Here is a 71,745-nt window from a genome sequence, read left to right on the forward strand (position 1 = left end):
TGAATGAGTCAGGGCACAATTCAAATGAGGGATGTGATAATCAACGTGCAGTGTTGTGTCTAGACAGAGGTTTATATAAAATGATATGTATACTGTATATGGTAATTGTTTAATGAGAATAAATTATTGCTTTCTAATTATAATTGAACCAATTGGACACTGGACATTGAAGAGAGCAGTGATAGAAAATAAAACAGGCTGGCACAAGGAGATCAAAGGAGACCCCCATAAATACAGAGCCAGTTGTGCCAATGTCGCACAAGCCAATATTTGAAGTAGTCAGTTAGCACACTCATTATAAAGCCTATAAAAGTGGAACTATTGATAAGAGACATGGCTTAATATGATATTATAAAGATATGAAAGTAATGAGTAAACGCACCTACTTCTAAAAAGGGGCTATGGATTGTTTTAAATGGCATTCAGATTTGAAATAACCTCCAAAAGTGACTGAGCCTGAGGGACCTTTGCGGCGCCCCCTACAGGACTGGTTCCTGCCTTAGCTCAATGCAGCCGGAGTTCCCCGAGACACATCAGAGACCCTGCGACAAAACCACACGATGGTCTTAAAATAACATTTAAAATATAAAAATAAAACAAGTCTTTAATGTTAAAATAGAACACACACACAAATAAATCTCAGCAGGGCTAGATCAGTTCTTTATGTTTTTACGGACGTAAAAACGTCAGAAACGTGAGAAGCTGAACAACGCTTTGAGCCCTTAAAGAGCCAAGTCCACCCAAAAGACCCCCTGGATGTGTGAAATCACCATTAGGTTTTTGGCATCAAATACATTTATATATTTATCAAGTAAAACTAAAATTACTTTTATTAATATTAATAATGTTAATGTCGAATAAGAACTGATGTCATTATTGCATTAATACATCAAGAAGAAGAAGACCATCTCGATCATACTGAGGCTGTAGCGCAAAGTGCTTTACAAGGAGTTAGAACAATTGCCAATTACAAAAACAAATACAAAAAATAAAACAATTAAAAACCAACACAGATTAAGATAATGTCTTCTTGGATTTAGGGGGCTTGAGGCTGTAGAGTCATGTAATATTATTGTAAACATAAAAAGAAAACGAGACACACCTTCAAAAACGTCCGAACACCTTGTGCTCGCTGGAGTCCGATTCTTGCTTTGCGTCCTCTGCTGCGGGCACGAGACAGGCTCTGCAACACCATGACCAAGAAACTGAGGGTTGAAGGAAGTTGCTTCCAGTTATATTTGTTCGTGTCAATTTTAAAATGGAGTCGTTTATATGAAGACGGGATATTACACATGGTCATATTGTGAGAAGTCAAGCAAAATGAAACCTTTTATGAGCTAACTAAAAAGATTACAATATGCAAGCTTTCGATGCCCGAGTTGCCTGGAATGTTTGCATAATATAATCTTTTTAGTTAGCCCATAAAAGGTGTCATTTTGCTTGACTTCTCACTACATTCATAATGGCTAACACGGTACAACATCCTAGTACTACACACATGTTCATATGCAATTTATATTAAGCGGACAGGAGAGGCACTATATTTTAAAACCTTTCCCACTAATCTATTATGTTGTGCTTTCATATCTACAGATCCATCATATAGCGCCTTTCCGGTCTATCATTAGAGCGCCTATCACAACCATCTGTCGCCGTCTACAGGTTTATGATGTAGTAGATTATCAATTATGTAGTGCCTTTCACATCATATTATGTTTACGTTTCTGTGATATAGTGCCTTTTCCGATCTTCTTTCTATTATTTCAAATCTATCGCTTCATTCTGATTAGGTATTGCCTTCCACACCTGTCTAAAACGTAGTGCTTGTCACATCTAAGGCACTATTTAATATATGTACACGGAGGTTTCGGATTATGGTGCTTCTTTGCACCGTGCGGCTCGGACAGGCCCCGTCCGAGCAGATTCAGAACACGGACGGACGAGTCCTGTAATACAAGGAAAGCAAACAAAGAACCTTCTGGCCCATTTAAACATACTGTCGAGGTCTGTAATATATTTATGCTCACCTGAACGGATATGAATACAAAGTAAAAGGATACGCGTTTGATTTCTCCATATCGTTATTACTATTAATATGAGCCACTTATAAGGAAGAAGAACGTATTACAGACTGAAATCATAAAATACAAACTCTTGGTATTTTATTAGGCGATATTGAGTTCTGTATCAGATAGTTCACAGCTTTCTTATTTTTGAGTTCATTGCCACTGCCAGCTTGTGTTTAATTGAATTTATTTATTTATTTATTTTTGTCTCTCCTCTCATGTGGATTTTTAGGACGCTCGCCCACTGACAGCGAAGAGCCCAAATTCAGACAAATCCTCCAAGGACCATCCTGGGAGAGGAGATAAGAGACGTTCGCCGTCCCCACGACCTTCACTCGCCGGAGCGGGGGGCTGCTTATTGAACCTCCGCCCGCGTGTGACTTTCCTGCGGGTCCCAGGGGGTCAAGCTAATGAAATGTGCAATGGTGTCTTTAGTAATTGTTGTTGTTATCTTTGTATCGGACCGCCTTCTCCAGCCTGCCAGTACAGCCGCCATTGAAACGCCATGAGAAATGAATCCTCATCCTGGGCTGATGCGTTAGCCGAGATCACCACCAGGAACTGATCTGAAACGATCTGACACAACTGACGGAATTCCAAGTTTGGGGAAACACAAATACATAAATAAAAAAAGTATCTCAACTTGTGTGCAGAAAGGCATTCAAACCAATGTGAATGTTATGAAGCGAGTTTTACACTCAATGCATTAAAATCGCTTCCTGCCCTGCTCGCTACGCAGCCGAGATAAGCCGAATGCACGAATTCAGTAAATGGCTCAGTGGATGAGGAAAGAACCGCACAGGTCGGACCCACACAGTAGGCGGCGACAAGTCTGAAACGTTTGTATGGCGTGTTGTGACAAACAAGCCCGCGTAATAACTTTGTGAAATCATGGAAGCGTGCGAGGTGCTATATACAAACAATCGAGCGTTTCCTTTCAAACATCTGTCTTTGTATTCGGTTTTCGTTGTGGGTTCATCCAAAATTCAGAATTGCAGACCACCGAACGTAAGCGCGCCGCCCGGCGGACACGGGATAAAAAGATCAGCGCACCCGCCCGCCCGACCCCCGAAAACGTCACTCCGCACTCCTCAGCAGCTTCCTCCGGTTTGAAGACTGTCGAAAAATAGAACAGGACGAGCTGACAAAGCGCAGATGCGCACGGAGCGAGGGTCGTGACGGAAGGAGGTCGTGCAGGGCGCTTCCTCTTCAGAGCTGAAGCCAAATTCGGCGCCTCTAGTAATTGGGTTGGGGGGTGTGGGGCGCTTGGTTTCTGCGGAGCGCGTCCTGTCTGACCGCAGCCCAGCGTAAAGCTGCAAGAAAATGTTAAGTACCCCCTTTGGAATTCCCTAAAGAAGTGTGGTCGCATGTTCACCCAAGTCTCAATTTCAGACAAACACAATCTGACTAAACTAAGACCACTCAAACAGCTGGACATTCCAGACATTTATTAAGCGCACGGAGAGGACATTCACCGTGCAGGTTGGACAGAGCACGTGACCCCTTTTATTTTAATTAGATCAAATCATTTTTATTTTATTTTTTTAAATCCCAAGGGGACATTTTAGATGGATACAGCATCTGAGAAGAAAAGAGGAGAGACATACTTACAGGACAAATAAGGCAATCAAATATCTTGAACTCTAGAAAGTTTTAGAGAATAGTCTTTGTCCTCTCCATTCTTACTAAAACACTGGACCTCGACGTCTTCCTTTCTTCTACAGGACAGACATCTCAAACCTAATCAGTCAGCCTTCAAGCAGGGCCATTCCACGAGATGGCTTATCACTTGTGACACGTTACAGAAGACTGGCGCTACCGACATGTCATTGGTCCTCAGCCTGTTGGATCTCTCCTCGGCCTTCATCACTACCAACAATCAGCTCCTCCCCTTGCCACCACACACTGGCCTTGGCATCACTCGGACTGCCCTCACATGTGATAAGAGTTCTACCTCTTGGGCAGATCCTATTGTGTGTCCTGGTGAGGAGAGGGGACAAGGGTGCCCCAAGGATTGTTGCTGGGTCCCCTCCTCTTCTCTCTACACACTTCCTCACTAGGCCCCATCTTCCTGTCCCATGGTTTTCTCTTAATCTGTGCTATGGTGATGATCTGTCATTCCCTGCAGAGGACCACACAGTATTGGACAGAACCTCTGCATGTCCCGCTGATATTGTAATGTGGATGAAGGAGCACCAACTTGACAAAGGCAGATCTCCTTTTTGTCCCAGTGTATCAATCTGTTCAGCTTGGTTGATTATTGCTAACCCTTGGGGTATTCATTGAAGATCAGCTGACCTTCGCTGACTACGTTCAAATGGCCTCTTGGTCTTGCAGATTCACTCTACACAACATCCACAAGACCAGACTGTATCTGGTGAGTAAGCAGCACCACTCCTGTTCCAGGCTTTGGTCTTGTCGGGTCTCGACTACTGCAACTCTCTGGTGGCAGAGGAGCACCAGCTGGCATCACCAAGCTGTGGTGGATTCAAACCAGCCAAGGCAGAGAAGTCACTCCTCTCCTCGGGTCACCACACTGGCATCACCATGTGTGAAGTTCAAATCCTTAATGCTTGCCTACAGAGCAGTCAGTGGCTTAGCTCCTGTGTATATGGAGACACGTGTCACGTCTGGTGCTCCTTCTTGCACACGGAGGTCTGTTAATGAACAGCGTCTGGTGAGGACACCTCTGCATGCAATCAAATCTCAATCCATACTCTTTATATACAGTATGGGACTCCTAGCTGCTGAAACAAGCTGCCCACCTCCCTTAACATGTTTAAGAAGCGTTTGAAGACCCTCAAGGTTGGCGACCCCTGCTCTAACTGATACTGGCTGTTTGTTATGTTTTCATAAACTAGGAGTTTGAATTCACTTGTATTTGGTCCTGAGCTGTTTGCTGGTGACAATCATTTTTTGTCACCTTCTCTTGTCACACTTGTTCCCAAACCACCCCCAGACCGATGTTCACTTGATTACATTGACCTCTTAAGAGCGTCTACTAAGCAAATCAATGTATATAAAGCATTAACAAAATACTAAACACTGAACAATAGATCAATACATAAAACACATCATTCTGAATTAAAATAAGAAACCAGTAGGAGGAAAAAAAAAAAAAAACTGAAAGAGCGCCAAAAGCAAACACCACCATTTGTGTAAATTTACATGTAACAATATCGACAGAGATTACTAAACCACTAGCAAGAAGGAAAGAGGACTTAGCTGAGTTAGTCGTTCAGCTGGATGTTCCTCCATACAGCTCAGCTCGCTCTCAGGCTTCATCATAAAGAAGGTCAGACGTTGTTTAAAACCTGCGACCAAAGAAAGGCAAACCGGATTATTAAGGAGGTTGGCTATCCCATCATGCAAAGTCCTGCTCTTTACTTTTCTCTGTCCACAGGTCATGAGGCTGCTAAACAGACAAATGTAGCCACCATCATGCATGTATATATATCTCACACACACACGTGTCTTTTGCTGGTATCATATGAATTACTTCAGAAGAGACATGCCAGTAAGACACTACATGACAATAGAGTTGAACTTCAATTTGAATTGGATCAGGCAGGTTTAAAACCGTTTTCGTGTAGGTACAGTATGTAATTTTGCATAAATCATCCATTCAATTTCTGAACTGCTATTTCCAGTCACAGACATGCGGAGTAAAAAAATTAAAATGTGTAAAAATGCTAGCTTCACTTCAATATTTGCCTCTGGTCTCTTGCGTTTGATTCCCAGCCTGTGCCCAGGTCTATGCCCATTAATTGACACTAAATCGTCTCTGTGTGGCTGAGAGCTTTATATTATGTGGTCACCCCATCCAGAGTTGGCTCCTGCCAGAATAGACCTCAGTACCCTGAAACCCTAAAATGAAAAAAAGCAGGTAAAGAGAATGAACTGGTTAAAGAGAGCTGGGCATGCCCAGTTGAAGAGGATTTAAAATGTGGGCTAAATTATAACACGTACAAGATTATGAGTGAGCCCTGAGCTGATAAGAGATCAAGCATGGCTGCCACTCTGCAGAAACACAAAGCTGTCTGAATAAGAGTGTGGGACGTGGCTGTGGATCTTCTAGCGTGTCCATGCCCAGAGAAAACCCAGCACCATTTCAGATTTATTTCTGTAATACTGAGGTATGACAATCAATGGTGGTGGCACCAGTTTTCATGAGATCTGGAGCCCAGCAGCGGCTCTCTGGCTAACGGATCTGGGCTGGTAACTTGGTTGGGCCCTTGAGCGAGACCCTTAACCTGCAGTTGTTCCAGGGGTGCCGTACAAATAGCTGACCCTGCACACTAACCCCAAAACACTCTCTGGACAGTAAGCTGGGGTAGGTGAAAACTGACTGATAAGTCCCTAATACAAGAAACTGTGCATACGTTTAAAGGACTAAAAGGAAAAAAATGCATCTGTAAAGCTCTCCGATACCCAAGCCTGAGGTTTTTCTATGTGTTTTTTTTTTATGGTTTATTTTTATCAAACTTATTTTTTGGCACTCCTGTAAAATTTTAATTTCCCCTTGTAGACAAATGTATTATAATCTGTCCACAGGAGGTTAATTTAGCAGATGCTTGAGTTACATGCTATCTGAGAAAGCTGTAGATAATGGAGTGGCACAATTGTGGTTGCTCAGAAACTGAGCAAAGCCTTACATTTCTATACACGCTGGTGACTAAAACAGGTTTTCTAAGTTTGATGCACACCTGATGCCAAGTTGAAACAGTCCTGTAAAGCTAGCTCTGGTGTCCAATAGCTCAAGAACATTAGAACAATTACGATGTAAACAGGCCATTCACCACAAGCCCATCCATTCATCTGTCCGTCCTTCCTATTCATCAAGATTGTCCAAAATAATAAGCCAAGATCTGAAGGTCTCTAAAGTCCTGCTCTCCACTGCGTAACTTTGTCATTTGTTCCACACGTCTCTATGGGTCTATGCTTGAGGCGAAACCTTTCTGTGAAATCTGCCCTTGAGGTTCCAAAATTTGTTTTAAACTAAACAGTTGGAATCCACTGTACTCACTCCTGTCATAATTTTAAACATTTTGATTGTCACCTCTTATATCTGTTTGCTTAAAGTGAAAAGGTCCTACTACTTCAGTCTCTCCATTAGCTCATACCCTTTAGTCCTGGAATCAGCCCAGCTTTGCTCCTCTGGCACTGCTAGGTCTTTTTTGAAATATGGAGAGGCCACCCTAGTGCCTTACCAACCTCAAGCATAACCTCTAACTAGTTAATGTGTACTGGCAGGCACCTCTGGAGAAGTCCAGTTGTGGGAAAATCACCTTCTCCACTTCAAATGGTCTATCCAAGCTTGTTCAGCTCCTATCTGGACTTCACGATGCTCCACTAACATTTCAACGTATGACAAGTTTTATAGGATCATTATTGCCATGTACACAGAGTACAGTGAAATGCTTTCCTGCTAATCAACATGTCACTACTTTCCAGCACCCCAATTAGCAATTATATAAAAAATAGATATAAAATTTATATAAAAATTATATAAAAATAAAAATACCTGATATAGGGGTCCAGCTTCCTCACGGCCCTGCCCTGCCCTGGTCTCGCTAAAGCCACAGAGCACTCGAATGTAAGCTCTCTGTGCCATCGTCATTTTGAATTTTTGTTTTATTTTAAATCTTTATGCCATTCAGAACTACTTAATGAGTTATGATGCACGATTGATCTTGGAGTATATACAGTATAGTATGGAGTTTTGTTAATGAGAAATTTAGTAACACCACAGCCCTATCAAAGATTAACAGATTTATATTCCCAATTCAGAGAGTCGCGATTTTTCAGACCTGGGATCTGACAGAATTTCTTGCAAACAAAAGCAGGACTTCAGAACAAAACATGGCAGAGCAACAGTCAAGTTCAATCCACTGTAATAGCAGTTTGTGTTATTTTATACAGCAGTGAAAAAAAAACGCTGTTTAGGAGAAAAAGGTTTCCTTTTATGCTAATTTCCTTCTTCACTGCTATGCTAATTTATAATCTTCTGCTTGCCTCTCATTGGCTATCAGTCTTTCGCACTCCTTCACAGCACTCCGCTGTGGACTTCATTAGTGTTTATGTGAAAGGTCAGTTGAATCTCCACACCGATACGCCCGTCTACTAACTGTGCTGCCCCAACTATACGATTAACTCTTGATTTGGGAAGATCCTAGTTCACTTTCTTTGCAACACAAAGACAGTAAAATGATTAGAGCGACATGCATTCCTACCTTCCTTGCACTAGGGATGGATCAGCTATTGTGTCCTCACACTGAATGATCTCAGCGTTTTCACTTTAACAGTGACTGGGATTTCCATCCCAAACATCTTCAGGTGGTGTTAGAAGGTCCGAGAGAAGCTGGATTTACTGCTAATGCTTAACAATGTAGACTTTTAACAATGCAAGCTGGACATGTCCTCAGTTACGTCAGGCCTGAGGGTTCAATCAAACCAAAAATGAAGGACACCCAAAATGCAGAGGTGGCTTTGTGCTTTCTTAAGACTAGCAAGTTATTATAGTCAACATATTCCCAATTTTGCTGCACACGTTGCTCCATTAACTGATTCGACACAATGCTGACCGAGTTCCATTAATGATGCTTGTGAAAGTGCTGTTAATGACCTTAAAAAAGACCTCATTTCTTACTCTGTCCTTCAGACGGATCAAAACACGTCTGAGTCGTGTGCCATTTTATTTCAGGTTTTTGTTCTACAAGAGCACCCACTTGCGCTGAGGGACTACCCAATGCGGTCACACCGGGCATGTGGCATGTGAGGTGCAGAATGAGAGCCCACGGAGGACGCACTGGAGCAGGTGAAACCTCCACAAATGACAATTTAATAGCACCACCCAGTGACCTGGTGTCACCTTGTGTACTCCAATAGTTCCCAACAAGGACCGTGCAACTGCAGAGCAGATTAACGTGTAATTCACACAAACAGCTGTTTCGCTTCAATAGTCTTCGATCCACACGAACATCTCCAGATCTTTTCTAGGTTTGTCCTTCATGAAACATGTAAATCTTTCCAACTCGGTGTGTGCAGTTTGTCAGCCAAGAGTAATGTTTGGTGAAGTATATCGAAAAAGCACAAGCACATGGAAAACAGAGCACCTGAAGAAATCAGCGAACCGGAATTCTTTGTCTGGACAGATAATGTGACAAAACGGGTATAAGGAAGCTAAAGCCATGAAAAATACAGACCAGGAGTCCTGCCAACATAAATAATGGCCAAATACTCAAGTGTTTCAAGGCATTGTCTCAGCCGACGCCGTCAAGTTAGGAAAGGACTATCCCCATAGAAGAGATGAGGTAATGATGCGAATTTTCAAGAAAAGGGTCTGATCACACGACAGTCACACAGTGCATCGACATTTGTGATAAGCTCCGTTTCCCCAATCTAATCTGCTACACTTTGCAAAGCGCTTCCAAATAAGCATGCAGTGGCGAGAGTCATTTCCAGATTATCACTGTTAGTTTTCCAGAATGTTCTACATATGCTATGAATGGAGACAGGCTAGGGCAACCATCCGAGGTCAGTCACTACACAGCCGTGTGACCAGGGCTTGTCCTCTCGTGAAATGGAAACAGGCAGGGCTTGCCACATAAAAAATGAGACCAATGAGCGGCTGGGTCTCAATGTGTCATCAGACACCGCAGAGAAAGGCGTCTCCGTACCAAAATACTTTGAGACAATCCTATGGGCACCTAGCACCTGACTTCCAGCTCAGGCTACTCAAAGCCTAACATCAGTCCAAGTGCACAGCGGTCAGTAGTAACACTGGCCTTAGTTTAAAAAGTGTTACCTGGCCATCAATGGGGGCACCAGCTCGCTGTACATGGTCAGACATATCAATGGCGGCCCTAAGCGGTCACTGCAATCCAACAGTGGCTTGTGGTCACTTTTCATGGCTGTGGTCAGAGATATAAAAAGCAAGAAGCAATCAATCAGCACATGTTCAATTTCTCTCTTTCCACGAGACACACACATTACGACTTGCTAATCGAGGCCACAAGCAAGGAGGACCTTTTCTTAAGAAACCAAAGGCGGCTGGAGATTGTAATAGTTTAATTATTAATGGACCAGAGTAAATACAAGGAGCTTACAAAAGTTAATGAAAAGAGCCACATAAGTTTCCAGTTGTGGTCAACAGAAAATGAATTCCAAAGGTTAAAATGGTTAATGAAATGTAAAGTGAATGATTGTATTGTGAACACTAAAGGAACAATTGGTCAGCAGAATGAACAAGATGGCTCATAGGAGATGATGTAATGTGCAGTAAATGGTCTTCTTGCGTTCAGGGCGGTTACTGTCACATGTAAAATCTGATTGGTTGTTGTTGGAATAAAGATTTAACCGGGCATGGCCCAATTATGTTTTTGAAGACACCCACAGCACAAGCAGACACAATCTGGCCTGTGCCTAATAAAATGTCTCCATCTCATCTGAAGCCAGATGCAGAGACCTCACGTGACATTTATCCGGTCCTACAGACTTCCTGTAGCATTTAAAAGCGACAGGTCCTCTCTTTAGTACCACATTTCTGTCTTAATACAGCATCACTGCTATGGGTACTGGGGAGCAAACGGATTGACTGTATGGTTACAATTGTAAACCACCACCCACCTGGGGAGATGACCAGGTAGTACAGAGGCCAAGCAAACCTAACGAGTGTCCTACCCCAAAGTTCAAATTAATCAAAGTACAGATTCTAAGAATGAAAATCTGCCAGAGTGGGCAAGGAGCAATTCAAACATGAAGCATCAGCGCCGCCGCAGACAATGCTGTGCAAAATAAGTGAGGCTCTCAACCCTCAGCGGCCTTCTTAAGTAATTTTTAATGATACGGTACACTGAATGAAGTATGTGAAATTCTTTTTGTGGCCAGGGGCTGTAAGCCTGTTTTGTGCTGAGGGGTGGACCACCTGGCCCTGCAATGTCCTCTATACCGTTGGGTTTGTGGGTGTGTGTGCGCGCACACGTTCAACTTGAACTTTGCAGTGGAGCACTGCCGCTGGATGGTGGTCACCTGGTCACACCGTTGTTAGCTCTGCTACAGGACAAGCAGTGTGCAGTTAAAGCTGTCCTGTGTTTGTAGACTGCGTGATCGCTTTGTGTTACTGCAGCTTCTGCTCTTTTCACCTCAAAGCCATTCAATTCTAAACTTGAAGTTTCAGGTTAGGCCAATCATAGACCATCAATTTTCTTGAGCAGTGGCACTGTCAGGAAATGATGGCGATTATGACAAAAGGGTATCTCCGTGATCTGATGCCAATTGGAAAAGAACACACACCAGCATGGCACGATTTGAACTTTTTTTTTTTTTTGTACTCCCCCTGCCCCCACCCCCCAATTTGACTGATGCCTTTACCCGAGATGACTTAAAATGCAAATGGTTACATGTTGAGTTTCTAATTGGAGTACGTGCAGGTGAAGTGACTTGCTCATGGTCACATGCTGTCTGCAGTAGGATCTGAACCTACACATCCAAAGATTCGTCCACTGCACCTCACTCTTACCTGAGTAAACCTGCACCCTTTTCTAGTCGTTAACAAAGAGGAAGAGAGACACGATTAGTTATGCAAGTTCATCTATCCGTAAGAAGTCCACACTTACACAAGAGCCCCACCACAATTTCCATGAGACAACATCACTGATTAGAAGGAAGAACCATTTGAATACAGTGGCACTCTGCTTACTACTGACCCAAAAAGATTGAAGATCCACCACAGGAGGATGAAGGAACATTTCAAACATGAGAATATCATCTGGTTAGGTAAAACAAAACCCTACATATTTGAACCCAGTTTTTAAATCCAGTTTTATTATGAAGGAAACCTCACTTTTGAAAATGTTAAAGGGTGAGATGTAGATTTTCACATAAATTGAGTTTAAGTGTACCATACTTTAGGGTTAGAGTCCTCAGCCATTAACATGAGAAATCAAAACCTAAAAGAGTGAATAGTGAAACCGAAAAACATAAGAATTTAACCGACAAATTACAACATTTTGGCCAACACTTTACATGCCACAGGCCAAATGATACCCAGCGTATGGATGGAACTTTTATACACACACACAGACTTTTATCAGCTATACACTCATTTCAAAAGGGATGAAATTTTACTTTGACTCTGTAAGGTCTCCCCACCCCCCCAAAATAATTCATAAAATTTTGGAGCTTCTCCAAATAAACCTCGTTATTAAAGTTCTGTTCAGTAGAGCCGACACTTTTATAAGCTTCAGATAGAGTCCGCATACACACATGCAGACTCGGTGCACATTTTGACGACAACTCAATATTTACACTAGCACTCCCTGTAACAAATGCAGACATGATTTCCTTCAGTCCCGGATGTGTTGAGAGGTTGGCGGCCGCTCTTTCACTACAAAACAAAACCTTCAGTGGTGGTCAGCTGATGCAATTACTTCTTTGTCCACTTAAATTCACCACCCCCTCCCCTTTCACAGCTAGCCCAGTTTAGAAGACACACACAAAAGTGCTACTTACCCAAAGATAAAGGGCAGTCATGCATGGATAACTGTCCACATATAAAGTCTTTCCTAGGAACTTCACTTTTAATTTTTTTCAGATTTGCCTAAAAAAAAAACACCCCACACATATAAATCATGATTCACATATACTTAAACTACAAATGAAACTATCCCACATACTAGGCTCCCATGTTTAACTACAGATTACTGAAGTGTACCGCGGCTCACCTTTAAAATTCCCTAGTGCTTGATGCTTTCTTACTGTTACTGTGCCATTTAGCAAAGTGCAACTCTTTGGCGATTAAAGACTACTGGAGTTGACCCTCAAGGCTTCAGGTAATTGGTCAAGAAGTGTATCAGCTAGGACAACAAAATTGTTTGACAAATTAAAACAAAATACTTTATTTTACTAGAAGTACTGCCAGACAGGCCATGTGTTGCAAGTTGAATGGTCGTGCAAGTAGGAAGTTCACTGTACTGTACAAATGTCAATACATCTATTCCTACTATGTGCTCTGAATCATTCAGTCATCCACACAGTTCCAGACCTGCTCATCTCAGTACTGAGTAGTACGGGCACAGGCCTGGACCCAGTCCATCAATAGTAGGCACAAGCAGTAGGCAGGGCACACTCACAAACTCTGCAAAGAAGTTTAAAGAGGACAGCAATTGGTGACCGTCAGAATGTCTCTTTCTGATCCTTTTCTGCCCTCTAGTGGACTTGAACAGCATTAAAAAAACCTGCCTTAGTTTGCAGATAAACATATTAAAGTAAAACATTCACAAAAAAGTGAAAGCATAAAACGTACTAGAGAGTTGTTAATTACTTAAGCTATTGCTACACATAAGAACTGTAATGTTTAACTGACCCACAGTAAAGGAGACTTACCGCACCTCTATTAACAAGTAACTTTTCTCAGTCATTGATTTCTGCGGCAGAGCCGTGGACGTGTAATAAGTAAACAGGATACTCCTAAGAGAAAATAAACTTCCAGTGGTGTGATGTGGCTGCAGCACTTGGGGATTCCACACTGTAGGCAGCCCAGACATTTTTGGATGTTTGATTCAATCTTGACCTGTATTACACTTAATTGTGGTTAATATGTAATTAGAAAAAGGAGGAAAACAAAACAAAAAAAAAAACTAAGCATTTATGATTGAAAAAACACTTTATTAAAAACTTTGAAAAATAAAATTAAAACCTTTATAAATACTTTACATAAAATATACACGCCTGTAAAATTTGACACACATTTTGTGGGGTTCGCCTCCAATTAGTTTAAAAATCTTAAAACAACTTTACAGGAATAGTTATTTTTTGTATTAACACTGATTTTTGGTCACACCGTCCATAAGGTCCAAATTGCCCAAACACAATGACTGCCAGAAACCAGAAGCAAATCTGGGAGCACCAGGATCAAAGAGGTAAAGTAAACGTATGCCAATGAAGATGCATCACAAATACAATGAAAGGCACTTTCAGCTCCACTCCAAGTATATTTAGACTCGTTAGAAAAGGGCGCAACTGAAGCGGTGGGGAGAACAAACAAACAACAAAAAAATCTAATATTTTTTGAGGAGATGATTGGGTACTCCCAATTATTTCTATGGTCTACCAACTACACCAACAAATTGTTAAATGCAGCACAAAAGAAAAAGGTGTGAAACAGGACGGCAATCACAGCAGAAAAACAAGAAAATACCGACCCACAGAGAGATTGGATAAGCCATTACAAAGAACTAAAAGAAAAGAATCACACAAATCAACACAGACACAGTGGCATAAGGTGATTTATAGGGGACATTTCCTGTGTTTGTGACAGGACAATAAGCAGCAGAGAGTGAGGCAGTTTTCTCTGCATCATATCAATGTATGGCTTACGTTCACAATGATCTACAAGGAAAGGAGGAAGTCAGAAGACTATAAATGACTCCGCTTCATAAAAGGTCCTTACCTGTGACCACAGTACTTGTGCATTAGATCTTAACATGTTTCATGGAAACTGCGGTCAATAAAGGGAAACCACAATGTTTTCAGGGTCTTGACCAGTGTGTGCACATGAATTTGCATGATAAGAACCACCAAATACAATTCATGCACTGACCTGACCCTGCGCCAATCTACAACACACCAGTAGGAAGGTTACTGTTCAGGGTTAAAAACAGAGATGTGTAACCTAATATCAAATCATTTTAAAAATGACCAGACGGTTATCCAATATGGAACAGTAAAGTTACAGAGCATTGTTTCAATATGCCTTGTCCAACATCCTTTAAGCATACAGAGAAAGTGCTTTCAAAGCGCCTCATTTAAGAACAGACAGAAGAGCCATAACAAGCCTATTCATTGTGTAAACATTCATAATCATCATAATTTTATTACTCTAGCAGAGTCAATGCAGAATGGGCACAATTTAAACTTCAGAAGAGCTTGGGTAGTTTTTTAAGCCGGTTTATGTCCAGAATGTTCTCCACAGAGTCGCCTGGCCCTGCACGCCTGTGTATTTCTGGAGAGCCAACTTGCAGCTTCTCGGGGAACAACTGAATCCCGTTTTCTTTTTCAGAATTGGTAGCAACACAAGTCTTGGCTGCTAGGAGTTTCATTATGGGCTTCAGATCTTTAAGCAGCTGCTGAGCCTCGATTTTTGATGTTTCAGGCGGTACAATTTCATTTGTAATGTTTCTCAGTATATTTCCTTCTCCTTCACTGATGCGTCCTGCAGACTCAACCTCTTGTTGCAAGTTCAGAGGTGACCTGCCTAATGCTGGTCCATGGCTCAAGTTAAAGGAAGGTGCAGGAGGAAAAACGGTTTCACTTCTTTTAGCAGAATGGTCCTCTTCCTCATCTTCGCTGCTTTCACCACACTCAATGAGCCCAAACCTTTTCATAAATTTCTTGGTAGCAAGAGACATGTTGCTGGGTGACATGAAGGACAGTCCGACTGAATTTTTCTCTTCAGATTTAGGCTGTAGAATGCTGTAGATTGTCTGCTGGTCATTATTTTTAGGGGTGCCTCTGCTTAAAGACAGCTGTGAGAGTTGGGAATCACTGAGGTACTTCAAGGCAATGGCATTCGCCTCAAGACTTAAGTCAACTGCACTGGATCCACAGCTGCTCATTCCAACATTTGCAAAGGACATGTAGTTCAGCTGAGGGATGACTGCGTCAATATTAATGGAGGCCAGGGTGCTGGGGTTGGGGAGAAGAGGAAGAGAGAAAGTTACATCAGTGCTGCTACCCAGGATTTTGTTTTCCAGTCCCTCTCTTATTTACATCGTTTTCCTTTCCGTATTTCAAAATATGTGTTAGTTACCATTGAATTAAACACTCGTCTTAAAGCTGTTTCAATATCTAAAATTCACTGCCACATTAAAAAACACAGTTTAATTTCAAACTATTTTGCAATATACTACACAGGAAATCAAAGTGAAACGAGATAAGAGCGCTTTGTTCACTTGCAAGCCATCTGTCCTCTAGCACCCCAAAATATTACTGCAGTCTAAATTGCAAGAGTCTCCTAGGTAGGACTTAAACAGGCAAGGGCCATCACCGTCCCAGTGAGCCTCAGTGTCTGCAGGGCTTTGTTCAAATCAGATGGTTAACCTTGTAAAGTAAAGGAGTCATGCATCCCAAAGAGAACAGCCAGCTCGCTAGTGCCTTCTCAAATACACGGACCGCTCAGTGTATAAAGGACTATGGGCAGACAATTTTTCACTTTGTATGAAAACCTCAAATCAGCTTACATCTACAATTTAAACTCATGCTAAATATATCTATTAAGATACAAAGGATGCAACACACCGAGATCTTTCACATTTTCAAATCTGACAGCCCTCCAGTCTCAAACGTTGCTAAGAAAGGCAGTTTTTCCTACATTTGCTTTCTCAATATATAAGAGAAATAATAAATGCACACCAAAAAAAAAAAAAAAAAGATTTTGCAAGAGCAGGTCAACTTACCTGGCACTCTCCACTTTAGCATTTCCCTCCTTCTTGTTTTTCATGTCCAAATCAACGGACACACCCAGTTCTTCTAAATGTTTGGAAATGGCATTCATGACCTTGCGTTTGTCATTCTGGCCTTCCCGGACTTCCGGTTTCTTTTTTGTGCAGCTGCCTCTTCTCTCTTGGGGCTCAGAAGGCAAATCCAGCAATTTGTGGCAAATGGGGGCTGGTGTACAGCTGGTTTCTTCCTCTCTTTTTGAAGAAACATTTAAGTAGTTGTTCACCTGGCCCTGTAATACAAGGGCATTTTTCATGTGCAACTTATTCTGAATATGTAAAATATCTGAAAATACTCATGTTCATATTAGGTGCTTTACACAAAATTTGTGGTAGTATTGCTGGTTTCAGGTCACTTAATTAGGCTCAACACCTGGTAGTCGCACATAAAATGACTGTTTAGTCAGTGACAGCATCATATTTAGTAAGCATTTCTCGTTTAAGTTCTCCCGTGGATAAGTTGAGGCTTGGTTTTACCATGTAATTTCTGGTATTTTACGATATCAGCCATATAAGTCAAATGTGGAAAACTCAAGCTATTGGTAACCACGGAGACACTGCCTTTGTGACCACACGCTAATACCCAAACTATTCCAAAGAGACGTTTGCACTGGTCACCGTCATACACCTTTATCAAAACAGCAACCCTTATCTACGATGGAGCGTTCAATCAGAAGGCAATTTGAAGCTGGTTTTAAATTAAAAGTCGTTGAAGTGGCGAAAGAAATTGGTAATTTGATGTGTCTGAGAAACTGATGTGAGATTGGAGGAGGCAAGAAGATGGTAAAAGAAAAAAAAAATTAAGTGTCATATTTTTGAATGGGAATATAAGTCGGGGTCTGACTTTATGATCGATTTTTCAGGTTTCAAGACCCAACTTATAATATGGTAGGCAGTACCAAAAAAAAAAAAAAAAGAGGTATACATGTGCAGAACTAAGAAGGAGAATGAGCAATGAATAAATATTTAAATAGCTTGGAATTCAACCTACAGCATTAACTGTTGCACAAGTGTAAGGGTATCAGCAGCAGTGACAACACCCAAGCATTTGATCAACCACATGCCAAACTAGGGTGACTGAATCAAACGCAACTTGAACACAGCAACAGATGCCCACAGTGATCATCTAATAGCCGAGTATAGCTGCAGTGCCAAATAAGGCAGGACATAAAGGATAACAACTTGCTTTAACTGAATACAAAAAGGGCTATGGCATCTGATGGGCCAGCACAGACCCCCCAAAAAAAACAAAAAAAAAAACACAACAACAATGTATGGTTGCACTAGTCATGGGAAGAAAATACTAAAAGAAAATCCTACTGATGATGTCTGCTTTCTCATTTCATTTTCAGTATTCTGCACTGAAAAGGTGATGAGCACCAGTCTCCGTTTACAATAATATATATTATATATACATATACAGTGCCATGCCTTAAAAATACCTGTACTAAGCAAGAATTACAATTGTAGAAAGCCATAGAAACAATGCTCATAAAAAGTAAGATATTTAAATCATAGCAGAACTTGCACAATCAGTGGAAAAAAACATTTTATAAATTACCATCTCTGTGCCTTTAAAATACTTAATAATGTAACTGTAGACAAAGACTTAACACTTCATCATGCCGTCATGCTTTTCTTTTAATAATCCAACAACAAAACAATATGGGATGTTCAGAGTTTAAGATAAGGACTTTGGAGGTTTTTTGTTTTTTTTTAGTTATACATTTCTGAAACATGTACTTACTTGCAACTCCCGATAAACATTTTGTTCACTTTTCACCTCCCTGGGTATCAAGCAGCCACCATTTCCATCTTCTTTAAGTGCCATTCTGGCACCCTCTAGTGGAAATGGCTGTAAACACATGCTTCCTCTTTCACGGAGGACTGGACTTTGGTGGACAGCATTTTGGGAACTACGGCCATTCCAAACATGGGCTGTTGAACTGAGCACAAAAGGATAGGTGTTATTTATCAATATATAATAGCGAACAGCAAAATATCCACTAGTTACCACTAGTACCAAAGGTTGGTAATTTGGTAAAGATAAATCAGACTTACATTTGAGAGTCTGAGATGTGGGTACATTCCATAACACTTGGAGAGTCCACTGCCTTCAAAGATGTGGTCATGCTCTCTTCAGTGGTAGCCTTTGCTGTGCTGAAGATATTCATTTCGTCACTGGCATTTTGTACCTCTGCATCTAGGATTTCGGTATTCTGCATTTCCTCTTCAATTGGAGAGTTCCAAAATAGGCTGGCACCTTCAAAATGCAAAACTTGTAAATGAATTAAAAATCACCAAATCCAATCACCTACGGTATAATGCCATTATAAATTTACAAATACCCCCTTATTTGTGCACACTACCTGCTATAAACCTACCTCAAATTAAAACAAAGAATAAAAGATGCTAATGAGGAACAAAAGCAGCACGCAATTTGCACTCGAGTGGAGGTTCCAAAGTAGGAGCGAAAAGTGAGAAAACCAAGTTTTATGAACAAGTTCCAAGAGTTTCAAAACTAGACACTTCAGCAGCAAGTAAAAAATATAAAATTGTAAATAGGTGTTAAAACTGATGTATTCTTATGTGTAAAAAAAAAAATAAAATAAAATGGCAAAAGACAAAATGCTTTCTTTAATAATATCAGATAAGAAAAATGTACAGGTAGTATAATTGTGACACTTGGGTTTGATGTGTCATAATGAACCCTGGCACTAAACTAGTAGTTGAGTCTTCTGACAAAGCATTTGGTTTTTATTACTTCATGTAAATATCCTCACTTTGTGGAGCTGGCGAAGATGGTGTGAATGTTGGGCTATAGCATCAAATACAAAACAATGTAATCAAAAAAGAAAAAAGCCAAAATTCAATGCAGCACAAAACCAACACTGCTTATTCTGTGTATGTGCACTTTCTCGTCCACTCAGGTCTGCTACTGAACAGCTTCTGGTGATGCAGACTCTCTTCATATGTAGCTCCTAGTTGGAACGAACTGCCCACCTTCTCCTGAACTGCTGACTCCCTTAATGTGTTTAAGAAGTGACTGAGCCCTACTGCTCTGTGGATAGAGACCTGGTATGTTTGTTATGCTGTCTTTAGAGCACGTCACTTGTGGTGACCAACTTTTGTACCTTGTCCTGCTACACTAATACAGTTCCATTATAAACAATGATTCTTTCAAAATAAACTGACTGCAGCAAATACCTTAGTGAGAGAAAACTGAATGTTTTATAGGAATGCATTTTGTTTTGTAATGTATTTAGAAATTAGTTTATCACTAAGGTTAGTGGTTTATCCCTAAAGTTTCAAAGTGCTTGAATCTTCTTGGTAATAAAATCTCATCACTTCAGACTCTCATTTTTTACGAAGGTCTGCATACCTGTGCTAACAGCAATGCTAACACAATTTCTCTTCTGGACACTTTGAGTTTCCATGCCAATTTCTGGTGATGAATGGAGAGAAGACAAGCCCTTTGCACTGGAGCCTTCCGAGTTACTTTGAGCCTCAAGTATCTTTCGAATCTGAGGCAAACAGAAGAGAATTATGGAATAAAAGATATCACGTTAATTACAGCTAATTCGTTAAATCATAGTAAACAAATATATAGAAACATTAGCTTATAAAATATCTTACTCAGTGCAAAGCATTAAAGCACAAAGAACATAAACTTACAACTGCGTACTGAAGTGCAGGCCAAAATGTAATTGCTAAACCACAAACCAAATGCTATAGCTAAGTGCTATTGTAGGTTTAGAAGAGAGGCACTGAATAGGCTGCAGTAAATGTGTCTACTAAAACCATAAACTAGTATATACCAAATATTTCCCTCCAAAAATATTCAAATTACTACCTAATAAAATAAGCCGAACACAAAATCAAGGAAAACTGACAAAAGTATTGCTGTAATTGCAAGCAGTGACATAAGCCAATTTTTCTTCTTATTGGGAGATGCTGCTAAAAAAGTGCAAATCTAACCAACAGTCCGTATCTTAAATCGGTTTCTCTTTCTTGGAAACGCCAGAATTGGTTTCATAGGAACAGGAAATGGTCATCACAAAAGCAATATAATACAGTATGCAAGAAAAATGTACATGCAACATATTAACTTTCTCTAGAGCACAATTCTATGTGCACATAACACACACACACACACACACACAAATATACCTGAGCCTGCAGTTCTTTCAGCTGCTTGTCCTGTTCTAGAAGAATCCTGTAGGCATCAGCAGTTAGTGGTACAGTCTTATCTGCTACAAGGTGCGGAGAAACTGGCGGAGATGTGGTATGAATAGAGGAAGGATTCCCACTGCATGGGTGGCTTTTTGGAGTTCCTGTTGGCAAGGCCTCATGGACAGGGGAGAAACTACTTGGGATACTATGAGAAGGAAGTCCCCCATGATTATTTGAATTACAAATAGGGCTGCAATGAAAATTAGGCTGAAAGTTCAGATGCGGGTGCGAGGCTGGAAGATTTCCTTCATGAGCAACTGAATCTGGTTGACAACAGAAAGGACCTGGAGGAACAACATTGGGAGGAGGTTGCCATGAATTTATTGGACAACAAGGAGCACGTGCATGATTTGGGCAAGCATTACACATACTGGCAGGGTGTCCGTGTGGGCTTGGAAATGGAACATGAATGCCAGAGGGGCGAGAGGGAGTTTGAGGCAGACTGCCAAGACCATGTGGAACATTCCTATGAGATGGTCTTGCAGGAGAAGCACGTTTCTCAACACTTGGCCGTCCTTGTCTGGACGAGGGAGGAGGACAACTCTTGCCAGATGTCAAATGCACCTTTACCTGATGAGTGGAGCTATTAGGAGAAGGGCTACTCTGTGGTGTGGATGAGGAAGAAGTGGAGGAGACCGAAGAGGCTGAAGATCCAGAATTCTTTCTTACTACTGGTCCTCCTTTCCTATTTGCTGGCTTGTTTTGAGTTGGGCCTGGTTTTCCTTGATTGGTTTGATTAACAGGAGCCAATGGGCGCCTTATTGGTGGTGGCCCAACACTTGGCCTCCGACCTTCTTGCATTAGTTCTTGCAAGTTTGGCAAATTAGAATTTTTAATTGTTTGCTGAACTCCAGAACTTGGAAAAAAACTTGGAGAGGTTCGTGTAGCCTTTCTTGCTTCTTGAAAACTGCCATCAAAGACAAGTGAAAGCTCTGGCACAGATGGATGGATCAGCTTAAACTGTGAATAAAAAAACCAAACACACACACACATTCAGTTCAAATAAGTTCTATTCATTTAAATAACTACCTAGATCTATAGCTCCCTAAAATGGTTATTTACAAAGACCATCTTATAAAGGCAGCACATCAAATGGAGTTAGAGGACACAGACACGACAGCACTAAAATAAGCTACATTGGGACATCTTTAATTCCCATGTTGTATGGCAGGATGGACAATATTACACTGCAGTGTCTTCCTTGTTCTGCCCTCTCCTTCGCTTAAACCTTGTACATTAAAAATGTGCCAATAAGATTACTGCTCACCCATCACACCCCGTACAGGATTCATTCCAGCTGTTCCCCTCATGTAGAAGATTCAGATCACTTAAACCTAAAACCTCATAATTTGAAAACTTTTTTTTTCCTGGCTGCTGCTTGACTGCTCAATCATTTACATGCCATAAATCATCTGTGGCATATTAGTATGTTCTACATCTTGCGAGATATTTAAAATGCACTGATGAAGTAGGACCTATCCCAGCGACAACGCTTTCACAATAGACGGAGAAGAATTCATTGCATTATATATGTGGACAACCTTACAAATAAATATTAAATACACACATTTTGCTCAAATCTAAATGAAAAAAGCCTCATCTACTTTTGTAACTTATCCTGAAGGTTAGGTTCAAGTCACAAGATAAATTCTTTAAAGAGAGTGTAGCTTATTTCATAGTGTTTGAACTATAGGGTGGTCCAGATCTAATTATGCAATTTTCATTACGCTATAACTTAAGTTTATTACATAGAAAAATCACCCGGAAAAATGCCGGACCATCGAGAAGTGTGCGAACTGACATGAAGAACTGGAATCGTCCCTGCATAAATCAAAGTCTCCCCCAGAGGGGTCTCTTGGTCTGGAATCCCTACAGATTTTATTTTTCTCCAGCCTTTGGAGTTTGTTTTTTTTTGTTTGTTTTTTCTGTCCACCCTGGCCATTGGACCTTACTTATTCTTTGTTAATTAATGTTGACTTATGTTTATTTTTTATTGTGTCTTCTATTTTTCTATTCTTCATTTTGTAAAGCACTTTGAGCTACATTTTTTTGTATGAAAATGTGCTATATAAATAAATGTTGATTGATTGATTGATAGAAAGTCATCCAGACGATCTGGATCTGCATAATTAGATCTGGACCACCCTGCATTTAACAGAACGCAATTCATGATTAACAACAGTTACATGATATTTGATATGAAAACATGTAATATTAATTCTTTAATAACAACGTGGTCAAGAGTTATGCATGCAATACTAAAACACTGACAGAACAGCTCCACCCAAGGGACCTGAATTAGTTGAATCTCCAGTTCAATACAGCATCTGTCTCTCATCAAGACTGCTTGATTTTGAAAGCTTACCAGAGTTTACGAATAACTTTAAATCAAACAAAGTAAATCTAACTTGTAGCCTCAAAAAAGAAAAAAAAAACAAAAAAAACCAAACACAGACACAACACACACTGTACTGTAAATCCATGGATCTCTCTCTCCAGTACAGGCAATATTCTTTCCTACCATCAGTACCTGTAAATCGGTGGTCTCTTACATACAAGATATTTACGGACGGGCTGCATGGTGGCACAGGGAGTAGCGCTGCTGCCTCGCAGTTAGGAGACCCAGGTTCACCCTGTGTGGAGTTTGCATGTTCTCCCCATGTCAGTGTGGGTTTCCTCCGGGTGCTCTGGCTTCCTCCCACAGTCCACAGACATGCAGGTTAGGTGCATTGGCGATCCAAAATTGTGCCTAGTGTGTGCTTGGTGTGTATATATGTGTGTGTGTGCCCTGTGGTGGGCTGGTGCCCGGCCCAGGATTTGTTCCTGCCTTGCGCCCCGTGTTGGCTGGGATTGGCTCCAGCAGACCCCGCCAGTAACCCTGTAGTTAGGATGTAGCGGGTTGGATAACGGATGGATGGATATTTACAGATTATGTAACAGTCACAGAATACTCCCAACAAATTCACACAGCCCCTTTCATCATCGTGGTCCTCCTGTCCAATACATAAATGTGAAGAGTTTACTACTAAAAATAATAAAACTGTCCTTCCAAAATTTCAAAATGAAAGTTATCCCATATTAAAAAACACTATACTTCTTTCTAAAGATTTTCTAGTGACTGCCTTTTCATTTCCAAGCTCTGCTGAAAATCTGACACTTTTGAGATGAATGGAAATGTTGCTGTTAATCAGGTACGTTTCTAACATCCACACAAACACAATTCCAATGTTCAAACTAGGTCTCAAAAGTTCCATCGATTCTTCTGCATTTTAAATCCAGTATTGCAGTAGTTACTGTAGTTATTTCAAAACTGAACCAATCCATTTAACCAGCACTTCACTATGCTATCAGTCGAATCCTGGCCTCTACGTGATGTAGTTTTAATCTTATAGTAAAATCTGATGTGGCATTAAGTACAGCCTGCAAGAATCCTGACATCTCTCAAGCACATTTATCCTGAATTTGTAATACAACTTATAGGCCTGGGTAAAAATATAGATTTTTCCAATTAACCTTTATTTTTTCATTTAAAATGATTTAATATTGATTCAAAAGGCTCAAAATTGATCTTGTGAATCTCTAACCTGCTCAATTACTATATGTCGACTTTTGCTTATCTTCATTTTTGGCATCCAATCTAGTAGACACCGCTAATGCACCTGTTTAAGACTTTCTGCGGAAAAAGCACTTTACTACTTCGAATAAAATGGTGTGTCCTCCTCATCTGAGATCAGCTCCTTCAACACTTAAATCAGATGTGTGGACTTACTTTGGATTCAAACAGTACATTAGTAAAGACCAACTGGACAAAAGCGAAGCCATATGTAAACTGTGCAACTCAGAACGTTAAGTATTTTAATAATACAACAAACTTGAGAAATCATTTATCCCAATGTCACCATAGACAATCTGAGGCAATACCCAAATGAGTACAACCTAAATCTACACTGGAGACAGCGTTTATCTCCACATTTCCATTCAATTCACCTTGTGCCAATAAAAAAAAAACAAAAAAACAAAAACACACCACACCAGAATCTATAGCAGTTTTTATCTGTAAAGACAAGGAGACCCTACATCATTGTTGAAAACGAGGGCTTCCACCAAATGATACAGGTTTTGGAATCTGCAGTATGCTATACCAACCAGAAAGCAAATGAGTGAAGTTATTGTACCCAGGCTTCATGAAGTTCTTAAGCTAAACATCGCCACATCTCTCAGGTCAGCAGAGAGAGTAGCCCCAACTTGTGACCGCTGGACATCCAGGGAAGCAGATTCTTACAGGACAATCACATATCACTACATCAAAAACGCCTGTGCATCTGTGGTGGATGTGTTGCAAATAAAAGTGCCACAGGCCAGTCACGTTGGGAGGAACCTCATGCAATATGCAGAGCTGCTGAAATGGCAGGCTGTTGTAGCAAAAACCTTTCTAGCATTTCTAATGCACTTTCTAAACATGTGACCTCATCAATCACAAGTTTGTGCGTTAGTAAGTACAATAAACATTGCTTTCTATTTAAGCATTGGCTAGCTGTACTGTTACGGTGGGAAAAGTTTTCAATGTGCCTCACCCAGGCAAGCAAGCAAACAATTGTTGGTATTTTCAGAGTAGCCTGTGATATTAAAGTGATAACATGAAGTTCCACCAGCTGTACCAATTTATTGCTAGTTATGACAGTTGGTTCTTCATCTTTAATGTTCCACTCTTCTAACACCACAGTCAACATCTGCAGCATCAGCTCTACATCCTTGTTTGAAAACATGCACTTGTCGTCTGCGGAGGGACTGTGTGGACACATTTTTGAGAAAGACTAATGTGACTGATACACAGGAGCACCTGAAGATGTATAACTTGTAGAATTATACAAAGATAAGCGTCTTCTCAATGTATGTAATTCAAAATTATTTTAAAATGTCCAGCAGGCGAATACATTTGGAAAACAGTTTAGTTGAAGGGTGTCAACTTGGAGATTTGTAAGACATGAATAACATTAATAATTAAGAAATATTTGATTATATCACTCATAAGATGATACAGATGTTTTAAGAAGTAGATGCCATTGCATTGTATTAAAGCAAGAAGCCCCCATAATATTTGTGGTCTCTGATGTGGCAATACATGTTAGTTCAATTACGGTGAATTTTAAATGAATGCAGTGTTGTGAGAAGAAGGAAAAAAAAAAAAAAAAAAAAAGAGCGATGATATTTTGCTCCACATCTTACAAATGCTGATGTTAACTGTTCATTAGTAATGAATTATTGCTTCCTAAATGTAATTCCATGATTATGCATACGTTATAAAGTCACTATGAAGACACCCTTCCAAAAGTGTTACTGAAATTTGTCATATTATTACTTTATCTATAGGCATGACTAAGTAATCACTAAAAAAGCTAGCACTTTAAAATTTAGCGTGCATTCTAATTCAATCAAGACAAAACCAATATCTAATTGGGACATAGTGAATCAAAACTGAATCAGGACATCAGTTCTGATACCCAGCCCTAATAAGTTACATTTCTTTGCAATATGTCAGTATTTTCTACGTAAAAGGACCTTGTGAGCATGATCAATGTGCAAGGAGCAACCACCTTTGACTTTACAAACCACACATACATATGAGGTTTACTAAATCTGGTGGAATACTGGTGAGAAAAATCAGTACCCAGAGAAACTATAAAGGAAAATGAAGAAATTGGTATCAAGAATTAGTGTGAATATTAAGTTTCATTTTACAGCAGTCTGCAAAGATTTCAATACTACAATGCACACATTTAACACTTGTGAAATATTGCAGACTCAAAAGGCCAGACATTGTTCAAAATAAACCAACTTCCAAAGCTGCATTTACAATCAAACACAGCCACTTTCCACACACAAAGCTACAGTTATTCATAAATGACAAAATTGTTCCTTTTTGGCTTCTCACCTGCGGGCCTACAGGATGTGGACTTGGTGAAGGCCTAGGAGAAAAATCCTCATCCTCAACACCTGAATCATGATCGGTCAATGACAGTTTGCTCCTAGGTGAACTTTCCCTAGACCTAGAGCAAGTAGAAAGAAACACATGAAGCCTAATGCAATGAAAACCCTACATATTTTTTTTCTGAACACAACAAAGCAACCTAAAATATACAAATATAATGATCTCTTGAACTGCAGATCACTTATTAAATGTATTACATTTATTTCAAGTAGAACACTTCCATTTTTTTTCTCTATATTTTAGCATAATCATAATTCTTGTTCGTGGCTCTATCAATACTAAACAAGGGGACAAAGGCAATAAAATCTCCCAATATGATGTGCAATTATTTCTGCCATTTATTGCAGCTTGTCACCTGGCTTGGATTTGGGGCTACTAGATTATTTGATCACAGAGAGATTGTGCAATGCTGCTCCTTAACCTATTCCATTTGAGACTGGCTAGCTAGTTAGATGCTCTTCAAAACACAGGAAATTCTACCACAAATAGTGTGGAGGCAATTTACACATTTACTCCATATAGTTTCTCACACACACACATCACTTAGCTTTGCACAGCTTCCCAGACCACTTAAAATACCACAACATTCATCTGATATTTTTATCTACCTCTTCTGTCTTTCAGTTTGTCTTACTGTATGTCTTGAAGAAGCTTCTATCTATTTTGCAAAATAAATACAAGACTATGTAACATTACTAGTCTGCAGTGACTCAAATCTGATTTTTGTTGTCTTAATGTGACACAAATATGTTTTCAGGGTTGTGAAAACACAGAAAAGTGATCTTTTTAAATTAGAGTTGAGTCACTGCAATATCTGGTCTTAAATCTGTTATGTCCTGTCAGGACAGTGCAGACTAAGATGGTTGATTTAGTTAAGTTTGGATTCCACCAAATAAAATGAAATATTGCATTTCCTTTTGGTCCTCTGGAGAAAGCAGATTGGACATACAATGTGGGCTGCTTTTAAGCATATGCTCTCTGCAAATATCTATTACTAGGCATTTCCCCTCATTAAATCATCGAGGGGATCTTACCATGTCGGGGGCAGCCGAGTTGACACCTGCTTAAAAAAGTCAGTCTCCTGGTTTTGGTCTTCTGCACTTAGTTCAAACTGCACAGGACGGTCCGATGGCGCCACGTTCTTGAAAAACAAGCACAACAAGGATATGTTGTTTAATTGGACTTTTCAAATAAACAGTGAGGAGGGATATCTATGATATGACTAAATGATTTTAGTACATAAAATGTATGTTTTATCAGGTGCTTCAGATTTTAGTAAGGCAGGAATTTCTTCTTATTTCTTAAAAAGGGCATTATATTTTAATAACAGTACAGCCACAAATTACTTTTCAAACAACATGCAAGTGTCCTGCCTATGCAGCCATATATAATGCCAACAGTGTAATTTGTGCAAAAGTATTCATTAATTAGGTAAAATCGTTTAAATTTTGACCTACCTTAAACAAGTTAATGTACTCTGTACTTGTCAGCAACTGGAATCCAAGTTTCTGCTGACCACTACAAAGATGACACTCATAAAACTCTGGATCCTTATGGGAAAGTGAATACAGGACTACCAGAAAATTCCCATTTTCAGAAAGAACCCTGCACAGAAAAACAGCAATGCTTATAATCATTCTGCAAATGCTCTCTCATTTTATTTACACATATACTATACAGCCACATATACATACATATACACATACTGTATATGAAAAAAAAAGTGACACAACATCAGTTTTTAGTTCAGACCATTCCACGTTTGCAAACAACCACCAAGGGTACACAAATACAGCCACAACAGGCAAGACATGACTACAAGAACGCAGTACGTTTCATGTTATATGGTCATTACTGTACCCCAAGAACATTTAGTACATAACAACTAGCTACTAACTATAACTGGACATAAAAGAAATACTGAATGCCAAAAGAGTCTCCATAGTGTGCATTGCAATTCTAAAATAGTCTTTGAAAGACAATGTGCCACTGGAATTACCACTCTCCAAATATAAATTCATTTGTGTGAGAGACTATCAAGTAAGAGGTTTCAGAATATTTGCAAGGAGGACAACTAGAGAATATTGTTTGAAATGTTTGCTGCATAATCATATTTGCAGTACCCATTTGTATGCAACTCAAGTTTACAAGACAACACAAACATATAGTACTATATAAATAAAACATTTACCTGTCTTGAATAGAGGCGCTATACAGGTATCGAAGACACAAAGCCCAAACGTGAGGGCTATTAATGTGGGTAATGCCACTTAACCATCTGCAAAAAATCAACAAGGCAGAAGTAGAAGAGAGAAACCAAAATATTAAAAATAGTAAACAGTTCAAGATTTTGTTTATTTACACCTACATTTTATTGAAATTAAATGATCATGTTACACTAGGCACAACATCCATTCAAAAATACAATCAAAATTTCCAAAAAGAGGGTTAAGATATATTAAATTGTAATTACTTAAAACCCCATTACTACCCTGTTTAGGGAGCTATGTGAACAAAACCACCATTATAAAATGGTGGCCCCCCACATATATAAATAACAAAAAGAAATGGCCCAGTAGGTATATTTTAGAACATCAACAAATTCTTGTCAAATTTCTGGAAAAGCCCCACACAATTCCTCAGTAATAAAAATTGATTTTTTCCTAGTTTTCGATGATATGTCACGTTCCCATTTAATTGTGGAGGGTAGTTTAGGATTTTTCTGCAATGAAACATCTGACAAATAAATTACTAAACATTTTCCTAAAAGCAGGAGGACACACTGCATTATACTTACATTCCAACCAGAGGCAACGTGTAAGCCTTAGGATCGGACTCTAGAATAAGCAGCAGTTGACGAGTTTGGTCCATTGTAAGAAAGCTAGAAGGGGAAAAATGTTGTACAAATTTTTAATTTCTTCTGTACCAAATTGACCAGTGCTTTAGCAATGGCAATAAACAAACAAAATTACATTTTCCTTACAAAACGTTAATTCTAAAGAAATTGATTATCAATATAAATTTCACCACCTAGGTCTATCATGAACAGCCCTATTGTATTCAAAAGAAAATATAATTGTGATGAAGTCTTCAAAGAGATAGTGCTACTCTATAAATGCACCAAATGCAATGTAAAGTCTAATTACCACTAGACAAGACCAAGCGTTTCAACGCCAACTCCATTTTAGCAATTGAAAAGCATTTTCCACAGTAAAAACATCAGGCTCAGGCAGTAGCTGAAAGGGCATCACACAGTATTCAAAAAGATGGAAATGCAATCCAATATATTCTTTATATAGTGCACTTCATTGAAAAGTTACATTCTAAAGAGATTCAATGTACATATACATGGACCTTCTGCACAACTTGCAGGATTCCCATCTATTACCAATGACTGACACGTGTAAATGTGGTCAACAAGGGAGCATACTATAGTAAAAGAGATGAGCATTAGTACCAATAAAATCACGCACCACGTAATTGTAAATGTATCTGACCAACACACTACTCAGCTACCTAATACAACACTTATTGGTGCACGGCAGAAGGGAGACGGAACCACAGATGCAGACATTTATTCAATCTCACCTTCTGTGAAAGAGGCAGAGGCTTGTCCATCCACCGCCTAAACCCTGACCAACCCCAAAAAAAAGGCCAACGGGCTCCCTTTTAACCTACAGTGGCTATTGTGATTCAAAGCCATGAACGTGACCCATGTTGGATGATAATGAAGTAATAAAAAGAAAATGTGGCGTGTGTGTCTGCTGAACTGGTCTATGCCATACTGGCAGGGAAAACACCATAAATACTTGGGAGTTTTAGAATCCAAAGATGAATGGATTTTGTTCTTAGACTACCCAGCATGAGCTTATACAATAAGAATGCCCAGGAGAGAATGGGCAGCAAGTTGGCGTAGCCCCACAGATTTGTGGTTGTGTTATACCTAACCATCCTTAAAGCTTTGGTAATATACAAATTAATTCAATACGCTACTGTATTGATTTCTCCCACTACACCTCTATCATCTAGAAAATAGTAACAAGCAATCCTGTACATAACCACTCAAACGTATACAGCACCAACTAAAAAAAAAAAAAAAAAAGTCACGAATAAACCTAGCACATGAATTCTTGGGATGTTGGAGGAAAACCAGAGTATCTAAAGAAAACCACACAAGCGCAGGGAAAATATTCAAAATCCATATCAAGAGTGATGAAGCCAGGATTAGAACTTAGTCATTGAGCTAACCACTGTTAAACATTTTATAATATAGGGTTAGCATGGTTGATTTGTTAAAGTCTGATATCAAAATTTGAAAAGATTATTGTGAATCGTTCGAAAAGTGCTAGACATCCAAGGACTGGCGTGAACAAAATATTTTACAACATCTGGTCCATTGGTCATCAACTTAAAATGTTATAAATGAATTGCTTACAGCTTGGCATATCCCATTTCAAGACAATAAAAAGCAATCAATCAATCTTATTCAATGGTAACTGAAACACATTTTCACATAGTAGTACACATCTGTGTAAAGAAATAAAACAAAGTAGATACACCGGTGCACTAAAATTCTTTGACATAAGAGGACAAGACAAACCCACTTACCCGTATTTGCATGTGCCCTGAACATGAGCAATGTTCACTGGTCTGCTTAAATTCCGTGCCAGTGCTGTAGGAATAATTGATATAGGTCGAACTGGAGTAACATCAAAAGTGTTGGCAACTGTCACAGCTCTCCAGTGAAGGCTGAAATTTATGTTATCCATGTTCTCAGTCCAGCACAGACGAGACCTCATAGCAAGAAGCCTTGTAGGGCTTAAGGTTTCTCTGCTACAGCAATGTTGTTGGAGCATCTAGTCAAGAAACAAAAAGATAATCAACTGAAGAGAATGCGTCTATTAAACAGTATCAGTGCTGCCAGCACTGTTAAACAGAACTGTCACTCTTGGGGGCAGGGACCAAAACAGTGCTGTCCCTTTTAATGGAAATCAAAACAGGCCTCAGCAAACCAAATCACATTTTTCAATTTCCATTTAACATGAGCAGAACCAACAAAAATATTTCCAAATGGTTAGCTAAGGCACTCAAGAGGTTACTTGGCACACTGCCCAATCAGAAAGAAAAAAAAAAATAGCATTTTCTTTTTTTTTCTTTGGAGCACACAATATCAGTCTTCTCATCTGAGGCTGTCATCAGTTTAGTTGGCAGAGTTTTACTTTCCCAGCATAATTATTTCTGCATGTCACAGAACCACTTGGACCATCTGCTACCAACAGATTGGTGTAACAATCACACAAATAAAAACTCTGGATATCATTCTTTTGGCAAACACACACAGCATAGCTCAAATCCCAGAACTAAAATGACTTCTGGTAAGTAGAAGGAAAAAAAACTGACAAAAAAAGTAAATAAAATATGAAGTGATTGATACATTTGTTTTGTTTTCCATTTTCACTTGTAAGTTTCACCACAGAACTAGTCACAAGCCATGCATTTGGAATGACTATATTCAAAAGATCAATACAGTAAACAAAACTAGAAGTACAGAAGATCCACAATGCTGGGCTGCGATTCATTCTATTAACACAGATCCTATTTGCATCAATGTCTCCTGTGCTGGGAGAAAGATTTCATCCTAAATATTAAACTGTTCATGACACTGCATTTCCCAATTTTATAAATGTGGTGCTCGATATATTAGTTGCACATATTTCATGACTAAGTCTGAAAATGTTATTACACCTCTAATTCCCCAGAAGATGAAACTGCTTTCAAAGCCTAACAGTGAATTAGTGGTGGGAGCTGAACTAGCAATCTTGTGGTTTAAAATTTCTAATTGTTCATCACTAAGCTAATGTAGTTGTAATTAGATCTCCTGTTTGATTAGGATGCATTCCACACACCATTTCTTTGGATGCTTTTTCTTTAATGTTTCCACCATATTCCTAGAACTTAAGGACATTGAGTATTTACCTTTGGCAAATGAACTTAAGGCAGGTGATCCACTCATTCTCTATACAGGTAAACACCATCAAAAATGTATGTACCATGTTAAGATAATTTGTTGGAAAAAAAAATTTTAACCTTTCAGTTCAGATAGATGAAAGTGAACTTTATTTATCCTCATGGAGAAATATGGCTTCTTATAGAAGCTCAAAATAGATTTATGATATATATATATATATATGAATGTCAAACAAGGAGGAAAACTTGGCAGTTATTGTCACAGTAAGGCATTATGCAGGCACATTGCTGTTGGTATAAAGCAGCCTTGGTAATGTTTTTGACACACTTCTGCCGAGTGAAAATGTTGGCTGAAAGCACTCAATGTGTCAGAGATAAAATTAAAATTCTCCTGTTATTTCCTTTTCTTTAAATTTACATAGTATGCGGTTAGACATTGAAATTTTCAATCATTTTAAATAGTGGTGTAGATGACAAAAAAATCCTAACTGCAAGTTCAAGACATTAAAGAGCAAATTAGGGCTAAGCATTTCTTTAAGGCATAGTAAATATTGCTAAAAAGAATGATAATGCTTTAATTTTTACCTTGAAGGCAATGTTGAAATCTTCCTCAGAATGAACAATGACCCCTTCGTCAGCAGGGCTTTGCGAAACAACAGTGCAGGGAACAATAAAGTCTTCAGGTAACATGGCAGTAGGCACCTTAACTGGTGAGCCTGCGGTCTCACGGCCTGGGTCAAAGCGGTCCAGCATCAAGGTGACTCCTTCCTCATCTGAAAATAAATATACTTGTACTGTAGTCTGACCATTCTCTCTCATACAAATTAAATTTAATATGTAAAAACACACCATAAGTGACAATAAAGTGTTAGCAGGATTGGACCAGAATTAACAGAAGACATTCCCTATTTTTTTTTTTTCTGTCCTCTTGGCCATTCAACCTTACCTTTTTCTTTGTTACATACTGTATAACATTATTACCTAATCATGTTTATGTTTTAACTTCCTTTTATTTCATTTTGTAAAACACTTTGAGCTACAGTACATTGCTTGTATGAAAACATCCTATACAAGTAAATGTGGTTGTTTTTGTTAATGTAAATAAAGAAAGACTTTTCTATAACTCAATGTGAAAAGTGCATGAACTAAAACAATCACTCCTATAACAACTCCAACAACATGACAGCACCTTTACAGAATGTTGTACAATAGAATAAATATGATAACAACATTTACTGTTTCTCCTAAAGTTCACACCTTACAAACCAAACACTGACAGAGACCAATGCAAAATAAACTATATTATACATTACTTTAATAACATATTAAAATCAACTAGTAAATGCCAATAATAATACACATTACAGATTTTAAAAATCTGCAGTAAAATCCAACACTTTAAAAGGAGCTTTATACCGTAGCAAACATGAAAGCTTCAGAAACAGAGGCATACACCATAAGGACAGACGTAACAAAGAGACTCACCATCATCAACTGCTACAGTTCCCAGGAGGAAACAGTGAAAGTAATTTTTGTTGCTTTGCTTGGCATTACGATGGGCCAGCCGTAATGTTTTCTCTGCTACAAGCAGTTTGGGATTTCTTTGAAGGGAAAGAATTGAAAAATAAAATTCATAGATTATTCTCTTAGGGCTTACAGTGCACAAAAATTAAGACCTCTTCTATAGGCTTAACGAGAGGATGCAGAAACATTAAAGGCAATAAGAAAAAACCATCACTGAACAATTACAGTGTGTTTACAGTTCTGGCACATTTTTAGGAATCCTCTCTTCCAAATAAAAATTTTGGAGATTTCCAAGATGAAACTGTGCCCTCAGTGAATGGCTGCCGCAAAACATACAGCTAACCTCAAACTGCATAGCAACAAAAATGATTCAGAAGCTGTGCAAAATTGATCAATGAAGGTTAAAGTTAGGGATTGTCAAATTTGAGGAAGGGCCAATCTGGATGCAGATTTCTGATGGAAAACAAAATTCAGTAAGCATCCTGAATAATATGTAAATGACCTCTCCATAGTTTTAAACTTTCCATTTAGCTGTTTAGGCATTCAAAGTATTATTTGAAAAATTATAGAAATTTAATTCCACTAAAAACTAAATGCTAATCATTAGAAAGTATGAATATTAGAATTTAAGAACTTACGGTAACCAAGTACATATAGTACAGCTACATTAGGCTACATTCTGATTATATTGTTAGTTGTATACTGCCATGTCTGACCAGAGTGTAAAAAAAAAAAAATTAAAAATACAAAAAATTTTAGAAATTTGCTCAACAGATAAAAATTGCAAAAATAGTATGGTGGACAAACTAATTATAGCAAGTGAGGTTTACCAGTTGGAAAATAGGGAATGCGTCCAATGCCAAGTGAAAGCAAAATATAATGAATATGACTGGTGACAGACAAATATCACTCAAAAGCGACTCAGAATGACTGGATGTTCACTGCAATATGCAGCATAAGCAATCCCTCTTGATAATAAATTTGAATTGCTGGGGGGGCATTGCACATTTGCATATAATTAGCATAACACTGAAAGAAAGAGAATTCACATATCTCAGTCGAGACTTGCAGCTGGAAAGTTGGCCATCAGAGGCTCAAATATTAGCACATCTCTAGTGGACACAATGAAGTTATCATTACATGTAACTTTAGAAGAAAAGGAATGCTTGGATTGGTTTTAGCTTTTTAATTAATAAATACAAGTTAACTTTAAAATGTATGTAAAGTGCTCTGACATATCAGTTCTGCTGAAATATGTGTAAATGTATTACAGATGAAGACTTTTGAAAGCTCTGAGCAAATTTAATTGAACAATGGGCTTGTATTTGTCATCCAGCTTCCTTACTAACCTGTAATATGAAAGGTGCAGGGTAATGGCTTCACCAACTGGCATTGCATCCCAAAGAGCAATTCTTGTTTTGGGAAAGCTTATAGGAGTGACCATTTGTTCTGGAGGCCTAGGAAAGCAAGCAGTGAAGGAAATGGTGTCAGCACAGTATCAAAGTTAAAGAATTAAAGATTTGCATCCAAAAATAAAGTAAAAACTCTTTGGACTTACTGTGCCAAATATTAGCAAGTTTAAAAATAACACGTTTTGCAATTCTTAGATATTAGTAGATATGGGAGAAAAAAAAAATTCACCCTTTTATTTACTGATCTTCAGAAGAGGAAGGAAGACCACTAGGGTTGAATACTCTAAAAATCAGTGCTTACTCATAAATTCAGTTATTCAGAGACTATTGTAGGGACCAAGTGTAATGTTTCCTTCTTTGAGACCAGAAAGCCCACAGGAAAAAAAAAAAAAATGCAGTGGTGGGGAAAAATATATTTTATTCATGGAGATACACTTAGCTTAATTTTTTAAAGAGGAGCTTGCTATAAGTTTTCTTAATTATATACCTTGAAAGTATTGTTTTTTCTGGTGGGAATCCGACTTCCATCATATGGGGCAAAGTATTCCTTAGGTTAATCTGTATACTCATTTCCTAATAAGACAAAACAAATATACCAATACAAATAAATCATTAACATTTGCCTTGAAGACACCCCAGAAAACAGACACATTCCAGACAGAACATTATTAAATACTGAAATGAAGTAGAGGGGAAATAGTCATGTCAAAGGTCTCTTGTCTAACATAGAATCACTCGGCTTGGTTCAGGAGAGCCGAAGGAAAAAGCATTTTTATTCCAGGCAGTGTTTGCTAATTGAACTTCTTATTCACTGGTTTGTGCTCCTCGGATTGAGGTCCCCTAATGACGATACTGTGAGGTTCATTTTTTTTAGATAGATAATGAAAATCAGCACATCCCTTGTTTTTTGAGGAGTTGTTGTAAAAAGTGTTGAATGTAGATGAGTGAAAGTATCCGACCAATCAAACATGCAAAAGTGGCTGACAGATGAGAGAAACACACATTCCTGGTAAGACATAAACGGACGGTTCGGAGTAAATGAAGGACTGCTTCAAAATGACTTGCAGGAGAGGGAGTGCAGGGGTAGAAGAACACCAACAACAGAAACAGATTGTCAATAGGATTTTAAACCAAATGTTGCTATAAATATTTAATGTTGTTATATTGGACTCTGAAGAATAAGAGAGAAAAGTGGCGGTTTGGTGAACATCTCACATAATAGTTTAGTGAGAACGGGTATCCAGTGCCAATAACAGAATAAAGTCATGAGGGACAGTCACAGAAGTTGAGCAAGTACAGACAAAAATTAGATCTGTGGAGATAGCAAGACTGGAATTTTATCATAGGTGGCAAGATACAATCGGTTTAACCTTCCCAATGGCACCCTTATTGAACAAGGTCTTTGCCAACATACTGACAGAGTTTACACAAACACCTCTGAAATGTGTTTAGAAACGGAAAAGCAAAAACTAGCAATAAAACTTGTACTCATCCCTGCTTGCTAATGACCGCATCCTCACAGAATTTTGAGAAGCACTGCGTCTACAGACCTAGTAATTAGTACCCATAGTTTTTCTGGGGGGGAAAAAAAAAGCGTGATGCCAACTGGAGCTAATAGAAATACAGTAATGTTCTTCTGTAGGAGCGTAGTATTGGAAACAATCTATATTTCACACTCGTTGATGAAGCCAAAATATGACTTTTTTCCCACATTGCAATGTATATTTAATGTTTACATCATATAAGTTTATAGTAACCATAAATACACTTAAAGCAGCTTCTTTCTCATTTTCAGTAGTACAAATGCTGTATACTGGCAACCTGCCCAGAGCACCCTCAATTAGTTTAAACAGCCCGGGAAGTCAGAATCACTTTTATTAGCCAGTGCTTAACAAAAAGAAAGTTAAACCTGGCATCTTTGGCTCTGCTTATAATACAACATCATGTACAAAAAACAAATAATACAAAAGTTAAACATATGAAGAGTTGCAGAATAGTGTAGTTATAAAGGAGGGTGTGTGTGCGCATGCATTGTATTTGCAAACAACTTCAAGGAATTTATGAAAGAATACATTAAAAAGCAAAAACAACAGGCAAATTACTTTTTAGGGGGTCCATTACTTTTAATTGAAGGATAATGCCATATCAGTACAAGCTTTTTAAGTGGTGATTCTTTTGGGAACATCAGAATGAAAATATCAATTACAAAGTTTAGCAAAAACAATAAAATGTTACTATTAAGACTAATTAATATCTGAAAAAGTGTTGAACCTTTCTTTTAAAAAAATTGAGGAAAATGTATTGATGAGTGTTAAGTTACAGTTCTTAAAACCATTGTCATTATTGTATTCATAAGAACGACAGACGGTCCAATGCGTTCATGATCATTCATAAAGAAAGAGAGGGTAATCGTGCAGTACCCTACTCTGTCTGTACAGTATTCACAGGATTTCTGATCACTTGTGTAAAATCTTTTTTTTTTTTTCTGTGATGAAGCCTAAATCTCAGAAAAGAGAAGGAATTACCTTGCATAACTAACTTTCCATTTAGAGTTGTGGCATAATACTGACTATTGTACCTTAGGGGAAATAATCAAATGCGCTTGTAGGTGCTTGTATAACTTTTTTTAATATACAAGAGTAAAACCTCTCATCTCCAGTACAACTGGATCATTCATCCATCCATCCACCCATTTTCCAAAGCCTCTTTACCCTAAGTAAGGATGTCGGGGAGATGGTGCCGACCCCAACATGCACAGGGCGCAGGGTAGGAATAAACCCTGCATCATATTTAAATAATTATGGTTTGAGGTCTAGAAAACGTACTCTTGATTGAAATGACAGAAAGAGTAATACTGCGAAATCCACATACAATAAGTTGGCGGCTCCCACTGGTGACAGATGTAGCCAAACGACTGCACGTCTTTATTCAGTTCCAAGCCTTTTTTATTTTTATTTTTTTTAACAAGGTTTCAGCCCTGCCTTTAACTTCTCCTCCTACTAGCCTTTCTCACAGATTCTGCAGTAAGACTTTTTTACGAAATACATGAAAAAATCTTTTTTTGTGACAGCTTTGAGTCAACAGGCTTTGTAAATCTTTTGATTCACTACTTTGTGTGGTCTTCTTTGATTTTACAACAAATCCAACAGTTACAATTTAACGAACATGTGCCAGCTGCAAGTGACAACACGCACACACATTCAGTGTCACTTACACATGTCGCGAGTACTTCGAAACAATCACTGCAGTTCAAAAATAAACGGGGCAGCAAAATCAGAATGGATGAATTCAGTACTCTACATAATGCAGAAGGGACGACCGACGCCGACAGTCGCAGGGATTTCTCCGCAGCAGTTAAGAAGAAATGACTGCCGAATTCGGCGTGAAATGAACACTCCAGCTCGTCTGGTTGGTGCCAGAAGGAACACGCACACAGAAAGTGAAGCGTATCGCTTGAGAATTATTATTTTAAACGAAAGACTCCTGCTCCTTACTGTCAGCCTTATTTTAAAGAGACGTTTAGAACACCCAAATGCGCCGATACATACTGAATTCAGTTATTACATTTTAAAGTCCTAAAGGAGCATACATTAAAAGCCAATAATAAACATAGTTAGGTCGTTCATTACCTGAAGTGATGTGGCCTCCGGCCCGCTGGCTGCTCCTCAGTCACCCCGAGTCTCTTGTGAAGCGCCGCGTTCTCAATGCAACAGGCTATGCTTCTTACACAAACAAAAGGCACATGATTTTTTTCCGTTCTCGGTGACAGTTTCAGGCGGTGGCAAAGGCGGCAGGGCAGTAACTATTAGCGGGTCTTTTAATTATTCCATCACATGGGTGAACACCTTAGCTACGCCCGTAACCAGGACAGGGCCTACAAACTACAAGTCCAAAGTAAATACTGGCGCCATTCATCGGCGTCAATGGCGCGGGGTTGGGCCAATCAACTGTGACCTGACTTACAGTCCTGACCAATCACAACCTCCGTATAACCCGCTCAGCCCGCCCGCGCTTTTCAAAACAGATGAGCCGCTAACTGTCGACACTTGGGTGGCCGCGCATGCGCAGCGTGTGGTCAATTGTAAACATCAGTCGCATCCTAAAGGGGTGGCAACGATGAAGGCGCTGAACAAAGCATTCCAATTAGCAAAAAAAAAAAACAAACCAAACAAAAACATCCAACTGTTGGACGTGAGGAAAGACGGCGCGCTTGACAGTTTCCGTAGAAACGTTCAGTAAGAAACAGTACATCAAATCTTTTGCCCACATCGGTAAATCGTTAGGGTCGCGTTGTGGGCGGGGTCGTGGCAAGCAGGGTACTTAGCGGGTCCTCGGGCGGCTCTGAGGTTTATGCTGAATATTAAGAATTGAGAACAGCTGGAAATGTACGTGTTTAATAAACGTTTTGTTTCAGTGAAGTTGTTTATGCGTATACAAATTTATAGCTGGAAAAGTAAAATGAACAGTTTGGCTTTTCCTGCTCTATTTGATTGTTCGGTTTTTAGATCCCAGCTCTTTGCTCCGTCTCTCCAGTTCCAGCTTTCTCGGTTGTTTCTGTCCACTCTCTTGAAAGTTAAGTTGCCGTTTATTATAATTCATTTATTTGGCGCACTTCTTGTCCAAGGCAACTGAGGGACAATTGGTTACATTTCTTTTTTTTTTTCCAGTTAGAGCACAAACAGGTGAAGTGGCCCACTCGTGGTCACCCAGTAGCAGGATTTGGAATCCGTAATTATTATGCCACCGTGCCTGGCAGTTGGTCTGATTATTTTAGGAGGGTGGCACAGCGTATAGCACTGATGCATCACTGATTGGCCATCTGGAAAGTAAATCCTGTGCCTGGTCAGCTGTTTGCGTGGACTTTGCGTGTTCTCCTTGGATCTCAAGGAGTTTTGCTCCATGTGTTTAGATATTTTTTTTCTTCTGCAACCCCCAAAGTTGTGCTGCCATGTTTACTGGCTGGCAGTTACTGACTGGCACAGTGAAAAATGGGACAAAGATAACCCAAAGAGATTCTTTCAGTGTTAGATGATAAAGTTACAGTCTTTCTTGGCATATTGATGAAGTAGACTCTGCTCTTCTCTGGTCAACTGCTGAAAGAGGAGCCAGGAATGTGTGTGACGTGTACAATGGAAGTGTGGGAGTTTGACTTTTACATTACATAAAATCTGTGTTATTTAGGTACTGGGTCTGCCTCTATGAATATTTAGAGATTGCCTGGGATGGATGTGAAACTGTAAGCCAAAATCCAAATAATCAAATCTGGTGGCAGATGTTTGCACCAACCCGTTGACTTGTCGCTCTAATTAGCCCCGCCATTGTTACACTTGAGAAGTAGCGTCGTGTGGCAGATGTACAGTAATACTGTTAGGAGCTCTACAAAAGCTCCAGTGTGAAAGCTAGTGGATTATTGGAAGAGCAAATGTGCAGTAGCTCTCTGGGCTAATGGGCAGGTAGTGAAAATTGGGGTTCCCTCCGGGATTATTAATTTCACTTTCTATATATAATTTAAACCATCTGTCTGGCACTTGCTGTAACGCATTGCTGTCTCTCCATGAAAGACGGTTGGAAAAAGAGGAGGATGAAGGTGTGCACGGTGTATGTGGGACAATAAACAGGACAGAGATATCTACTGCACATCACATAGGCTCTTTAGAAGATACTTTTAAGAGGTCTTATCCAGCATGAAAGAAAGAAAGGCAGCAGCTCAGATTGTCCAAATATCCGTATGTGAATTACACTAATGGAGTGGACTGTGTCCGTTGATTTGTGGCATGGTCTAAGTATGTTTGTGCTGTAGTGCCTTTCGTGGTGTTAAGAATGAAGTGAGTTTAAACAGAGCCTGAATGTGCAGGAAGGAATAGCCACACAGAAAATGTGCAGGCAAACTTTAGACAACTATAATGTCGAAACAGAAAGTAATGAAGGACCAGATATAACATAACAGGGTCACATTTAAATTATAATAAAGAAGTGGCCTGGCGACGTCCAATTGAAAACATCTTTGCGAGCAGCAATGGCACATGCCCATTGTGTGTTTTAGCACTTGCCTTGTTTTAACTGACAACATGGCAGCGTATCCCAGACATTTAGTTGGACCTCGTTTTGTAATTCAGAGTCCCCATGATCACAGTTATTTTTAAACCCAGCTAATCCAACTCCAGGTCATGGAGTGGCCCACCCAGGCAGCACCTGATATGCAAGGCAAAGAGCATCACTGGATAAGGTGCCACTTACTCACGGGGTCAATTTAAAGTCACTCTCACGTCTTTGTGGATGTGAAAGGTAAATGAACACAAACCCAGGGAGAGCATGCAGATTTCACACAGGGAGTAAACAGACTTGGGGTTTACACCCAGCAGGGACGGATTCATGAGAAAACCAATCTACTCACCCCACTGGTATCTCGGGCACCTTGAGACAAATAAAGGTTCTATCTTTTATATAGTGCCTTTCACATCTGCCTATCCATTTATCTACCTAAGGACCTGGGATTCAAAGTGAACTGGTTACTGTCTACATCCAGACTGGGCAGTGCCTTTCCAATCTATCTATCTATCTATCTATCTATCTATCTATCTATCTATCTATCTATCTATCTGTCTATCTGTCATATAGTGCCTTTCACTATCTATCTATCTATCTATCTATCAATCATATAGTGCCTTTCACTATCTATCTATCTATCTATCTATCTATCTATCTATTATATAGTGCCTTTCACTATCTATCTATCTATCTATCTATCATATAGTGCCTTTCACTATCTATCTATCTATCTATCTATCATATAGTGCCTTTCACTATCTATCTATCTATCTATCTATCTATCTATCTATCTATCTATCTATCTATCATATAGTGCCTTTCACTATCTATCTATCTATCTATCTATCTATCTATCTATCTATCTATCATATAGTGCTATCTATCTATCTATCTATCTATCTATCTATCTATCTATCTATCATATAGTGCCTTTCACTATCTATCTATCTATCTATCTATCTATCTATCTATCTATCTATCTATCTATCATATAGTGCCTTTCACATCTATGTATGATATAGTGCCTTTCCTATCTATCTACCTATCTGTCTGTTATACACAGCAATGTCTTTCACTTCAATCTATTTAACTCCAGCAAGCTCGTAGAAAAGCAATAATAGAAACATAATGGTTCTGTGATTTTTCACTCCAACATCTATTATAAAGTGCCTTTTGTAACTAATCTATCTACCTGTCCACAGCAGTCTGGAATGCCAGTCTTAAAGATGTGAAGGATACAAAGCATCTCAGTGCCACTGCTGGTCAGGCAGCTTGGCGAGATCATCACTAGTGTGTTAATGCTGACCTTACCAAGATGACTGAGTAAAGGTAGCACCAGTTGTGTGTTTACCGTAATGAAGAGGCTGAACTATGAATGGTGCTTTATGAAATTGTTAGATCTATCTATCTATCCATCCTGCCTTCTATGCTAAAATTAATATATATCTATCTTTCTATTATATAGTGCCTTTCATATCCATCTATCCTGCCTTCTACAACAACAACAACATTTATTTCTAGGGCACATTTTCATACAAACAGTAGCTCAAAGTGCTTTACGTAATAAAGAATAGAAAAATAAAAGACACAATAAGAAAACAAAATAAGTCAACATTAATTAACATAGAATAAGAGTAAGGTCCAATGGCCTTAAAAAAACTCCAGACGGCTGGAGAAAAAAATAAAATCTGCAGGGATTCCAGACCATGAGACCCCCTGACCAGTCCCCTCTGGGCATTCTACCTCACATAAATGAAACAGTCCTCTTGGGATTTAGGATTCTCACGGAAGGGCTTGATGATGATGATGGTCACGTAGACTTCTGCCTTTTAATCCGTCCATCATTGTTGGAGCATCATGAAGCTTTGAGTAGGTGGAGGTGGCGCAGGCCACCACCACAAAGAAACCGGAAAAAGAAACAGAAGAGAGAGTAGGGGTCAGTACGGATTTTAGAGCCATCACGAATAGTTATTATGATGAATTGAACATACAGAGTATCAGGATTAAGTTAAATTAAGTTAAATTGAAGTTATAGAAAGGTCATGTTACAGTAATGTGTTTTCAGCCGTGTTTTAAAGTGCTCTACCGTATCAGCCTGGTGAATTTCTATTGACAGACTATTTCAGATTTTAGGTGCATAGCAGCAGAAGGCCGCCTGCCCGCTCACCACTTCTTTTAAGTTTTGTTCTTGGAATTCTAAGGAGACCCTCATTTGAGTATCTATAGGTTCTATGCTAAAATGAATATACATCTATCTTTGTATTATATAGTGCCTTTCACATCTATTTATCTTGCCTTCTATGCTAAAATTAATATACTGTATATATATCTATCTTTCTATTATATAGTGCCTTTCATACCTATCTATCTATCTATCCAGTGTCACACCTCTGAATTCCATTTTGATGTCATAAATTCACTAGAAGTTACTCAATATGACAAGCATGTCTGCACAGTGGTGTTCATCAAGTGCAGCTGAACGTGGCGGTGCTTCAGAAGGTGATATACTGGACCTCTAATGCTGCCTGATAAGTCACCAAATTCCTTCGGGAGGTGCAGTCCAGCCAGTGCTAATTAGCTGACAATGAGGGAAGTAGTGGGATTGAGAAACCGCCCTGTAATTGGGGGGTTCACATTTCACAGATGAAGACGGGAATAAGCAACGGGAAAAACAAATGCAGTATGTAGTGGAGTCAAAAAAGGGCGGCATCGGTGTTGTATCCAGACACAAAAACTCGTCACACACAGGTTTAGCCCAAACGTTTTCTTTCTTTAATTTCAACCTCCTTTTTCCCACAAACCACCATTTCAACACACCCCATTTGTTCCCATCCTGCCCCTTGTCTTTAATGAAATTAACTGTGCACAAGACTCTTAAAGAAACACGGGGTTCAATTCTGGACATAACAATCTTCATCAAAAGAAAATGGTTCAACATACCAGGAACACTCTGTAGACCCTCCTTATTCTAAACCTGCCATTCACATTTATATTGTTCATAAGGCTATCATCAGAAACATGGCGAGCACCCGGCATGTGCTGGTATGTTAAGAGAGCTCTGCTAAATGGCATAGCAACTGGGCAGGAAATCTCATGGGCTCCCCCATGGTCCATTTTTGTTTTTCCAACAGTGCCCACTGTTTCACGAGTTAACCAAACCGTGCAGTAAGCGCGTGTGGTCAGGAGTGCGACCCCCGTTTTGAGAGCGTACGACTTCCAAATGTGAGACCAGTAGCAGCCCGCGTTATCCGTTCTAACAGCAGCTGTCATTGGGCATATGCTTTGAAACGGCACGCTTTCAGTCTTGTCCTTGAAACGGCGGAGGGTAGCCAGGTAGCCGCGGATGGCCGGCGAGCTGTGCAGCTGAGCTGGGGGAAGCGTGTGACACGTCAGACGCATGCGCAATGCAGAATCTGAAGCGCCCGTCAATTTTCACTTGCGCCAGGGCCAGTTTTATGCGAAACTGTACGACACAAATGAGACTGTCACGCTTGGCAAGTCCAACTGTTTAAAAAGAAACAGACCAAAAATAAATAAACTTTAGAAGCCTCGTCAAAAAAATTGACAAAAGGAAATCTAGAATTAAAAAGCTTATTTAACGTGATTGTACAGTATGTGACTGGCATTTATGAGAACACTTTTCTCGCTTTGATCCTCAAGTTATCAGCTGTGAACATTAATATGACAATATGATTAACAAGGTTTTATTTGTGTGATATTACAGTAGCATTTTTACAGATTGTAAATCACACCATGTGAAATACAGAAAGTTATAAATTAATCTGATAGAACACATTTTAATGTATGTCTCCTGTCATTAATTTTACACACATTAATTAAAATAGCATATAAAACAATAAAGTGTCCGCTCAATAAAAAAATCCATCCAGCAGTAGTTTTAAATGACTTCACATTAAATGTCCATTCAATTAAATATATAATCTACGCATATTTTACCCAGTATTTTATTTGTATGAAGCCACTTCATTTTTTGTATTTACAGTGTCATCTTCTGACACAAAAAATATTCGACATGTTTATTTGAGAAGAAACTGTATTCAATTGAATAAACATGCTGTACATTTTTTTGGGTCTGCATATTTTTTCCCTTTATATTATATCGGCAGACCCTCAATATTTTTTCCCACAGGCCCCTTATGCATTAGCGACACCATTGATAGCAGTGACGGATATGGGTATAGGTGACATGGCTGGCATATCTAGGGTGGCAAAAAAATAAAATTAAAGGGTGCACACTCTGTGAAGCGGGCATACATAGTGCCGCCTTTAATGTAACTGAGGGGGAGCCCCCCTCCCAGGTCGTCTAAATCTAAAAGTACAGACTGCCTTTAATGGACCCCAGGCACTTACTGATATACTCCATAACATAAAATTGATGTTTGTTTTACTATAGTTGCTTATTAATATTTTTCTTTTCTTGTAGTACTAGGGTGTTGTACTATGTTAGCCATTATGAATGTAGAGAAAAGTCAAGCAAAAAAATTTGCCTGAAGAAGGGGCCTGAGTTGCCTCGAAAGCTTGCATATTGTAATCATTTTAGTAAGCCAATAAAAGGGGTCATTTTGCTTGAGTTTTCTTGGGCTTTTGTAAAGTTTTAATTTCCACTTGAGGTCATATCAAGTATATCTAATCAAATCTAAACACTCGCACTATGTGAGGTTGACCTCGGCTCCTATGTCACAATCAGTCCCAAGCTCTTAACAGTTATATCTGTACTAGCACCTCCAAGCAGAAGGGGGTGTCCTCGGCGGCAGGTATTTAGGTCCGACCTCAGACACAACGCAATTACATCGGCGTCTGTCAGGCCACAGGCCACATTAGCACTGCGATTACTCCGCAAATTGATGTTTTCACTCATAGACATATAATCACTAGACACGTCGCCGCCATATTGCGAGTGGCACTGCTGTGGAGTGAAGTAATGGATAAAGATGCCTCACGCATGTGCTGCTTGGGATTTTACAAACCACTGGACGCTCCAAACCAGGTTACATTTCATAGGTAAGGCTGAACAATTGTTTTGGTTATATTTGGCCATTAGAAAATCCCGGTTTTATAATCTTAACTTTAGCTACGCCAGGCTAAGCTAGCAGAGCAAAGCATTTATGAGATCAAGTGAGCCTCCAAACAACATTTTGGCTAAACGTATTTAGTCCCTAACTATGTAGATTGTTGTTAGCTGTTAACATTTCTGAAACTTTGAAGGTTTCCCAAAGAAATCCATCTCAGGAAGCAGTAGAAGGTCAGGAAGCCCTTAGACGGGATTTGGAGAAAGCTGTCCTGTGACGTGTGCCATGCTAGTTTGGTAACAGACGGTGTAGCGGCATCATATGATCAAAGCTACCACAAAGGAGGTTTGCTGATTCCTTCTGAGGGTCCAGTCAAGGTGCTCAAAGTAGCTGAGCGTGTTATCTGACAGTCGACATGAGGGCAAGCGGTCAGTGTATCTTTGATCATTCAGTTTGTTCGGGCTGAGATTGGTTCAGATGATGTGTTTTTTCTCAAGGAGCACATCGAGGAAACACAGTTTGAAATTGACAACCATCATTTTATGCTCATGTCTTTAGTTGTGTCTGTCTCTCTTCCACAAACTAAGGCTGCACCACATTACCAGACTGAATCTTCTCAAATTACAGGATCTGAGTGAGCGAGAGGAGTGCAAGTCTGGAGGAGATCAGTGAGATGGGGGGAGCTTTAAATGTTCAGAGCGGGACTGCGTATCGTATTCTGTAGTTAACAGGGAGCCAGTGAAGTCGAGAGAGAGTAGGTGTGATATGTTCAGTGGATTTATTATCCTGGCAGCAGAATTTTGAAGACGTTGTAAGCAATGGATACGTTTGTGTGGGATGCCAGATAGAATAGCATTACAATAATCTATACATGAGGTGACTCGGGCATTAACTGATACTTCAGTACTGTGTTGTGTAAGAACAGGACGAAGTCTAGAAATGTTTCGGAGATGGAAGAAGGCAGTCCGAGAAATGTTACTTATATGGGAGGAATTATTTAATAATAATAATAATTATTATTATTACTTTGTATTATTATTATTATTTAATAATTGCCATTATTAGTGTATAAATGGATATATATAATTGCATTTAAAAAAATTCGCCAAAATCTGTTGTATGTAAACGATACTGTTTTAAACGTTATTGTTTTTTCATCAGAAAACCCGGTTTCCACGTCTACCTGTATTAGTTTAAAATGGCACTTTTGCCACTCGCAATATGGCGGACTCTCTGACGTATCGTGTCATGTCTGTGTTTTCACTTCCGCTCAAACTCTCCGTTCTCATCGACTCAATCGATGTTCGTGTTTGTCGCCTCAAATCCATTTGTCCTCCTTCAACACATAAGGCCTTGAAAGGAATTTTACGGCGGAAAGATCCGAAATAGCCCGAGTGTTACCGAACTGTGGAAGCCATGTTGGATTTGTTAAGGAGGCGTGCATGTAGGAGAAGCATGAGTACCCGCAGATGACCTTTTTGAAGGTTCTGTTTGGCTTCGACGTACGGTCGGTTATTCCAAGAGCGGATGCAGCACTTTCTTTAAATCTATTGGGCGGAAAGTAAACTTTAGAAGGATTCGCATTACATCATGGCAGCGCAAAGGCTCCTGAGCGCGGCGAAGTCAACCGGCAGGTAGGCGACTGTGTGTGTGTGTGTGTGTGTGTGTGTGTGTGTGTGTGGGGGTAAGGGGGTTATAATGGAGCGTGAGTCCTCTGTCTGGCAACCCAACAGCCATTAATTAAAAAACCTACTTAATCCAGGTCAAGTTTGAAAAATGTCACACCGGGGAAGTAACGCGGAACGGGGCGCCGGTCCATCATAAAAGAGATCCCCATGGGTGATAATTTAGGGGCCAAGAAACGGAGTAGCAATACCGCGGATCGAGGATGCAGAGCTCGAGCATTACGGGAGTTCACAATTGCCAAGACTTTTCCTGAAAATATTCCCAAAACCCAAAACTAGATCGTCACGCGGTATTCACAGCGCCAACGACTGGTCTGCCAAAATGGACCCCCGGGCCCCACTCTGCCTCTCTTCATCTTGGCATGGCATCAGACTCGTCTTTCAGATGTCACTACGTGAGCATTCACCGCACATCTACATTAAAACTGGCCGGTCAGGGCGCTCGTGGCGTTAGAGAAGAATGTTTTGTGGTGGCTCCGGAGCGGCGCGCGGTAGAGGAAACTGAGAGGGACAGCAAACGTCCTCCTCGTCCCAGGTTCACTTCATCGGTAGAATCCAAGGGCTTTCAGGGCCTCGGCGAATATCTGCGGAGTTTACTGAACTCGGGCGCCTCAGGGGCACAGCAGGACTCCCAGATGTGCAGACACCTTCCATGGATGTGAACTTGCAGGAGCATCTTAGCTGATAGCGTGCAGATTATAGGCGCGTACGTTTACTTCGAAGGTAATTCGGATAATATAAAGATGAATATACTGAGGGTGCTGCGACTCTGTCATCCTAGAGGAGCATCTGCATGCTTTAAGTCAGGCAAACGTTGTTGTTCTGAAGTTGCTGCTGTTAGATTGGCCTGTTGTGTGTCCTTTGAAGGATTAGTTGAACTCCGGGGAATCTCTCTCTCTCTCTCTCATATAACATTTTATTGAATTTATTAAAATCAAATAATAGTCACATTTTACAAAACTAGTTTTGAAACAAATCAATAGCTCTCTAATAGTAGGAAAAGTAAGTAAGTAAATAAATAAGAATAAAAAAAGGAAAGAGACTCCAATTCCTCAGTTTGAATGTTTATTCTAAAATGTCATCGTCATTGGTCAACCTAGAGGAGCATCTGCGCGCTTTAAAACAGACAAACGTTAGTATAAAGTTGCTGTGTTGTGGCGTCCTTTGAAGGATTAGTTGAGCGCAGCCACATCGCTTAGAAAGACATTTACTTACGCCATCTTACCTGAAGAAGGGGCCTGAGTTGCCTTGAAAGCTTGCATAGTGTAATCTTTTTTGTCGGCCAATAAAAGGGGTCATTGTTGCTTGACTTCTCACCTATTTAAAGTTGTCAGACAAACCCTAAAGTCCAGATTGCCAAAGGGTTATTAAAAGATTCTCTCCACCCGCACCAACTGCAGTGACTGACTGGAGTCAAAAATGTACGGCTGAGAAATGTTGATGTATAACTGAAAAGTCAAATGACTGCAGTTAGTAAGCCACATAACTGTGTGTGTCTGCGGAATTCAGCGCACCAAAAATAAAGTTACCGGAAAAAACCAAAGGGCAAGGAGAACAACCAGAAACCCAAAGAAAGGGCACAGTCCATTAAAATGTTGTGCTGCTGCATGGTGTCCTCTCCATCACAGGCAGCGTTCCTCCGATGTGCCCAATCCTGCCTTGACGTGACGCCACACTGAGGTCCTCTCAGGCCAAGTCCTTTGTGAGAAGGTGCTGTTCTTGGGCACTGGGGTTGTCCCGTCACGCACTTTCCATCACCATGCTGTGAAAAACTCCAGTATGGTTTTTAGGAAGGGGAGGTATGGAGGAAGGACAACGCTGGTTATTGTTGAACTGTCCGTCTGTCACAACGTGTGTGAGCGATTTTGAGTCCCCGCATGTAAACAATATTATATTTTTCCATCCATCCATTTTCTAACCCGCTGAATCCAAACACAGGGTCACGGGGGTCTGCTGGAGCCAATCCCAGCCAACACAGGGCACAAGGCAGGAACCAATCCCGGGCAGGGTGCCAACCCACCACAGGACACACACAAACACACACACACACCAAGCACACACTAGGGCCAATTTAGAATCGCCAATCCACCTAACCTGCATGTCTTTGGATTGTGGGAGGAAACCCACGCAGACACGGGGAGAACATGCAAACTCCACGCAGGGAGGACCCGGGAAGCGAACCCGGGTCTCCTAACTGCGAGGCAGCAGTGCTACCACTGCGCCACCGTGCCGCCCTATTATATTTTTTTTTTATATTTATTTAGCGCTTTTCTCACAACTTAAAGTGCTTTACGTAGTGAGTGGGCTCACGGTGTCCCAGACGTGGCATGTCTGGATGTGGACGGTGCCTTCTGTGCTCCGCGTCTTGGCTTAGTGTGCAGCTCTAGATGTGGGTATGTATGACTGTGCCCTGCCATCCAAGACTGGTTCGTTGCTGGGCACCTGTCGCTGCCTCCCGTGACCTCAGAAGTTCTTTCAAAATGGAGGAACCTTTTTCTGTCGGCTGGTGGTTTTTGTCTTAGAGAAATGATTATTGTAATTCTCGTGTTACTTTTTCAGATTCTTACAGAACAATGACTTGCTTCGACTCTTTCCTGGGACGTGTCTGTTTCATGACTCCATGGCTGCTTGTGGCTCCAACAGAACCTCCATAGTGCGCTGTGGACGACAGACCTACGCGAGGTTTTACCCCATCCTCCTGGTCCGAGCAGATGGGTCCACCATCAACATGCGGTACAAAGAGCCCAAGAGGATCATTATGGTAAGAGAGGGTCACCTTCTGCCTTTTAACCCTTAAACTGCCACATACTTGGGGGGGGTTAATGCACCCCTGGACCCCAAATACTTTTTTTGCTGCACTTTTTAAGTACAGAGAACCCTCGTTTATCACAGTTAATCCGTTCCAGACTCTACCGTGATAAATGAATTTTCGCGAAGTAGGATTCTTTATTTATAAATCGAATATTTTCGCAGTTAGAGTATAGAAAACCTGTTTACGACCTTCTAAATACGTTTTTTAACATTATTAGAGCCCTCTAGACATGAAATAACACCCTTTAGTCACCAGTACACTCGTATTACCCAATATATTAGACAAAATAAGAGAAAATAAGACATATTATATGTTACAAATATCATATTACTCAATTTGTGTGCGCTCCACGTGTACATCAGGCATGTAAGTGTAGGGAATGAGAACATCAAAGTGCCCGTTCATAACATCTCCCGAAAACCTACGTTTTTTTTTTTTTTTATCCCCTCGAGTGCCTGTCCAAAGTCGTACAACGTCAGCCCGTACCGCTAAAGACGGAGTTTCAGGCACTAAATCAGCTATAGATGAGAATAAGCAGCACCATCTCCCTGATATTTACTACGCGGTGAGGCATTTGTACTCCATCAACATAAATTATTTCCAGAGACATCATTTGGTCTATTTTTCCAGCGCATCGCACACACAAGCACCAGAACTCTGCTCACATCGCGTCGCTTCGTACCTCAAGCCGCCAGTAGTAAGTCTGTGATAAGCGGAATACCGCTACGCTTTGCACTCACGGGACAGAAGGACAATCCCGAACGCTTTTATCTAGTAGATTATTGTACTGTACATTTAATTGCACACAATCCCTAACCTATGAAGGCACGACCTCGGTAGGAGAGTCTTCAGGTGGTGCGTCGTTGTCTTCACCCGCTGAAGGAGTACCAGGAGTAGGCAGTGGGCATCTGGGTGCGCGGCTGAAGAACATCTTGATAGGCAGCTGCTGGCGCGGTCTTTTCATAAGCGTGAGGAGGCTTTTGTAGGGTATGGCCATCTTTGATCATATCCAAGAGTTTCACCTTCTTCTGGATAGTAAGCATCTTCCTCCGGCGCTTAGTTTTATTGTCAGAAGGCTTAGAAAAAGCAGCACGTTTAGGAGCCATCGTAGGGCTTAGATACGAGTTCTCAGAAAGCGCATGCGTAGTGACGTAAGCGTGTATGAGAAAAAAATTGCGCTAGAGTGAAGCCGCGCAAGTCGAAGCGTGATATAGCGAGGGATCACCGTAAACCTCAGAATTCACCAAGAAAAAGTGAAATTTGAATGGAACACATTATTTTTTTTTCATGCAAAGAGCATCACACTTCCTGCAACGCTGATCATCTTACACACTGCCAGTGATCTGTAAAGACTATTAAAACGACTACTGGGACGATATGTGCAAGGTGCAAGTGACGCCACTGATGAAATTCAGTACATCACTGAGCCAACTGCGCTTGAACGGGCTGCACGCAGGCACACAGAGGACGATGCTGAGGACCCTCATGCCAGTCTAGTGCAGCGGGCGTCAGTGCTCACAGGCTGGCTGCTCAACAAATGTACGGCACGGACTGACTAGGTCCAGCGTGCTGGCAAATTGCACTGGGAAGAGACTATGGCCAGTTCCGGTGGTTTAAGGGTTAAGATTTGATGCCAGTTTTTCCTCATTTGGGGCCTCCTTAGCCTGAAGCCAGCCTGTGCAGTTTTGGAGTCAACCTGCCTGGGGTGAGGCCTTTTCTGGACCCGCTAGGGAAGGTCCCGGCCTGGTGTAGGGGTCTTTAGCGAGGCCTCACACCCTTTTCACTACTAAGAGTTCATGTAATTCGTAACAAGTAGATGACAGGACTACCAACAAGAGATAAAGAGAGCCAGCCACACCATTTCATCTTCACAGCATTAAGTTCAAGACGCATAGGCGTGAAAAAGAGGCTGTCCAAAAGTAATCCGCTTGTGTGGCTCCCAGTCTCAGAATTGATGTGTGGATGTTTGAATTTTTAAAGCTCTCCTCGCCGCTTCTCTGGTTTGAAGGCGTTTCGTTATCCACAGCCAGTGATTTTTATGGATCTCTTCTACCTGCCTTTGCGAATTTGTAAGCTTGGCCCCATTTTTGACTGTGTGTAGGCCGTACATCTGCCCTTTAATAATATTACTCTTTATTTCTATAGCGCCTTTCCTATGCTAAAGGCACTTATTTATGCAGTATGTAGCGGTGCTACTGGGGATTGAAACTTCAACTCCCAGCAGTCCCTGCGGTGGCTCTGATTGGTTGTTTGCTGAGGGTGCAGGGGCTGCTGGGTACAAGGAGGTTGGCGCGACATTTTAAAAAGGGGGCCAGTGATACAAAACGAAGAGAAGTCTTTGGTGTTTCGTGTCTGGAGTTGTCCGTCTGTCTTCCGTCTTGATGCTTGTGAATTCTTGTTTTGTCCTCCATCGCCTCCTGTTTTGGGTGTTTGGACTGTCTGGTGTCTTCCTGCTGTCTGAGGATTTATTGTGGTCTTGCGAAGAGAGGAAGGTGCGCTCCTGATCCCATCGCACGCCATCATCTCCTCCAGAAATACCGGTAGGACTGACCCCTCCATTCACGTACAGCGTGCTGATCTCTGGACCGTCTGTCCACCATCATTTCGTGTCATCAGTTGCCGTTTTCATGGATTTCGTAGTGTGTGGTTTTTTTGTTAGTGGTTTGCTATTGTCGAAATCACCAGATCGTTGGTTCATTTATTGGTGTTTAATGCATTCTTTAATTGCTGGTTTATTACCGGTTGCTCTTCTTGTCTCTGTGAGTGTGTGCAGGTCGGGCCAAGGCTGGCTGCGTCCCTGGAATCTTCACCAAAAAAAAGAAATAGTGGCCCCGGCCCGCTGCATGTAGGGCACATGTAACGCTCTCTCTGATATTCTCTGCACAGAACACTAAACAGTTAAACGCAGGATTTACAAAACATTACTTTAACTCTTTGAAGGCTGAATATTTTCTCCAAAGAAATGTTTTCTGAAAAGCACACAAAGCAATGGTTTCACACTGCTGCGACTGCTGTTGGCGCATGTTCATCATGTTTGGCGGCAGTGGCTGCGTTGGGAACACCTCGATGGTCGGCAGGAGTGCACGGTGGGCCAGCTGCCTGCCTGTCTTTGCACAGTAGGTGGGTGGCGATGGCGGTTGCAGTGTGACGCAGAATGGTTTGTACCTCTTGTCATCATAAGTGGAGGTCCTCCCAGGCGCATCACCTACACTAAAGTGTTCACCAGCACAATCAGTTAGGGACCCATCAGATGATACTGGTACCTAACTTTCATTTTTGATCTCCAGATCACTTACATCAAACTCGGAATACAACAAGTCAGAGTCCTATTCATCGAAATTACGTAAAACATCCATGGAGTATTTTGCTTTGAACATTCGCTTTGGTCTTTCGCCCGATTTTGGTGCCATTTTAGAGGTTGTTTGCTCTTCGCTACTCATGCACGCGTAGGGAATCGAGGTTAAATCAACACTGCTATGTAACTTTATAGTTAACCGCTGATTACCGTCCTCTACTCCTGAATTTTGACAAAAGTCGACATCAGCCCTGAAAGAGTTAAAGAAAGGCCGGGCCTTCTTGGAGCTTTGAGGCCTAGTTTTGAAGGCAGAGCCTGTTTTTGAGTTTTATGAGCCCAGCACTCGCAGCAGTGCCACGAATGTTCGCTCTTGTGCACTGGATTGTGGGTCGTGATCATGTGTGACACACGCGTTCAGCCTCTTCTGAATTAGGGGTCTGTTTTTAAATGGATTTGTACGCCATCTTGCTTATACGGGTCACTGTTATATCACGAGTTTCACTGCCTCATATGAAATGGCAGAATATTCTTCACTGTGAGCCTCCCATGCCCATCCTGGTGGGGGACTTGCCCGGACTGCATGGAAGACCATTTGTGTCAAAATGAAATCCGATCCAACACGTTACCAACATTGCAATGCAGTGAATGTTCACGTGGCCTTTGTTTGGTGTGCTGCTAGCGTTTCATGATCAACTCTGTCAGGGCTAATTCTTTTTTTCATTTTCCCCCAAAAACTCAGTTTTCTAAAAAGCCTACAAAGCAAACACAATCTGCATTTAACATTCAACATGAGCTTTCTACCATCGGCTGTCACACGGCTTACATGCTTACCACGTCCAGTACCATTTATATTCTGAAGGGCACTTCCTGGAAAAGAAGCAGCGACCTGCCTTTCGTTTTTGATTTCCCAGATCACTTGCATCAAAATCGGAGTTTGAGAAGTCCAAGTTGCTTTCAGCAATAATATACAGAATGCCTATTTACTTTGCACATTGGCTTTGCTGTTTTGCCTGACGTCCATGCCATTCTTCACTCTACGCTTCTCTCACACAAATGGAGGGATTCGATGTCAAGTCGGTGAGTCCTCCTAGCAAAGAGGGTCTCCCCGTAACGTGTTTTACTGACGTCTACAGCTGATTGTTACTCCCTAAATGTCGACCTCCGGGCCTGGAGGGCCGCAGTGGCTGCAGGTTTTCATCGTAACCCGTTTCCAGGTTTCATTGCTAATGAACTCCTTTTCCCTTCCTTTAAAGAGCCACGTTTTTAAGGATTCAGTCCTCTAAATGTATTACTTTCTGCATTAAATGGCAGCCAAATGGAAATGAGATGTGAAACGAGACAACGGACGACCAGTTAAATTGGGATTTCAAACTCCAGCCAATCTCTTAATGAGAAGCTGATTCTTGCTGTTAATTAAACCCGTTATTTAATTCCATGGCTTGTTGCTGCTCTCATTCAGCAGACATTTACAAAACGGCTGTTTTTTCTAAGAAGGTTGTGAAAATGTTTTGGTGATCTGAGAGGTGAGCCTTATGGAGACCTTCTCAATTTTCAGATATTGTCTGATGGGCACAGGTTTGCTGGTCATGTGGTGGCTTGTTTGATGTCTCATTATTGTTTGGCTGCTAATTAAGGAAAAAGAGACCACTAAGGGACCTGAGTGAAGTTAATCAGCAGCAAAAACTTGTCACTAATGAAGAAGATGGTTAAAATGGAAACCTGCAGCCACTGCGGCCCTCCAGGACTGGAGTGTTCGACACCTGTGCCCTAAAGTCAACAGCCAGCCTCAACCCAGCCCTGAAAGAGTTAAAAACATCCCAACCTGATGATTGATCGATTGCTGCTCACAATGGCTCACGGTCTAAAATACGAAACAAAGGCCCCATTTCATCTTCATTTGTGTCCGTCGGTTGCGTGTCATAACAACAAGATTTACTTCTATAGCACATTTATATACAGATGATGAGCTTTACGTGATGAAGAAAGAGAAAAAAGACAAAATAAAGAGGCAATACTAATTAACATTGAATAAAAGTAAGGTCTGATGGCCAGGGAGGACAGAAAAAAACAATCTGCAGGGATTCCAAGGCCGCGAGACCACCCAGCCTCCTCTAGGCATTCTAACTAACATCAGTGAGCTCAATCAGTCCTCATGGTATTGAGGCTTCACAGAGAAGAACTTGATGATGACGGTCATATGGACTTGTGGCCTTCAATCCATCAACGGAGAGACATCACGGCGCTTTGATCAGGTGGTTGGGGCGCAGATCACCACCACAGAAAACTGGGAAAAAAGAACAGCAGAGAAAGCAGGGGTGAGTACGGATTGTGGAGCCACCATGAATGATAATGATAATTGAGTGCATATACAGAGCATCAGGATTAAACTAAAATGAAAGCCACGTTAAAGTACTGTGTGTTAGCAGTTGTTTAAAGTGCCCCACCGTATCAGCCTGGTGAATTTCTATCCATAAACTCGGATTCCAGATTTGAGGTGCATAACAGCAGAAGGTCGCCCGCCACACCACTTCTGTTAAGTTTAGCTCGTGTGGTGCTGAGGTGTCACCTGTTGCATGGCTACACTTGGTTCGTCATGTGGTGGGTGCGGCAATGTGCTGCTCCTAACTTCTCCTCCTCTCTCCTTGGAATAATAAGCAGACCGTCATTTGAAGATTTGAGGTGCATAACCGAACAAGGCCGTCCGCCACACCACTTCTGTTAAGTTTAGCTCTTGGAATTCTAAGTAGACCGTCATTTGAAGATCTAAGGTTGCGATTTGGAGTGTCAGGTGACAGACATTCAGAGATAGCGGACCGAGCAGATTATTGAAGGATTTGTAAATCATCAGCAGGATTTGAAAGTCAATTCTAAATGGCACCGGTCGCCAGTGTAGTGACGCTCAGACTGGTGTGATGTGCTTTTCCTAGTTCAGAGTCTAGCAGCTCCATTCTGCACTCGTCGTAACCGACTGAGGTCTTTCTTGGGTGGTCCTGTTAGGAGTGCGTTACAGTAATCTGAACTCCTTTCTCGGTATCTTGCAGTGTTAAGGGGTCTAACTTTTGCCGTCCTAGTAATCTGATTAACATGTGGTTTAAACTTTCTATAATGACCCCTAAATTCTTTACCTTCGTCTTGACTGTTACTCCTAACGGTATCAAGTTTATTTCTGATACCCTCATTATATCTGTTTTTGACAATCACTAAAATTTCTGTTTTCTAAGTAAACTAAAGCTAGTGTGTTGCATTTCACTTGGCGGCCGCTCCGCACGTGTTGCACTTTAATCGAAGGCCGTGCGCTAATCGCTCCAGAATTGAATATGATGAAGCGACCGAGGAGCGTCAGCGGGAGACCACTTCGTCACGCCTCTTACGTTTGATCAGATGCGGTGCGGAGTGAATAACTGAAACGACTCCTGCGTTAGTAACGCGCCTCGCTTGCCTTGTATCCTGCTGCTCCATTCAGCTTCTGATCGTCCTGACCGATGCGCCGAGAAGTTTAGTGATGGGGTCCGGTCACCTCCATCTGCACGCACATACAAAGCACATTTAGGGGGCGTGTTAAGAGCGTGGAGGAGGACCGCCGTAATCGTGTGCCGCAGCCGTTCGGGACGCCCGCTCTAAGGATGTTGCCTCTGCAGTCGGAGGTTCTTCTCTCTCCCTAAATATGGTGGTCTCTCTCTGTCTCTCGGAGTTGTCTTTCCTAAGGTTTCTTCCGTTTTTTGTTTCTCCCTTACAAGTTTTTTTTTTTTTTTGGGGGGTCTTACTGGGGGGGGGCCTGTTAAAGCCCACTGTGACACTCCAAGTATGATTTTTTGACCAGAATTAAGTTGTATGGCACTGGCCCTTTCCAGCAAGCCATCGAAAGTGACATTGTCATCGACATCGCCCTGTTGAATGACATGGCAGACCCCCAACCCCCTTCATCAATTCCCCGTTGACCGTCTTTAGCGTTGGGTAAACGCCCTCGTGATCTGATGACCTCTCACCTCAGCCGTTGATCCTGATTGGTCGTTTGATTTACACTCCACAACTCTCTTCGAAACGCGGTACCCGTGAAGCGGCCGCTGAGCTCAGCCCACTGCGTTTGCCATCTTGTAGTTTTGCCGCGTGATCAGCGGACACAAATTGATATTCAGTTTGCTTTTGAATCGCATTTCAAGCTGACGTGATTTTGCTTTTTATGTGCTTGTCTTTGCCAGATGCCACTGGATATCTCCACTCTGTCTGAAGCGGACAGGAAGGCCACCCTGCGGAGACGGGAGCTGAAGAAGGGTGCGGCCAAACCGGAGAAGCCGGAATACGAGGATGAATTTCAAATAGGAGACTACAGCAAATTCTGGAAAAAGAACTGAACTTGGCTGACAGGTGGTGGACTTTACAGCAGAGGTGTGCCATTGGGGGGCAGTGAAGGGGTGCAAATTAAAAGTCACTTTTGATACCGTAAGCCTGATGATTTGGTCAACCAGAAGCACAAGTTGGCTCGGTGGTTTTTATCTGCCAGCTGCCCCCGTAGTCATCTTGGCATCGCTTAGGGTGAGGCCGGCTCCTCTCCTGCCAGCTCGCCATCCCATTCACCTCACTCAGAGTGAGCCCCTTGGCATCCTGCACTTAAACAATTTGAAAGCCCAGGCACACCTGTGGGCTTTGAGGAGGACGTGGCCAACGATCGGCTGTGGGATTTGCAGACCGCACTACGCGCTGCGCCACCCTGCCATCCTCAATCCCTAATGAACAGGACCAGGGAGCCGTGGACTGAATTGTTAAACGAGCCTCCAAAACTCAAATGTCTGCCATTTTAAGAAGCAAAGCCCCCGGCTGGATGAGGGCGAGCGCTAGAAGGTAACGCGGTAGTCAACACCTGACGGTGCATTCACGGGGTCTTCAGACCCCTCCAAGTCTTGTGCTAAAATCACTTAAGTTCGGTTCTCCCCTCACCAAACCCCGGCATGAGAAAGCGAAAGCACGAGTTGAGGAATCTTTAGAAATGTATTACAACTAAACTACAGAAATGGCCACTTTAACACAAGTACTCAGACCCTTCATGTGGGATGCCATTCAGGTGATCGCGGTCATCAGTTCTACTGCCTGGATGTCACTCTTGTCCACAGAAGGTCTTTGAAGGTCCCCAAGGGCTTGGTGGTCTCCGTAATTCTTAAAACATTTGGAACACCCATGGCTTTCTAGAGCTGAGCAAACCGAGCCACTGGTGGAGAAGGACCAGGATGAGAGTGGTGACCAGGAACCTGATGGTCACTCTGACTGAGCCCATGTGGAGAGGGTAGAAGGTCCGAGAAGGGCGGCCATCACTGTAACCCTCTAGGAGGCTTAATGACAACTTAGCCACACAGAAGCCTCTCCTCAGTGAAGCCCACCTGGAGTTTGCAGAAAGACCCTTGAAGGACTCTCGGGCCGTGTGACACAAGAGTCTCGGGTCTGATGACACCCTGGCCAGTGGCACCTTCAGGGACTGGGAGACCAGCCGAGGAAAAGCTGCATGGAGCAATGTACAGAGGTGGGCTTAATGCGAGACTGCAGAAGAGCAGTCGGGACCACCGACTCGGCTGAGGGACGCAATTCTGGGAATGTTGTGGCGTGAACCACTCGAAGATGGCCGTCCACCGACCGTCTCCATCCGACCAGGCAGAGCTCGAGAGGACCTGCAGAGTAAAAGGTCAGAACAACCCAAATCCAGGAGCGTGAAACCCAAGAAGATGCCAGGCTGCCATCATTGCCAAAGGGGCTTCAACGAAGTGCCCAGTCAAGGGTCTGAATACTTGTGTCAATGGGATAGTTCAGGGTGTTCTAATTATTACTTTTAAAACATTTGCAAAACGTTTTAAAATCCTGTTTTGAGGGGGAAAATTAATTGAAAAGATTTTGGCCCAAGGCTGCAGAATAAGAGAGCGAAGGCTTTCTGTGCAAACCCGGGTGGGCTCCGCGGAGTCTGCGCCGCGCTGTGTGAGGGTTAGGACGGGAGAGCGCGATGGAGGTCTGCTGCCCTCTGGTGGACGGGCCTTCGACGTCATTGGCCATTTCAAGCCACTGCCTCTGAAATGAGTGTGGGCCGCCATTCTGTGGGGCCTGAAGCTGCCGTGCTGCAGTGGAGCGACTGGGCCGGAGCTCATGGATTATATAGTGCCTTTCAGAGCCCAGCTTGGCACCTACCAGTCCTTGTGGAAAGTGCTTGATGTGTCCTTTGTGTATTGGGGTATCAGTGGGCACGAGGTAAGAGCCAGCATGGAGTGCCAGTCCATTATCAGGCACACTGCCCACTGCCATGTGGGCGTTCATCATTTCGTGTGTTTCTCTCGTTTGGTGTTCGATGTCTGATGGTATTGTCGACCCCAATTATTAATGCCATCTTTGCTCTTATTACCATTGTTGCCCTTTGAAAACCCATGAAGCGCTGTGAGCATGGGAAAGGCGCTATATAAATATAGTGTTGCTATTATTATTATCTTTGGAGTGAGGGGTGAAGGCCAGAGTTGAGCTTGTGACTCCGCTAAGCACTGTGCCACAGTGCTACCCAGCTGAAAGGCAGCTTATGTGTTGGCACTGCTGCTTTGGCATTCTTCATGGGTGCCTGGGGGTCTGCGACCCACACCCTCAGTCTGTCCTTTATGTTCAGTAGGACGCCAGATGAGGCTCAAGTCGTCTACATCCTCGCCATTCACATCAGGTTGGACTGACTTGATTATTAGCAGTTTACTCGGATACAGCAACAGAAGTGAAAAATAAAAATACTTTATAGGGGTGATTTGTCCCCGCTGCACCCCCATTTGAAGCGCGGTATACAATGAAAATAATGCGAAAGGCGCTATATAAACCGCGCTCGTCTCGATGGCTCCTGTTTTATTTGCTTTCGCTCTTTTCTTTAGCTCGGCCCCATCTCCCCATTTTTGTTTGCTCAGGACTTTTGCTTTCTTTTCTAATAATTAAAAGTGAAGGCCGCCAGGACGCCGCGTTAATTATTAAAGTCGCAGCCGCGAGGAAGCCTCAAAGTTCACGCCGGACGTGTTGGTCAAACGAGCCGAGACAACATGGCCACCGGCACCCCGTCAGTGGCCCCCGACGCCGGCCAGAAGTTCGCCCTGGAGATCGCGGACATCGCCGTCATTGCCGTTTATTTCGTGTTTGTCGTGGCGGTGGGCATCTGGGTGAGTAGGGGGCGGGACGGCATCGAGGGGCTTTGAGGGGGGATCCGGACGGGCGCCCGAAGACAGGAAAGACCCCCGTTCAAGTGCGTCGAAAGTGCGAGCGTTTCTCATTGTGTGACAATCGCAGGTATGCAAACAACAACAATAAAATGTATGGGGACACGCGCTAGTGGACTCCAGTCGATAAGAAGTCACGGAATTCAAAACGGAGGGTTCACGGACAGCGGACTGCAGTTCAGGTGAGTTCAATGGTGTCGGCTGACGTGCTGCTCTTGGTTTGTGGCGTCTGATGGTCCGGAGAGTTCAAATTCTGGGCTCATGGAGAGCCGCCGTGCCGCTTAATGACGTCCTGAATTGTTAGAACGTGCAGGTCGCTCCGAAGGGTCCATCTGCGCTCTGATTGAGTCCCTTTGCTCTCCCATTCATTATGAAGGTTTCACTTTTCACGCTAAACTCACCTGAAGCAGCTGGACGGGCGCGCAGGGGTTCAAGAGGCTTGTGCGCATGCGCGCGCCTCTCCGGGCGGTTCACGGTTTGCGATGCGGATCCGCTTTAACGTCTGAGGGGCGGCCGTTCGGCGAATACAAGATGCAAATCTACAAAAACGATAAGCGAACGGAAGGCGCACAAAATGTTTGTATGTTTTAAGGGATGAAATTTCACAAATGTGCTCTGCGCGAGATGTCTGGACATTTCTGAACAAATGAATTTGAAGAAGAAGCGAGCCGAATGGCCACCGATTCGGCCCACACGGAGCCCAGTGCAGACTGATAGACAGACAGACGGACATGGTGGCCGCATAGGCGGTTTTAGACAGGGGCCAGTGCCCCGTGCCCCTGTAGAACTGGCCCTGGCACCTGTTGAGGCCCCTGTGCTGAATTAATTACTTACGGTGATGTTTTGTGCCCCCATGAGAAAACACTGGCCCTACCCTGGTCCCCTGGTAAATTTGGTCTGGAACCGCCACTGGGTGGCCGGCACAGTTTCGGGCGGGTTTTCAGGGTGCGTCTACTTCGTTACGTTTACAAGAAAACCTGACATCCAATAAAAGATAAATCGAATAAAATAAATCGGAGAGGAGACGGGCTCAGTCAGTCATGTAACATATTTTTCATTTGAAGCAGATTCTTTGCTGACTTCTCCTAGCAGCCTGCCCGCGTACTTTCACCACAGATGCTTACATGATAGGTGTGAAAATCTCGACACCCCTAAAAGTCCCGATATTCCTCATTTAAAACGGCGCGTGGGACTGGGAAGAAGGGGATTTGTGGAGCGCCTGTGTGAGTTCGGATTCCCTGCGGTGCGGCGCGGCGCGGTTGTGCGCGTAATGGCCGTCTTGTCATCCGCTGAGTTGATTTCCACGCAGGCCCCTCTTCACGGCCCGCTGGCACGCACCCCCTCCAACCCGGGTCACCTTTAGCCCGTGCTGGGTCTTCTGCTGAAGCCTTTTTATTAAAATGTTGGTTTGTTGGACCCCAAAGCAGGCAGTGAAGCTAAGGGTCATGGCATGGCAGGCTGAATCAAAATGAGGACATCGTGAGGTCCTTGGCCCCTCTAAGCAGTCGGAGTTTAGAAATGGGCGCATTTAAAGTTTCTGAGGTTTGTATTGACGTTCTGATTAAGATTCTTGTGTCGGTGGTTCTGCTCAGTCGTTGTTTCTACCTCCTCCACCAGAACAATGGTGGCTGACCCTGCAGATCTTCCTCTTAAAGTCAAACTCCTCTCTTTGGTCCTTTTGACGGTCGCGTCTAATTGCGTTCCGCGGCTCTCATCCTCCCAGACATCAGTGTGAGAAGTGAATAATTGTCATTGTTCTGTGACAGGAAGGTCACTTGTGGAGAGTGCCAATAGTAATGGTGACCAAGGACGGCATACTTCTGAAAAAGCATCACGTACTCCTGAATCCACACAGGAGGTGAAGAAGAGTCTCAAGAGGCGGGAGACCCCGGCAAGGCAGAAAGCTGGCCATCGACAAGAGAGCCCACGTCAAGTCCCACACCCAAGATATTAGAGATGCCTTGGCGTTCTGCTGTAAGACTCTAAGACTGGACGCCACAGCCACAACAGACGCTGCCAGGGACACAGATGTGGGACTCCATCAGGACTGAAGGCTGCCAACTGCTCCTACTGCTGAACAGAGCTCAAAGAAAGAGGAGGTGGAAGAGGGACCACCATATCTGGTCTGGAAAAGGGGGGCTCTGGTAAATCCCACTACTGACCCTCCTCAGAAATGATCCAATTATCTACAGTCGGCCCTTGTTGTGTTTATGATATAAAGGCTGTCAGTGACATACTGTGTTGGACCTGTGGGCGTTGGGCACCCCTTCACGGGCACCTTCCTGCTTCATAACCGTGGGTGCCAGCACTGACCTGGGCTCCATGCAGCTTTTACAAAGGGGGATGAATACATGAAAGAGTGAAATGACACAAAGAGAAATTCTATGGAGGCCTTCCTGTCCATTTTAGTAAAGGCCAGCAACTTGGTGCCCGCTCTCAAGGAGAGCACAATATTAGAAGAAGAGGAGAGGAAGGCCTGATTCGCGACTGGGCAGCGAGCGAAATCACCCAAACTCTTATATGGGGCTTCTCACAGCTCTCTGCTTATACCCCTTCATCCACCCATCCAGGGGACGGTGACAGGGCAGTCACAGTGGTCATCAGGCAGAAACAAGCCTGGGACAGGCGCCAGCCCATCATAGGGCAAACGCCCACAACAAGGGGCCAATTCAGCAGCGCCAATGCACCTCATCTACATGTCACTGGACTGTGAGAGGAAACCCACTTGGACTTGGGGAGGATCTGGGACACGAGCTTGGCACTCCTTCTGGCAAGTCAGCAGCACTAGTGCTGAGCAGCCATGCCACCCTCTATCATTATATAGTGCCTTTCACATTATCTATCTGTCTGTCTATCTATCATTATATAGTGCCTTTCATATCTATCTGTCTATCTATCTATTATATAGTGCCTTTTAAATTATATAGTGCCTTACATATCCATCTGTCTGTCTGTTTTAAAGTGCCTTTCACATCTTTATATCTCTTCCATCGCACCCTTCCTATCCCTTTGGCTTTATCTATTATATAGTGCCTTTCATATACTGTAGTGCTTTTTCATCTCCCTTTGCCCCCTTTGTATTTATGGTGCCTTTCATATCTTTCTGTTTATGTGACATTTTTTACATTCCAACTCTGCCTTTACAAACCAGGAAGTTTGACAAAAAGAAAATCCCACAAAATCCCCATTTGCATATTTGAAAGTCTTCCTTTTCTTTCCCAATCACAGGAATGTTTGCAAAGAGCTCCTTGTTTCAGTTGTTTTCCTTCTCCGTTTGCTGTCGGCTCAGGGGTCTCCTTTGCACACACACACACACACACACACACACACACTCTCACGTCAGTGTAAAGGCCTGACAGTCTGTGACCAGCAGGGGGCGCTGCCTCCCAGACACCGCCCATCACATGGTCCCGTCAGAGGGGCCGCAGATACGTGAGGGGTGCATGTGGACCCCGGCCCCGTCTGCAGCAGGGCGCTGCTCTTCCCCGGCCGCTCTCGTTCCTGGTGTTGACTTTTTCTTTTCTTCCTCCCCAGTCTTCCATAAGAGCAAACCGAGGCACCGTAGGGGGATATTTCCTTGCTGGACGATCCATGACCTGGTGGCCGGTGAGTGGTCTTTTCAGTATTTTCACTTTTTAACGTCATGAAATGAGGGGGTCCATGCTGACGTCTGCCTGCCTTCATCTCATTGACTTTTCAAGTCAGCCCACCCTCTGTTCTCAGGCCCACTGAGCTCAGCATTGCCACCTACTGGAGAGTTGGGTAAGAGCGTTCTCCTCTTGCTGGATGCCAGTCTGGAGGGGTCTGTTGGTTCCCCTAATGGCTTTTTGTTTTTTGTGTTTGTTTCAGGCCACAATGCACAGGAGGCGCACTTGCACAGTCACGTAGTGGCCGTCCCTCCACTTGTCACATGTGTTGCTCACGTGTCTTCTCACCGTACCCTGAGCATCATAAATAGTTAGAACAGACCAGAAGGATCCAAGGCCACCCCTGTTGGATATGAAATGTGAACGGTCATGTCAGCTGGGGTTGGCTCTGGTCACTAATGTCACTAAAGAAACTTTCCTGCACTCCTTCAGTGTTATTGGGACAAAAACGGGCGCCCCGTCCTGCTTAGTCTGTTTGTATCAAGTGACAGTCTGAAGGTCTCCTGTAAGGAGAGTGGGCAGTGCCAGCTAACCCTGGTCCACTTGCGGATGGTGGGGCAAGGCTGTAAGGAGATGCCACACTAGCACTGAGGGGTCTGTAGTGGGACAAAGCCTGCTGGGCAGGAGATGCCAGGCTACCACCTGTCTGTCTGTCTGTCTGTCTGCCTGTCTACTGGGCAGATGTTTTCCATCTGGGGGGGCCACTGTGTGATGATGGGGCAGTGCCAGGCTGTCCACTTGTGGGGGGTGTGTGTGGTGGCTGTGCGGAGATGCCAGGCTAACACCTGTCTGTCTGTTTCTTGCTACAGATTGGCGCCTCTCTGATGTCTAGTAATGTTGGCAGTGGGCTGTTCATTGGACTGGCGGGCACTGGGGCAGCAGGGGGCATTGCTGTGGGGGGATTTGAGTGGAACGTAAGTAAAAGGAGGGGCCTTTCATCTTTCTTTCTTTCTTTCTTTCTTTCTTTCTTGGTTTGCCAGTTGTCCCCTTTCCCTAAGGTATTCATTTTTCACTTTTATGGCACGCAGGAGTGGCAGTGCCCTTATTGTAACCTGGGGTGACAGGCCTCTCCCAAGTGTTCTTTTTATTTCTTTAATGTTAGGCTGCCTTTGTTGACTTTATTAAAAATGTGCAAACACTGAGACCACAATGGCACAGAAAGGCAGTAAGTGTGTAGAGAGACTGCAGAAACTGTCCCGCTGTAGAGGGAGTGCGAGGGGGCAACATTGTGTGGGCACTGGGGGGTCTCCCCAAGCCCTCATCGGCAGGCCGAGTGTGAAAGTCCCCTCGGTTAAGGGACCCTGCTGTAGTCCGTCCTGTGCCAGTCCTTTCTGGCAGAGTGGCACTCTCACTTAATCATTAACAAGTAGCAGGTCAGTGCCAGTCGCTTGGGTGGGCTGCAGTTCTCCGTCGCTCTCTTGAAGTGACCCGTGTGTGTCTACCCGGCCGTACTCGGCTTCGTTTCCTTCTCTCTTGTGCTTCTCCTCTCCACAGCCACCTTGACACAGAAGGCAGACCCAATGAAAAGGGCACACTGTGGGTTATTTTCTGTCATGGATGGCAGGGGTTTACACAAATTCTCCACCGCTAAACGGGCCCCCTGTTGGTCGCACTGCTGGCCAAGAAGACCACAAAATCGAATGACACGTGAAACGAGGCCGGGTCGGGAACACGAAGGTGCGTTTGGACTTCCATCAAACCAACGTGGTGACCAAACACCAAAGTCTTTATGTAGAAATCAGGAATGTCAGTCCTAGGGCTGAGCTACAAACCTGGATGACCAGGAAGTGTGTGACGCCACCACACCGATGACACCAGTGCCACACACCTTCAGGCCGACATGGCGGAGTTAAGCCTCACAGACAATAGGCAAAGATTTTTTTAAGTGTAGGGAACAGGAGGATTCCCGGATCTCGGCTTTGCTGACGATGCTGTGATCTTCAATGGAGGCTCTGATCGGGAGTCTGAGTGTCTGGGCTTGTGAGGGTCCCGATAAAAACCAACATCAGGCCTTTAATGACCTCTTGGGCACGGCCATCAGCAGTGTGTCTGTCTGTGGAGAGAGTGCCACCTTGTCATTGAGAGGTTTACTTACCTTGGCGGTGCCATTCATGTGACTCTGGTGACTCCTCCTGTGAAGTCAGTAAATGGACTGGGAGAACTTGGGGGGTCTTGAGGTCACTGAGGGGTGTGTGGCGCTCCTGATATCAGCAAAAGGACGAAGGTCCAAGTCTTTAGAGTCCTGGTGGCCCCTGTTTGTGAGACATGGATGCTATCCAGTGACCTGAGACGAAGACAGGACTCCTTCATGTGTGTCTCTTCAGAGGGTCCTTGGGTCCTGTTGGTGTGACTTTGTGTTGCTCATGGAGTCCCGAATGAGTCACATGACCTGCATTGTGAGGGAGCGTCAGTTACGGCACTACAGCCATGTGACGCCATTACCCGAGGGTGATCAGCTCGTAAGATCCTCATTGCTGGGGACCCGAGTGGCTTGACCAGGCCAAGGGGTCACCCACGATGGATGGAGGGCGGGACTGGACGGTGTGTCTGCCTGGGGGGTTGCAAGCCGGGATCCCGAGTTGTTTCGTTGTGTAGTGGGTGTGCCAACGCGCCGTACCAGCACAGGCTCCCCAACTTGACTTGACTTGACTTGACTTGACTTGGAACAGGAGATGATCATTTAGTTAGCAAACTAGCAAAGCTCGTAATCTGCAGCCCATCCTGAACGTGACGATTGTCCACAGCAGAGCAGCGTCCTCACCGGCCTGGCAGGCCAAACGGGGCTTTGGCTTCAAACGTGCCAATTATTCACAAGAGGGAGGGTCAGCTTGTTGAGACGAGACCCGCAAAGAAGCTTTAGGGAAAAAAGGAGATTTCTCCCAAAAATGGAAAATAATTACAAAATATTCCAGGCAGAGCAAACAAGAAATCTACAAGAGTAACACTATGACGCTGAGCAAAATAAGGCAAAAAAAATGACACTCAAAACTACCGAAAATGTAACAATCATGGGACCACCAAACACCAGCAGAGCACATTGAAAGCCTTTATGGGGCGGGGGGCGGGCCCTCAGCAGAGAAGGACAGGTGGCCCCGCCTCTTGGGGAACCACCCACAAAATCCACGGACCATCAGAGCACTCAGACAGACACACAGATACCAAGCAATGACCAATCAGGTGTATCTGAGCAGGATTGCCCCGCCTCTGAGGCTCCACCCACACGATGGACACGCATACAGCATACCCCAGACATGAGATGATGGCAGAAAACCAAATGGAAAGCACTCTGGAATGACACACACATAATTGATGCAGCGTGAGGCACTTTGTAAAGGTGATAATAATAATAATAATAATAATAATTAATAATAACCCAAAACCCACCTCCGGGTCACAGGGGGGCTCCATCAAACACCAAACGAGTTCAAACAGCACCACAAACCAGAGAGATGAAAAGCCACCAGGCTGTCCCCACATCTTGCTTGTGTGACGGTGACAAGTCGCCTCCTAACGCTTCCTTCTTTTGCTCTCAGGCAGCCTGGGTGCTCATTGCCCTCGGGTGGATTTTTGTGCCAGTCTACATCGCAGCTGGTGTGGTCACCATGCCAGAGTACCTGCGGAAGAGATTTGGGGGCCAGCGCATTCGAATCTACATGTCGGTGCTCTCCCTGGTTCTGTACATCTTTACTAAGATATCGGTGAGTCTTAGTCTGTGTTTTAGGGGGACGTTGACAGGTTGTGTCTGCGCACCTGGAGTCCCTTTGGGGAGATCCACAAGGTGGCGCTGTTTGATGTTAACTTCCCCGTGTGCCTAGTCGTAGATAGAGGAGCAATTAGAACATCAGAACAATCAGGATGAGGAGAGGCCACTCGGCCCACCAAAGCCCACCAGCCCTCCAAAATGACATCAAGCTGCGTTGTGAAGGCCCCTAAAGTCCTCCTGACTGTCACACTCCTTGGTCACGGATTCAATGTGTCTGTGATTCAGAAGAAATGTTTGTGCAAAATGAACCCCTAACACGTTTCTAACTGTGCCTCCATGTTCAGGTGCCACCCCACCAATCCCAGTTTTATATCCTTCATAATTTGTGCCCGTTTGTGCTGACTGGCACTGGAAGGCCTGCCTGTTGTTTGTGTTCCTAAGAACCTCTGCAGGTGGATCAGCCTGAGTCTGATGATGGCTCATAGAGGGGTAACCTGAGTCACCGAGGGGCCGAGGTTGGCACTCAAAGACACAAAGGGGAGACGGTCCAGAAGATTCTCCAGGTCATACATGACATGTTTCAAAACAAGCTGAAGCCACGGCTTATTCTACATTGGGAGTGGCACAAGGGGCAGCTAGTTGGGAAGTGCTTATGTCCCTGGCGTGAGCACTGAAGACCACCCTGACATGGCGTTCTCTTTGTCTCAGACAGACATCTTCTCTGGAGCTCTCTTCATCCAGGTGTCTCTCGGCTGGGACCTTTATGTCTCCACGGTGCTCCTTTTGGTGGTGACGGCCATCTATACCATCGCAGGTGACCTCGCCCGTCTGTGTGTGTGTGTGTGTGTGTGCCCACCCTCTGGAGACTCTCATTATCTGTGTTGTTCACTTGCAGGGGGCTTGGCAGCCGTGATTTACACAGACGCCCTTCAAACGGTCATCATGGTGGCGGGGGCCTTTGTCCTAATGTTTCTAGGTAAGCAATGCTGGGGCGGCCATATTGGGGCGTTAATCCCAAGTGGTCTCGGTATGCTGAAGTGTGAGTGACGATTACCAGTGGCCTATGGAACTCGCCAAAGCAGAGCCAGTTGAACCCGACGCGTCTGAAGGAGCAAAGTGGACACTTGGGGACGGGGGGGCACGGCCAGCATTGCCATTGGAGGTGCCAAAGTGTCCACCAGTCGGTCAGGCACTTTAAGAGTCAGGAAAATTGTTTTATCATCGCAAACATCGCTCACCGTTAGACTGGTCAGTCAATCTTTATTTTGTACAGCGTATTGGATATTTAGACAGAATTATAAAATCAATCAATCAATCAATCAATATATTAGTTGGGGGTCTGTGTTTATTCTAGTACTGCGTAGTCAATTCTCTTTTATTTGCTGTCCTGGAAAGTAAGACACCTTATAAGTGAGTCAGTCAATCAGTGAAGGACTTTATCTATGACTGACACCCCACTACATAGTCAGTCAGTCTTTATGTTGTACATTAAATTTGATGTTATAAAATCAGCCAATCAATCAATAATTAGTAATATTGTCTGATCCATTTTAACGACATAGCCAGTTCGTTCAGTTATTTCATACTCTGTCTCAGAACACGTACCTGATCAAGTCGATCGATCAATCAGCTGATCAGGCCATTGGTCACTGAACGATTCTCTCCGTTCCTTACGCAGTGCCATCCAGCCAGCTGGTTCTGTCATTTGTCACTCATTCTCTATCCCTCAGTCAGGGGTCACTCGCTGTGACAGTCCATGTCTTGTTCTTTATTCTAGTTGACACAATGGCTTTGTTAAATAATCATTCGTTCAGTCATTTTTTTAACGTTGTAGTTTTGTTTGCTATTAAAGGTCACTATGTAGTCAGGTGGTCTCTCCGGTGGGTTCCTCCGCCCGCTCTTTGCTCCGTAGCCATTTAGCTGAACCTTGGAGCTTCAGGGCAGTTGTGACAAGAGCAGGCCACCCAGCTCTCTGGAGTTTTCCAAAATGTCACCAAGCTGAGGTTCTGAGGGTCCCCGCAGTCACGTATCGGTGGCCCTTTGTGTGACGAGGATCTTCATAACTAACATTTGTGTGAAATCTGCTCTGTTCAAGAGTCCCTCTGGTGTCCCCTTGTGTTTTTGATGACAACTTTTACTTTAAAATAATGGCTGGCGTCTCCTGTTGCAGTTCCCTTTGTGCTTTTTAAACACTCTAGTTGTGTCTTCATCTCCTCCTCTCCCCTCTTCAGCTGCTCCTCTTCCTCAATTGCTCACCATGGTCCTGAATCGGCCTTCTTGCTCTCCTCTGGGTGGAGACCCACATGCACTCAGTGCAGCAGCACAGTAAGGTGCGTGTCTGTGGGTGGGCAGTGCCCACTCAATGGAAATGCACTTTTCGCTTATTTGAGCATTTAATTGACCTCCTTAGATATCAGAATGAGAATCACTCGTTCATCCTCTTGATGTCATCCGGAATTTAACTCCGGACACGGCACTGCTTGGTCACGTCAGTGTTTGAGTGCCACTGGATCTCGATCTTGTATGGCACCTTTCATGGCAGGGGCCTCTGAAGGTTCATTGATCACTCAGTTGGGGTCTGATGTGAGGAGTTTCACAAACTTGAGCCCCAGTGGATCACTT

At 42.5% G+C, this 71,745-nt stretch overlaps 4 protein-coding genes across 7 annotated transcripts in view; 2 read left to right on the forward strand and 2 right to left on the reverse strand.

Moving 5' to 3' along the window:
* Positions 1-1,205, reverse strand: part of tal1 (T-cell acute lymphocytic leukemia 1) — a 22,699-nt gene extending 21,494 nt beyond the window's left edge. The window contains exon 1 of the mRNA XM_039767244.1: positions 1,103-1,205. The gene's annotated coding sequence lies outside the window, so the exon portion shown is untranslated. The remainder of the gene's footprint in view (positions 1-1,102) is intronic.
* A 12,539-nt stretch (positions 1,206-13,744) lies between these two features.
* Positions 13,745-39,635, reverse strand: stil (STIL centriolar assembly protein). The gene is made up of 17 exons (XM_039767246.1): positions 39,319-39,635; positions 36,177-36,262; positions 35,627-35,734; positions 34,239-34,354; positions 33,339-33,526; positions 31,395-31,642; positions 29,584-29,667; positions 28,978-29,064; positions 28,244-28,391; positions 27,821-27,927; positions 26,730-26,844; positions 20,735-21,757; positions 19,947-20,088; positions 18,626-18,827; positions 18,312-18,510; positions 16,523-16,797; positions 13,745-15,752 (listed from the first exon to the last, which is right to left on the reverse strand). The coding sequence occupies exons 2-17, from the start codon at positions 36,257-36,259 to the stop codon at positions 14,984-14,986; spliced, it is 3,894 nt and encodes a 1,297-aa protein (XP_039623180.1). The 5' UTR covers positions 36,260-36,262; positions 39,319-39,635; the 3' UTR covers positions 13,745-14,983.
* Positions 39,636-48,161: 8,526 nt separating this feature from the next.
* mrpl55 (mitochondrial ribosomal protein L55) lies at positions 48,162-59,003 on the forward strand. The gene is made up of 3 exons (XM_039767252.1): positions 48,162-48,401; positions 51,012-51,213; positions 58,759-59,003. The coding sequence occupies exons 1-3, from the start codon at positions 48,358-48,360 to the stop codon at positions 58,909-58,911; spliced, it is 399 nt and encodes a 132-aa protein (XP_039623186.1). The 5' UTR covers positions 48,162-48,357; the 3' UTR covers positions 58,912-59,003.
* A 1,376-nt stretch (positions 59,004-60,379) lies between these two features.
* slc5a9 (solute carrier family 5 member 9) overlaps positions 60,380-71,745 on the forward strand; it is a 25,691-nt gene continuing 14,325 nt past the window's right edge. For 2 of the 4 annotated variants that reach the window (XM_039767247.1, XM_039767250.1), the window contains exons 1-6: positions 61,479-61,716; positions 65,308-65,379; positions 66,230-66,334; positions 68,954-69,118; positions 69,832-69,937; positions 70,019-70,099. In XM_039767247.1, the coding sequence (XP_039623181.1) occupies positions 61,600-61,716; positions 65,308-65,379; positions 66,230-66,334; positions 68,954-69,118; positions 69,832-69,937; positions 70,019-70,099 (646 nt within the window). In that variant the 5' untranslated portion in view covers positions 61,479-61,599. Of the gene's footprint in view, positions 60,785-61,478; positions 61,717-61,754; positions 61,956-65,307; positions 65,380-66,229; positions 66,335-68,953; positions 69,119-69,831; positions 69,938-70,018; positions 70,100-71,745 lie in introns of those variants that run through there. The other 2 variants (XM_039767248.1, XM_039767251.1) reach the window with 2 other exon arrangements.

This window comes from Polypterus senegalus, chromosome 10, assembly GCF_016835505.1.
Source record: "Polypterus senegalus isolate Bchr_013 chromosome 10, ASM1683550v1, whole genome shotgun sequence".
NCBI classification, from domain to species: Eukaryota; Metazoa; Chordata; class Cladistia; order Polypteriformes; family Polypteridae; genus Polypterus; species Polypterus senegalus.

Bases quoted from the DNA above. Each gene is read 5' to 3' on its own strand.
- stil (XM_039767246.1), bottom strand. From the start codon at position 36,259: ATGAGTATACAGATTAACCTAAGGAATACTTTGCCCCATATGATGGAA. The intron at 27,928-28,243 runs GTAGGTCAAAAT...TTGTTTTTCAAG, and splicing joins AGTACATTAACTTGTTTAAG to AACGTGGCGCCATCGGACCG. The intron at 18,511-18,625 runs GTAAGTCTGATT...TTTTGTGCTCAG, and splicing joins CACATCTCAGACTCTCAAAT to TTCAACAGCCCATGTTTGGA.
- mrpl55 (XM_039767252.1), top strand. From the start codon at position 48,358: ATGGCAGCGCAAAGGCTCCTGAGCGCGGCGAAGTCAACCGGCAG. The intron at 48,402-51,011 runs GTAGGCGACTGT...TTACTTTTTCAG, and splicing joins GCGGCGAAGTCAACCGGCAG to ATTCTTACAGAACAATGACT. The intron at 51,214-58,758 runs GTAAGAGAGGGT...TGTCTTTGCCAG, and splicing joins AGCCCAAGAGGATCATTATG to ATGCCACTGGATATCTCCAC.